Genomic DNA, 60,948 nt, shown 5'->3' on the forward strand with positions numbered 1-60,948 from the left:
CAGTGTGGCCTGAATGCACCTTTCACATCCCGACTGTGTTTGTCATGTCGGATGAGGAGTTTTCATCTTTTCTCCTCAGACAGGAGCGTGAGTCAGTGAGGAGAGATCAGGGAGCGAGGAAGTGCTAAAATGATTACTTTCACCAGCTCCTCGCCTCTTTATCTCCAGAGAATTCAGACTCTGAAGCTCCTGACAGTCAGTGTGAAAGGAGCAAAGAGGATCCATGAAATACTTACACTTGGAACCTCTTCAGCACCGGAGGAGGCTGCGGAATCCCCCAAGAAAAAACATCACTGTCAAACTCTCACTCCTCTGTTGTAAGAAAGACTTTTTTAGAAACGCACACACACACACACAAAAAGGACTTTGCATGGAGGCAAATATGCCAGTGATGAGCCGGGATGCGTTTAAAGCTCCTCTGATGCATGAAGATGTTATTCAGCATTAATTTCTGGAGCGCCGAGTGTGCCAAGATGAATTCAAACCCTTCACCTCTCGCTCTGCCGATCAGGCTGCTTCAGATTTAGTATGAGTGTGTTTTCTGGCCCGGGATGTTTCCAGCAGCATTTGGCCAGCAGTCCTTCACATGATTCTTATTAACAGGCTTTGAGGATCTTAGAAACTCATGAATATTGAAGAAGATCCATCTTTGAAGTCTCTTTTTATTCTGAATGAGACGGAGTAATAATGTTAAACTCTCTTTCCTCTGATCATTTACGCTAAAAATATGTAATCAAGGGAAATTTGCAAAATAAAGTAAATGCTTTAGTGTCTTTTGGCTGACAATCGAAGTTGATGCATGTGGAGATACGGAGAAACTGGAAACTCTTAGCCCTTTCTCTTCTTTACAGGCCTGTAGTTTTATTCTTGTACCTGCCGCTGCCTGCAGTTATGTAGAGCCTCGGTTGAGTGGTCGCTCTGTGACCATTCAATCCCGTCAGTCGCTGACAGACGTTCAGCAGATTTACCGACTTGGTGGGAAACTACAAACCATTAGTCGAGCTAATGTCTTGTGTCCAAAAGTTTGAGACAGACTTAAAATTCAAAAACAAACACTTATAAAGCAATTTTCACTTCCTCTCCCGGTCGGTAGCTGCTTTTGTTTATGATGCTGCTCCCTCAGGCGTCAGAGGAGGTTGTTTAAATCAAAAAGGTTCTGTTAAACACTGAAGGGTTCGATAAAGCGTCTGTATTTATCTCAGCTTTGTGAAGCCTACACCTACTCACACACTAAACTCTGCCATGATAATGATGAGTCATGTTATTACTATTTATCCTGAGGGGGGCATGACTGTCAAATCAAATGTTTTGGCGATCCATCTTAAAGCTGATGAGACGTTTCTGCCAAAACCACAAATAGGAAGCTCACAGAGATTCTGCAGAAATAGTCATATAAGTCATACATCTAAAAATCTATACATATAAATGTAGACATACAGGAAGAGACATGGAAATGAATAAAAGTAGAAATGCAGAAATAAATTAATGAAGAAATTGCATTTTTCATCACAAACTGTATTTGTTTATTTATTTGAATTTTATTTGTTTTTGTGTGTTTTTTTTGTCCATCATTTGTCCTTCATACGGTGGCTGTTTGCAGTGTAACCCCCGCCTCCTCCATGTTAACAGATGGACACATGGACCAAACAAAAAAATCATGGCAGGTCATTTTTCCTCCCAAAGATAGTTTCTGTAATTTCCAGTAGTAGTTTTTCTGATGTTTGTCTATGTGATTCTTTTCTTTCAAGTTTAATTAATTATTTGACGCCATGAAAAGGAGGCGTGGCATCATGATTGACAGCTTAGACTGACTCCTGATTGGGCAGACGGGGCCAAATCCCCTACACTGCACAGACGCTGGCTCCAAAATTCCATCACCAGCCCAAGATGGTAACCCACGTGTCTGGGATGTTTTGGCTTCATTTTCGTACAGTTGGAGGAAGTGGAGACGTGTTGTCCATCCTTATATACACTCAATGCCTTACACCCACACTCTTACTCATAGAAACACAAATGGTGGCCCTGGTATTCGAGTGGCACCAACTTCTGCACTTCCCGCTCTATACCGCAAAGTATGAATACATGTGTGAAATCAATTTTGCCTGACCGCACTTTATAACCTTACGCTAATGAGAAAAGGCGTAAATCTTTCATTCGACATAATCACCAAACTCAGCTTGAGCTGCCATTAAAGACTGTTGAATAATTCGCTCTTGCTTTCTAAGTCAACCATCCACTGACCTCAGCTCTGTACATTGGCCTTAAAGGGGCCACTCGATGAACTTCACATCCGTCAGTCGTCGCGTTGGATCAGATGACGGAGCTGCGAGGCCACTGGAACGCACAGAATTGGTTTTGATTTGATTGGATTGACTGGTGGCTCCCCCCCCCCCCCCCCCCCACTCCCCAGCTCTGCTGATAATTAAGTTAATCAACTCCTGAAATAACTCAAGGACATCTTTGCCACATTACGGGGCTCGCAGCAGTGTTAATTTCTCTTTCATTCTTTGACGTTCGAAAGGAGAGTTTTCTCCCTTTTTCTTGTCAATCGGGGCAGAGGAGCTTTAGAATGCTTTATATGTGGGTGGAAGTAAAGGATGGAGGTAAAGTAGAGGTAGGGTTTAGGGGGAGGGGGGGGGTGGTGACTTGAAGTGTGCCCCGGGGAGATGGACTGCAGAGATGTCCTGGTATGTGTGTCTTAGTGCATGAGTATATGTGTGAGCGAGAGGAGGTGTGAGGGATTTTATCAGTGTGCGTATACCTGCTCCTCCTCCGTTTCCACCTGGGAACGTGCAGAGACATATTTTTAGAAAGCCCCTATACATGTTAGGTCTGCACATTTGGACTGAAGCCAGAAAAGCAGTCACAGAAAATATAAATGATTCACACAGAAGTACAAGTTCTTCAGATTTGTACTTGAAAAGAATGGGTTAAGGAACAAACTTCCTCTATGAGACTCACTCCTTCACAGAGTTGTCATGTGGTTGTGCTCTTGCAGCCTCTTCAGTCTCTTCTCTCGGTCTGGTGTCGGCAGGAAACCGGGTTAAATCACCTCATTACAAATTGTTTCTTCTAATCAATGTTGTAAATATTGTTATTTTGTCGATGAGTTCAGTTACATGCGGAATCTATTGCACTCCAGTCCGTCCTGGGAGAGGGATCCCTCACATGTGACTCTCTCTGAAGTTTCCACATTTTCTAGTTTGTCCTGACTCTTGTGGAAGGTTTAGAACACAGGATGTCGCACCTTGTTCGGCCCTTTCACACAAAGATTCTTGAATTTGGGCTACACAAAGAACATCTGGTTGATTGAATGATAGAAGTTCACACGCTCACAAGCGAGCAAACACAAAAACACATCACCAAATTCCAGGCAGAAACAACCCGACAGGTTTCCTGCTTCATCTTGGAGTGGATGTGTCAAATTCCTTTGAATCACTGTGAGGACGCCTTCTGATCCGCCCCGGAGGCCTGTGGCATTATGGGAGCAAACAGTGCAGGCTGCAGGGGGCGTACAAAGCTTGTGAAGGACTGGTGATGTGTAGACAGAAATCGCTTCAGGGCTCATTTGAGATTATCTGTGTGACTTATGTCTGCAGGCAAATGTGTTTGAAGTGTCCACTCAAATCCTCCTCTCTGTATTTGTGTTGACCCGGTTCCTGTTTGGAAGTGATGAAGCTGTCACTGGTGCACAACCGAGTACTTATGAGTGAGTACTTTAGGTAGAGTACTCTAATACATGTTATAAAACTGCTTCCAAGGTCCTGCTGAAACTCCGATACTTTATCTGTAGAAAAATATATCCTGCTTTATCACATTATTGATCGTGGTGCATTAATATGTAAGCAGCAATTTAGCCAATTTTATTGAAGCTTATATTATTTCCTTTAACTGCAGTTTATTCTACTTCAAATCAAAAGGGTTATTCTCCTCCAAAAGGTCCCCAGATAAATCTCAACCTGGAAATCCTCAAGTTAAATACAAGTAACTTCAAACGTGTGCATTACACAAAATATGAGAAACTGCAAGTCCCTTGTGACTTGTGCTATTTTCAAACGTGGGAACCACAGCTCATATATATATATATACAGTGAGATCTGTCAAATTCACACGTCTGAATCACAGCTGGCATTCACAGTCCCTCTACGCTCATGCAGAACACAAAGGATCCCAGTGAGGGTCCACACAGAGAGAAGGAACCACTACAAGGGTTCAGATATACTGCTGTGGAAACTATTAGTGGATTATTGAATCAATTAGTTGAGACGACCAATTTAATAATCATTTGAGACAATTTTGAGCATAAATGCCAAAAACGTAAATATGTCGATTTAACTCTATTTCTCAGTCCTTCTTAGTCGTCAAATTGATTTCTGAATATTAGATTATAGGTTGGTCAAAACCTGTAATTAGAACAAAAGAGCTTCTTAGTCAATCCACAGAAAATTACTGGCAACTATTTAAATGATCGATCAGAAAATCCATCAGAAAAAAACCTCTGGGAAATAACCATGGAAATGTTTCAATGTTATCTGATGTTTTATGAACGAAATGATCAATTGATTCATCAGGAGCATCGCTAGTCGTGGCTCTGAATGATTCCCTGTAAATGAAACTTGTTTTGAGCCTCCAGTGGATTTGGAGAAAACAGTGTCATGATAATATTCTCATCTCATATAAAACCTGTAATCATCTGCAGCGGTGGGGAGCAAACAGCGTCCACGTCTCCTGTAGGTAATGCGATGTGAATACAGGGCTCCCACCGAACATGGCTCTATAACATTCTAATCAAGGATTTGCATCTGAAACACAAACAGGCGTCAGTGTAATACTTGTGCAACAGCAACACAATTGAACAACCTATGATTTGCATTCCAAGTCTCCTGGTGCAGCAAAAACAATCAATGTGTCCGTATGAGTCTTCTTCTTCTTCCTAAATGTAGAATAAGCTGCTGATGACTAGTTCTAGAATTAGTTTTACTTTAAAAAATGAATTATAAAAACATAGAGGACAGCACAGCACATACAAAACTGCACAGATGATTTAACCTCTGATGTGGAACAACTGCTTTCAGAGTTAACATCACTCTCTGGTTTCCTGCGTGTGACCTCTAACCTCTCCAGCTTTCTGAGCAGTGTCCGACTGTGTGTCCCAGCAGGCAGTGCTGCACGAGGACTAGGATGACTGGGAAGACCCAGACCAGCAACGTGACCAACAAGAATGACCCGCGCTCCCTCAACTCCCGCGTCTTCATCGGTAACCTCAACACAGCTGTGGTGACCAAGGGCGACATCGAGGCCATCTTCGCCAAGTACGGGAAGATCTTCGGCTGCTCGGTGCACAAGGGCTACGCCTTCGTCCAGTACGCCAGCGAGAGGAACGCCAGGGTGGCCGTGGCCGGGGAGAACACCCGGGTCATCGCCGGACAATCACTAGGTAACGTGAATCATATGGGCCACATGTAATGATTCGTGTCTGGTTAAATCACTGATAACAGTTCAAATGCATAGCAGATGAAAACTAGAAACTACACTGACCTTTCAGGGTAAAAGGGTCGAACAAGAAGAAGTCATATTTATTTATTTTATTTATTTATTCCGTGTATTTCTTCCACCCTTGCAAAAAACTTCACTAGTAGCATTATAAAAATGTGCACATCAAATATTTTGTTAGCTAAGGCAACAGACCTCCGTCCTGCCTGATGTTTCGTTCCGCAGCAACAACACAGATCATCAATGTCCATCACTGACAGTAATTGAAAAATGGTGAGAGTACAATATATTAGTTCCCTCATAAAAAAAAGATTTTGCCCCTCAAGTCATTCCTTAACGTTTCATCTTCTTCCCCAGTATCCTGGTCAAAGTTACCCAATAACTGCTCTTCTGAAAACCTATAAATAATAAACAATTACACAGAGTGCGTGTGTAGATAAATGAAAAGTGTAATATGATCATTACAATCCTTTATCTGCAGTATTTTTCAAAACCTCATTATAAAACAGAAAAGCACTGCGTAAAAACACATCAGTTTACTGCGAAAGTGATACAACTAAATAAGAAATACATATAAAAGCAAAGCAAGAGCCATAACACAGGGATCAATAGTCATAATGAAAGTAATTCTATAAAAAACGAGCTTCAGGATTGTAAATTTGATAGAGAAACCGTCAGCAAGAGACTTTAAAACACCTTATTTCACGTAAATGGCTGAACTCTCACTTTTAATTGATAAAAACCTGAAGTTACCATCTGCTCCCACTGCTTATGGTCAAAAGTTCTGCATCAGATCTTGCCGACAATCTTAAATTTGATCAGAAAAAACCTTCGAATAATCCTGAACTGGAGCGGTGCAGCCGCCGTGCAGATGCAAAGATAGGGAACCCAGTTTTAGGAGCTAAACACGGCGAGGCTGCGGCGAGGACACCAGGCGTAAAGATAAGAGTGAGAAGTCGAGGAGAAACTGGGACGACAGACAAGCTGCATCACGGAGGAAACGTTCACAGCTCAGTCCTCATGGGCATTCAATGGATCCCTGTAAATCTTCCTTATATTACTTATTGATTAGTTCACAGCCCCCTCCATAGAAAAATAAAAGTCCTCCCCGAGCCCTGCTCTCTCATTAAATATGAATAAGAGCGCTGCGGGGTCAATTCTGAAATTCCACCCTGCATTCGGCCAGTTTCATGCATTTCGGCCGTGAAATTAAATGCGGCAGTGCTAAAACTGTGGGGACGACTTCAGTTCACAGTGATTTGATTCATCGTTATTTTACTTGAGAGCTTTTATTTTACATATTGTAGAAAATAAGAACAGATCCTCTAAATCTTAAGTGGAACTATATGAACTCAAGTGACTGGCCCTGAGGGAACAGGTGTGTTAGGAGTTGGTATTTGGGGATTAGGAGCAGCATTAGTGCAGCCATGCTAAGCAACTATGCATGTTAGCAGGATATCAGACACGTTTTTAATTAACTCCAAACAAAAACCAAACATATTTAGAAGAGAAACAATTATATTAACTGTCCAATGATTTCTGCCTTGTTTCCATGTATTGTATTTACTTGAATTAGTGTAACATCACCATAAGCAGTGGTAGCAGTGGCCCAGACTATTAAAATAAACCCATGACTTAGAGGAATGGTTTGAAACCTTTTGAAATCAATTCGATTAGAGAAAGGGACTAAATCTTAGTCTGTTCTGTGTGGATATGTGGAGGATGTGATTACATTAATTAGGCATCAAGACTCATAAAGATTGGACATTTTTTTACAAATTATCCGACTAGCTGAAGCACACAACTCCCTTATGCTAAGTTAACTAGCTGAATGCTAATAAGTAAAATTAGACTGATATGAGATCACTGTGACCTGTGACCTTAGACCCTTGACCACCAAAATCGAATCAGTTAATCTGTGAGTGTAAATTGACATTTGTGCCAAAGTTAAAAAGACTCTCGGTCCCAAGATAACATGATTGCAAGGTAAAATGGACCTTTAAGCGGCCACTGTGACATTGACCTTTGACCTCCAAATACTAAGTCCCTAATCTTTGAATCAAAGTGAATGTTTTTACCAAATTCCCTCAGAGCTGCTGTGTTCATAAGGTCACAGTGACCGTTCACCACCAAACTGTATCCAGCTCATTATAGAGCCCAACGGAAAGTTTGGACCAAATTCAAAGAAATTCCCCTGGGACGTTCTGGAGATATTTCGTTCACAAACACGGGACGGACGCACAACTTGAAAACTAAATGCTTCTGGCCTCTGGTTGTCGTTAGCATGGAGGCTAACACTCTGCAGTTTCATGCTGCCACACCACAGACACATTCCCCCGGTCTTCACTCTGTCATCAGCACATGTTCACGTGTCCCGTCTACATCATTGCTTCCACTTACTGATCCTATCATTGTTGTGTACACTGACAAACCACAACACAGTTACATTACCTCAGACACACAACAGCTACAGCAGATCTCAGCTAACACAACAAACGCAGCAAGAGCTAAGAAATCATGCAGACCACGACTCCATGCATCAGCCGCTGTGGGATGCTCCTTTGCACACGGTGTGATAATGCAGCAGCACTGTCCTCATGATGTTCCTGTAAACCCACAAGAACACACAATGAATTCAGGACATTAAGAATGCACCTGAAGTGTCAGAGGTAAACCTAAAGGAGCCCGCAGTAACGTTTCTGCTTTGGAAATGATCTTTTCTGCTTTTATTCAGCTGCCACTGTGAAATTTAACCCCTGAAGTCTTATCTTTTAAACATGAACCTCATATTTGATTAAACTCTGGGATCTGTTTTGCCAGAGGTGCGGAGGTCGCCACGAGATGTGAATTCTTGATATTTTCCTCCACGCGTTCCTGTTTTATTAAATTACACACAGGGCGGAGTGACACGAGTGTCCCACACGTGATAGGTTTAAGTGATGTGAGATACTGAGGCTTCTCTCGCTTTATTTACTTTATTTATTTAGTTCATAAAAACAACAGTGACTTTCAATCACACTGGTGTTTGGCCTGAGACGGCAGCTATTTAGACCCTGATGAAGACGTCTTCTGGTGACAAAGGGCAAAGGAGATGGTCAAATCCCAGTTCCACCAGTTCAGCATAGACGTATTGATGATTTAAGGTTCATTATTTAAATCTGTGTTTAGTTTGATGTGCTCTGCCTCGTGTCAGTTTATTGTGTATTTGAGTTTCCACGTGTGACTGCTCTCTGGTTTGGTCTTTGAGCGCCTCCCTGTGGCTGAAATACTTACTGCAGAACATTATATTAAATCACTGGTTTAATTAGGTCTTTATTCGTGATATAAAGCCTATATACCTTATAAATACCTTGAAAATTAGTGGTAAGTTTTGAAAAATGTTCAGACACTTTTTTTGAGTTTGGGATTGTTTCTATATTTTATCTATTTATATCTTATCTTTTTTTGTGAAGCAACAAAGTGCTTCACAAGATTAAAACAACAGGAAATTGCAATGAAGACATTAAATCAATATAGAATAAATATGGTCGATTAAAAGCTAATTTTAAGATGTGATGATTAAATATAAATATATATAAACTCTAACTGAAACTTTAACTGGAGTTTTTGCCTACTTATGAATTGTTCCACGTGCTGGACCACTAGATGGTGCTGAGAGAGAGTGACATCACGTCTGGGACATACTGTCTCTCAGCAGGTCTGATTCATTTATGTCCTCAGTCCTCAAACTCCTGCAGGGATCCTCTGTGCAGAATATTAAACCAACATTTTACTTTTCCCATTTTATCCCATGATTGTTAGATTTTTTTTTATGCTTTTGAGTCAAATCAATTATAGAATCAACCTTCCTGAATTAAACAGAAAACAGAGATCACAATCACCTAGAGGACAGTTTAGTTTTTGTGTTACACAGTTTTCCACATGAAACAAAAAGAAGAGTATTTTTGATATTTATCCAAACATGTCAAAATGAGACAATGGTTGAGGACATTGATGTTTAATTTTCAGTGACTGGGCCTGAAGCTGTGAATCCTCTATCTTTCATAAGATTTCACTTTTTCCTGTCTTTTCTTACTGAGAACAAAGGATCTGGGGAAGTATTAAGATGTCACGCTGCGCATGAGACAGCTGCCAAGCCCCGTGTCAGTGTAATTAGATATTACAATTACAAGGCTTCATCTATAACAGAGTCCAAGTGCTGCAACAGCTGGGAATTCAGAAGGCTGCTCCCCCCCCCCCCCCCCCCCGAGCGCTGCTCTTTCAATCTGTCTCTGAAGTCCACAGCCCATCCACTTTAAATTAAATTTAAAAAGCAGAGACGAATGGTGGCAGTAGGAAGCTGATTCGCTCCTGCAGTGAATGGATCTCTGTTGTTTGACTGGTGAGGTCAACCTGGATTTTTCTGCAGGTTGAAACTGAACTGAGAACAGGTTGTATTTTCTGATATGAAGCTTGAATATCAAATGAGAGCCTCTTTTTTTCTTGATTTTCAAATAATCTACTGCACGGAATTTACCTTTATTCTGAGCATTTTTCATTTTTAATAATATCTTATCAGCAAATGCTTACTATGCTCCATGAACCAGAAATCCCTGTTAAATGTTAAAGCATTGCTCTTTACACAGTTTAACAGAGACAGTGAAAAACAACATTTTACATATTGGAAAATATGTTCCAATAGATGTACTCGTGTAAACACAAGCTTTAAATAAATGAATTCACACATGAATAAAACAACCACAAATCAGAAATGTGCAAAGAAAAAAGGATTAAATGATTTTGCATATGTGTATATATGTATTCAACCTGATTCTGTGTGTACTGAAATACCCTGTAGCTGCTAGAATGTATTTGTGAACATCATTATGCATGTTCTGAATTTGACTAATAGATCCACTCATTCATTCCTCATTGTTTTGTCTAAATTTGGTTTCAGCTACAGGGATTTATGACTCAGCTCATGTCAGTCTCTTTGTTTTGGTTGTCTAGCCCACAGCTTTGTGTATTTGGTTCATTCTCACATCTCTCACAGAGTCAGTTTTCAGCACCTGACACATTTCAGAGACTTGAGCTGCAGGAGACAGTGGAGCCAGATGTTTTCCTCAGGAGTTGGTGGCGAGTAAAACTGAGCTAAAAGCAAAGTTAGCGTCAGAATAAATACTAATGTTAGTCTGTTTCATGTTTGTATAGGTTGATGTTTACTAACAACACTATCACCATCAGCTCCCCTTCATAGAAGTTAAAGCATCTCTATCGCTCCCTAGTGGCTGCTTGCAGCATCGAACATAAAGCCCACTCCTTCCCTATAAGCAGAAAACAACAGTATAGGATAGTTGTTTAGGAAAGCAGGTATTTATCAGTAAGAACAATGTATTCAACAAAGCAACATTGGGATGTGGTAACTGGTAATAGATACTTTCACTATATATTTGCTAATATTAAATTGACTAAATAATTTTTGTATTAACTGACAATAAAGTGTGCTTTTTTTTTACAAGCACACTTTAAATGGGGCTTCTTTTGGACCAGTAAATAAGTAATAGAAGTTTATGGTCACCTGCACCAGATTCAAAACAGGAAATTAAACGGGGGAATTTATAAACTATTAAAACATATAGGATGCTATTTGTTCTGAGGGGTTCTGGGTGACATGGACACTAACATGCCGGCTACCGTGTTTTATCTATAAATATTCACACACAAGTTTGTTATATACAAGGAAGTAAACTTTTTGTATTTTTTTTTACATTCATCTTCGGAGTCCATGGACTGCACCTTAAAAGGAAATACTTGATTTCAGCATGTAAGGGGAGACAGGGGGAAATTTTGGGAGGCATTTTTCTTCTTTCCTCCCATGAAAAAAAAGGAATCATGTAATTTCCCCTCGTCTAATCCGTGTCGACACACAGGGAACAAAGACAGGGATGTTTTGGTTGAATTTGTGCTCCTGCTGTTGGGGCTGAGTGGAGTGTTGGAGGAGAGGTTTCCCCCTGAACCAGTTTGACAGATGGTATGGTCTGAGGCTGAGAGTCTGCAGCTGGAGCAGCAGCATCAGTCTGTCAGAGAATAAAACCCATAGAGGAGAAAAGTGGATCTCAGCTCAGCATCTCTTCCACCAGCCTCCTCCTGCTCAACATGACCATGTACAAGGGCAGGCGTCGCAACCACAGATGTGAGTATGTGACGAGGCAGGCGGAGGAGTTGATTCATTTTTTCTGGGGTGTTTGAGAGGATGATTAGAAGTTGATTGATGCAGGAGCTTCACTTTGTTTAGTGTGAGTGAGATTTCATTTCAGCTGATTTTAACTTCTTTATCGGGCTTAGAATGACAGCAGCTGCTCAGAGGAACTTATTGTTAAGTGTTAAAACACATAGCGATGGCACTTCTCTGTCATGTGTCTGAAGTCTGTGTTGTCTGCATCGTGCTTCTTTTCCGTGCATGTTGGCTAAACGTGCCATTTCTTGCAAAGAAATAAATATATAATCCTTATATCACCTTAAAAAGCACAATTAATTACTGCTTTGTAGTTTAAATAGATCATAGGTGATCAGATAACGGTTGCTGCAGTAATAAGTCGATTTGAAATCCAATCAACTACTTCGATAATCGATTCATCTTTTTAGTTTGCAAGGATTCCAACATATTCAGCTGCTCCTATGTGAAGACTCAATGCTTTTCTTCATCATGTGTGAATATGGCTGCAAACTGAATATCCGTGTGCTTAGGACTACAGGGAAAAAACATTTAATCACATCTACTTAAGTCGGCGGTAAATCATAACAAGCTTTTTTCACAGTTTTCTGACATATTTACATCAGTAGGGGCCAAGGAAATCAATCTTTGGTTGCAGCCATATAAATCCTACAGGATCATCATTATTACGTCTAATATGGTGATAATTTATGAATTTGGAAAAAGCAAATCCTTTTTCAGCCAGTTTTTTTGTGGTTTTCACAGGAAATGTGTGAGAGGCTCATTTATCTCTGTGATTGGATCACAGGCGGCAGAGTGCTGCCTAAAGGGCGTCATCTATTCTGTGGCTGCACTTAGTGTTACAATTAGTGTGCTGCTTCTGTGACAAGAAAAGTTGTGTGTTCAGAAACCACTGCAGTGGAGCCTGTGAGCGATGGACTGTGTGTCTGGATGGTTGGCAGCTGCAGGTGTGTGTGTGTGTGTGTGTGTATGCACTCACCTGTGACGCACACTGCTGGTGGAAAGATTTGTACACGCTTTGCATCTGTGGATGAATAAATCTCATATATCAACATCTATATGTGCTGATTTATGATCGATGGCAGGTGTTTACACAATGAATGTGTTCTGCATTTCAAATCTTTTCATCCATATTCATAAATTGTACCCTTAAGTGGGGCTGCAAATAATAATCACTATCACTTTGTGTTACATATTGACGGGTGTTTGAGTTAAGTGTCCAATGAAAGTCGTAAGGAAATCCAGCTCCTGGGTTTATTTTGAAATAGCAGCGATTTTTTGTTTTATAAGCGTCATGAAAAATCTCTGCAGCACAATGTGTTCAAACTTATATAAACATCTTTAGAGTATTTGTCCAGCATCACAGTTTGTGTAGTTGGAGATGCTATAAAAGTGATGACAACACCTTTGTAATTTGCACCCTACAACACCTTGTCAAGTTGTTACCACTTCAACCTAAGATTTTTCCACCTTGGTTAATGAGATTAGTCCTTTAAAGCACAGAAACATCAGAAAAATGATCTGTATCTAATGTATCTCTAGTTTTCTTTGTGGTAAAAACATGTATTTTCTGCTTTGGGATCCTCATAATCTTCTTACAACTGGTTGAATTTAACTATTGGGGTCATGACACTCAGGTTTGGAACCACAGATTTTTCCAATTGATAAAATATCCCCCAAAATAATTTTCTGTATTTTCTATATAACTTAATGCCTACACAATATACTCTGCGGCCACTTGTGTGTATCACAGTGAAGATGTGTGATGTGCAGCGTGTGCGATGGTTTCCAGTTGTTCCTCATTGTGTATCCTCCGCAGTGTTTCCACAGTCAGCTCACGAACGAGCTGATGTACCAGTAGTTCCGAGCAGGTGGCAGCTGTAGATTTGTCATTTTTCCAGCTGCCTGCTTGGATTAACAGCGTTTAGGTGGAAGTGATGGACGGCCTCTTATGAATAAAACGTTTCAAAGCGTTGCAGTTAAGAGCCACAAACTTGCATCATTAGATCATAATATTAAGATCATAAGAGAAAAGAAGGAAGCGTGCCGGAGCAGCTCTGGAGAGATGAAAGACGGAATTATCTTCACCTCAGGCTACAGCAATACGCTCATTATGATTTAATGCAAAAATCAACACGAGCTCACGTTGGGAGGAACCTCAGCAGCATCAAAATTTCAACCTCTGTGCTGGTGATGAGCTCTTTTGATTTGATCGACATTCCCAGTGAGATAAATTGACTCCATCCAACCCTAAAATATAGAAATCCCACATCACGTTCTACTTAATGGATTATAGCTCAGCAGGTCTGATGAAAATTATTTTATTCCAAGCTCAGGGGTTTGTGGTGGAGCTGCCAAACACGTCCACACTGTGCCAGGTAGCCATTTTCCTTAAGAGGGCGAGGAGAAAAGTACAAGATATTAATTAAGGAAGGACAGGCTGTCAGGCAATTAATCCAAGTCCCACCCATAACAGAACCCGTTAACGCCTCGGGCTGCTCGTCCTGAATGGAATCAGGGGGGGATGCTGTCGATCTGGGCATTCAGCTCACAGAGGGTTGACAGAGTCATTTAAATAGACGTGTTTGGAAGTCTGGATGTCTGGACGCTCGACAGATGGAACTGCTCCCTGCTTGCATGGTAAATGGTTTAAGCACGCAGCATGTGTCTGATTTTCTTCACTTCCATACAAATTTCTGAATTTTATTTTGGACCGGAGAGATCTTTCACTTGAAATATCTTTAGTCACATTTTTAGCTGTTGAAATTCAAATATAATTAATTACAATTACATTCTCATTAGTACGATTGAATCTATAATAGTCTAATCTAATTGAGTCTATAATTCCCTTTTGACTATATGAAGTATAGATTCTGGAGATCTCAACAATTATTTTGATCATTGATTAACATCAGGGGATTTCCTTGAGCCTGATCGATTTTTCTTTTGTCAGATAATACTCTTAAAAAGTAAAATGGCACATAGCCAGAAACACATTTGCTTTCTACACCTGTCACTCACGGTGCCTCGCTCGAGAAAAACACTCTCACAGTGGTAATGAAAAAGGACGACGCCGCCTTCGCCCTTGAGCCAAGATCGAAGATTATTCCATTCGTCCCTGTCAGATTTACAGGGTGTGAGAACACGCCGTAGATTGAATTTGCCACCGCTGTCGTGCAGGATGTCTCCGAGTCGCACATTTGTATTCACACAGGGGCCCGGATGATCTCTTAATCAAATACTGTTCACCTGCTCTCAGGACGCATGCCGCGGCGGAGCTGGAGTTTGTTATGTGCCAGAGGTGACGGCTTGTCTGCCAAAAGAAAATCCACTGTCTCATTTCTTTCCCGGAGCTAATTTAAAACTTCACGTATACCCCCTCAGTCATAAAGGCACAGACAGCACCAGTTTAAACATGGACTTAGATTTCCCAATTATTTCCGTTACACGTTTACTAAGAGCCATAGATGAAGGAGGACGTGTTTAAAAAGCCCATTTGCTATGTAAAGTCTTTTCCAATGTATTGTTACCGATGGGAATTACCACAGGCCATGTACTGGCATTCAGCTGCTGTCTGGCTAAATAGAAGCAGCACAAGAGGCTGTAGAGTTATTTAGGCACTTTCTCCTTTTCAAACTAAGCTCATCCCAGTGGACCAATCCAATTTGTGTGAGTGTGTGTTTGTGTTTGTGTTTGTGTGTCATGCGTCAGCTCTCACGACTCGTCCACAACCCCAGCGACTTATAGAGCTCAAGGGCAGGCTGAGCTGAGGAGTCTATATCCAGCTAAAATGGAACCTCACACACACAGTCACACATTCAGTAACACAGCAACAGACTCGCAGGTAATTTCAGCAGAGATTCATTAATATGAATGAAGACAAACGGATGTAGAGCGCCCTGAGGTGGTGATGACTGTATTCTTGCAGTGTTGGTTGAATAAATCTGTTACTGAACTCAGCCGCATCCTCGCCGGGAGACGCGCTCTGTCAAAACGAGGTCTTGTAAAACCTGTGATTGATGCTTTCATCTCGTACACAGATGAGGGGAGACGGTGTTAAAAACACTTCTTTTGACCCCGGAGATTTAACAACTAGCAGGAAAAAGCAAAACTAATCTGTGAGGGGGTGTTACAGTGCGTGTTAGAGCTGTTGCTTAGGGCTTGTGGAAACGGCTGCTATTATTATCATATTAGGAATAAAAAGAAAATCTTTCTCTGGTATCATTATACAGCAGATACAATCCCGTTAAACCTCCTCTCATGACTGAGTTTTCTCAAAGTGGTCGTTTGCTTTTTGCCTTGATATAATATTACTCTAAAAGGTTTTTCTTGAAATATATGTTATTATTTACTAAAACTGTTTGTCCTCTTTTTTTTATGTGTGAAGCACTTTGTAAACAGAAAGTTAAATTAATGCATAAGATCACCTTAATGTTAACTTCCCCTGAAGGCTCAAAACTTCACTAATCCATCTTTACATATTAACAGCTGATTAAATATCTTAAAATGACATTAAAAGGTTTTCTTGTGGGGACAAACCATAGACTTTATATAAGGATAGATGACGGATCTCCACAGTATAACACTAATGCAGGTACATGTATTCTCTACAAACTGCTGCTGTGAGTGCTGGAGAAACATGAACTTACTCGCAGTCATAATGTAGTAGAAGACATATTAATAAGTGTTTGCAGCTAATGGAACAACATCTTGAGCACTGCTCTTTTATATTGTATTTTCTCCTCCATACCATAATAATGACGGTTAATAGGTGAATCCTCCATATGTATCTCCATTAAACCACAGTAAGTCCCAATAATACACGCTGTAATATATTGTTCTTATATCTTTTTACAATTTAAGATTTGTGTACCCCTAAAGGTGCCCAGTATTTAGAAATATAAAGTATGATTAATTTGTCCTTTCCACTAAAATACCCAATTTGTACCACATCATCTTGTTTTGTTCTCCTGTATATTCATCAGGAACCAGTAACTATTACTGTTAAATTGGCCGGTAAATTGCGAGTAGTTTGTGCTGGGATACGACCAGTAGGATAATTCCCATTGAACTGCACAAAAGATACTATCTCTTTATAGTATCTTTTAAAGAGATAAAAATAAAGAGGCGGTTGTGGCTGAGAAGTAGAGTGGTCGTCCTCCAACCTGAAGGTCGGCGGTTCAATCCCCGGTCTGAACCATCTGCATGCCGAAGTGTCCTTGGGCAAGATGCTGAACCCTGAATCGCCCCCCATAGAAGTGCTGCGATTAGATGCACTGTATGAATGTGTGTGTGAATGGGTGAATGTAAAAACTGCACTGTAAAGAGTGGTCATCAAGACTAGAAAAGCGCTATATAAATACAAAGCCATTTATTGCCCCACACTGGTTTCATATGCCCACACATTGATCACTTTATTGAGCAGTGGCAAAAAAACTTTTTGTCTGAACCGTCTGCAGTCATTTGTAAAGTGCCTTGCTCAATTACACCCTGTCAAAGCAAAGCTTTCATATGCGGCAAACATTTTCAGGAGCTAACATGTGACTTTTTATGTTGTCGCTACGTGTGTCACGATGTTAATATGCTGCAGCCAACTTGCTCATAATGGCTTCGGCATAAAGTAACTTTTTACATCACCCCTCAGTGCGATGCAGCACACAATTTACTATATCAATCAAGTCCTAAGTGGCTATTGCTTAGCAACAGTTTCTATCTCCTCTATCTCCAGGCACAACTTTTTTATGGATGAAGGCATAAACAAGTCAGTCTGCGAGCACACATGCACACACTCAGGCATACGTGCCATTTGTGTATATGATTATTATAATGACTGTAATTAATCAGAGCCTCAGTATGTGTCTGTCGTACAGGGTTGGTTGGGGCGGGGGGGGGGGGGGGGGGGGGGGGGGGGGGTGGCAGTGCTCGTTTCAGAGTGCTTTTTATTTCTCTGCTCTCTCTTTAATGAGCCAAGCAAGGGAACCAAAGGAGAGCAGGCTTTATATTGGGAACCGTTCCTCACATCTTCTTGGAGCATAATGATAATGTTACAGATGTCCCAGTGCACCTGAACGCTCCCAATGCATCCCCAATCCATCAGTCCAGTATGGGAATGGGGGGGAAGGGAGACGGTGTCGGCTCCAAACATAGCACCCCAGGTTATCCAGACAATGAGTTGGAGGCGTGTGTGTGTGTGTGTGTGTGTGTGTGTATGTGTGTGTATTTGTGTGTGTGTGTGTGTGTGTGTGTGTGTGTGTGTGTGAGTTAGTGAGTGAGTGGTCCTAATGAAGCAAAACATCATTGCTGAAGTCCTGGTTAAGGTTAGGTATAGGGTTTGGTTAGGTGGAATGGAAGTCAATACAAAGTCCTAATCAATGTGTGTGCGTGTGTGTGTGTTTGTGTGTGTGTGTGTGTGTGTGTGTGTGTGTGTGTGTGTGTGTGTGTGTGTGTGTGTGTGTGTCTGTGTGTGTGTGTGTGTGTGTGTGTGTGTGTGTGTGTGACAAAGACAGGATTGCTTGTGAAACAGGATCAAAGAAAAACACATGCATACTATAGTGTGAAATATTTTAGAGATGTCAAATCCACAAGCTCAGCACATTAGCGTGGCAGCTCGGGACTTCATTATCAACCTCTGCAACACGTTCAGCCAACTGACTCAACTTCAGCTCCTGTCATGACATTTACTGGATCCCCAGGGCAGTTGATGCAAAAGCCGATGTTTTATCTGTGCAACTTTATTGAAGCCATCAAGGGGGGGGGGGGGGACTCATTCATCAAACGGGGATCCGTGTGGCTTTTGTCAGCGCGAGCGTGGGTCTACATGTGTGTGAGTGGGAGACTGGTGTTTGATATATGTTTGCTTTTCTGTGTTTGACCTTGAGCCGGGTTTTCAAGGCTGATTGAGCTGAGTTTGAGCAAAAAGCCCTGATGAAGAGCCGACAGACTAAATGCAGTGTACCAGCCCGGTTTCACGCACAAGGGCTCTCTGCAGGTAGAGAGGCTGCTGTCAGTCACTGGAGGAGCCACGAGCTGCATACAGATGAGTCACAGAAATCCACTAATGTATTCAAAGAATTATTTTCGGTCGTTACACTGACTAAGGATTGCTGTCCTAATATAAATGTATATATTTTTTTTTTTGGTATGATCATCTATTGATTATTTATTCAATAGTATTATTTCAAGTACAATTTTACATCTGTAAGTCGTTTAATCTTAACCTGTAACAATGATGTTACTAGGATTATATACTGTAATATATATATAAATATTTTAGGAAACAAATAAGTAGATGCAATAATGTAATAGTTACAGAAGGTGAAAAGAAAATACACAAACGCAAAACATACACAAAAGAAACCCAGAAGACAGAAAGTACAGATGAGTCATTGAATTCCACTAATGCATTTCAATACATTTGTTCAAGTTCTGTTGTTTTACCGAGTAAGACTGCTGCCCTTACATTTACTTTCCTTTTTGTCTCATGACCTTTAAAACTCTTGAAACTCTCTTTAAAATGTCTGCCTTTCTGCTGCTTTTTCATTTCTTGGAGGAAAACATTGGACCAAAGAGGTCTCTGTAAATTATTCAGTGCATTCGACCTCAGTTCACCTGCCGGTCTCATCACATTGTAGCCTTTAGGTGTATAGACAGATCCAACCAACAGAAACTCATTAAAAGTAGATTTATTCATGCTACTTTTTCTTTTACCTTCAAAAAGCTGCTTATTCCGATTTGGAAGAGGGAGAATCATGCCTCTGTTCTTGCTCTGTGTAACTTGGGTTAGCCGGTGTGATCCCCTTGTGTAAGTGAAAGTAAAAAATTAACAGAATCAGGCCGGGCAAGTTCAAGAGTCATCCCGAACTGCAGATCAATTAAAAATACCTAATTAAAAAAACAGTGTTTATCTCCAATATTCTATATAATAAGAAATAGATAGATAGATAGATAGATAGATAGATAGATAGATAAATAGATAGATAGATAGATAGATAGATAGATAGATAGATAGATAGATAGATAGATAGATAGATACATAGATAGATAGATTAACTTTATCATCCGCATCAGTGAATATTTGCCTTTGGCTTCCCCCGAAAAGTACATACATGACACAACACCATTAAAAACATACAAAATATAGTATATATACAATAGAATATTGCAACATTCAAAAGTGCAATGGACGGGTAGCGGGAGGCTGCATAAATAAATAAAACTAGAGAGCAAATCTTACAGAACAGTAAATGTCATCCTTTGTTTGGTTCCTCTATGGCACGGGGAATAAGATATTGATTGTATATTTTCCGGCTGGCCCATGGGACCCAGATTTGCCAAGTTGTAACAAGAAACTACTCGAACTGTTACTTTCCAGCTCAGGTGGCGGTAAATCACAATGTTCCAACACCGCTGACCTTAATGTGTCTGGTCTGAAATCTCAGAGTTATTATCCATCTCAAACTAATTGAACTAACCCGACTTCTACCACATCACGATTTGACCAAAATACTCAGTGAACATACAGCTCCCCTTACTTTAATTTGATTAACAATTAGATGATTTACATGTGTTAGATTGTTCAGAGCAAAATGATATATTAGTACAAGGTACATGAAAATATATCTTTATTCCCTTTACCATTTTAATTATGTCATAGTAAACTCTCTGTCAAAGGTTTAATTTTATGTTTATGTAACAAATAGTACTGCAAATTGTACCTGCTGATGTATAGTATTTGCTGCATATGCAGATCTTAAGTAAATCTTAACAAAATACGTAATAGTTTTCAATCTTGCACAACACAACCTATCATATGAAGTAAAGTCATCACGGAGCAGGACCGACTCTCCTGTCTGTTCAGTGGTGATGGTTGAGAAACGCTGACCTCATGTCCTTTGTCCATCATGATGAATTCCACTGTATTCATGTCAAAGGGCTTTGATATCACAGTGAATTACCATAGCCACCATTTCTTTGAAAGATTGGGCTGGATGCTGGAGACATTTTGCTCAGAGCTGACTGGGTAATTGAAATCCCCACCACTGTTTTATTACAGTCGTCTGATGCAATGATTTCATAATGAGTTGTTTTGTCACATTTTAATGACTTTTATATACGTTTTACATTAAGGGTATAATGTTTTGGGGGCCATGTATGTATAATATGTGTTATATTAAAATAGCTGCCATGATGATTTAATAGTAAGACAACTTTAAAGCTAAATATAATTGATGGCACCTTCTGGACACATTGACTGTGTAAGTGTAAAAAAAAAGCTTTCTCCACATTAAAGTTATTTCTCTAAGATTCTAAAGAAAACAGTAATTTCATTAGAATACAGTGTGAATGAGGTTTATCTGATGCGTCCTTGTCTGAGAAGTGATTTAGGGAAATCCGACCTTGAACGTCAGCAACAATCTTCCTCTAATCCCGCTAATCTTTATTTTCAGAAGTTGGAATGAATGAATAATGAAAGTTGCCTCGTCTGGTTTTATCTGACTCTTTTGTCTATAAACGTTTCCCTTTGCTTCTAGTAAATTTTATGTTTTCACTTGGAGAGTAACATGTCTTTGGTTCATGGAGATTTTGAGAATAAGATCTTGCATGCCTCACTTTTCATTCAAGGATGTGTGGAACAAGGTGGTGGTCTTGTTTATCATCGATTACATGCAATTGGTTAATAAGTTATTGGTTTAAATCCAGTTGACAATAGCTTAACTAATGTTTCCTGTCTATATCGTCTATGGAGAGATCCCTGTCTCTACCTTTTTCAGTTTAAGAAGTGGGGGACAAATCAATAGTCCAATAGTTTAACCAAAGCTAATATGAAGCTTTAGCAGACTCAAGGATATCTCTTCAGGAAAACTCAAGGCTGAGTCTTTCAATCGCTTCTTTTATCCTACCAAAAGTCCAGGAGGTCGACATCATAATTTTTCAAAGAAAAGTAGCAATTAGTTTCAGCCTAAGACGAATATTTATAAAGACGTTTGGAAATCTGGTTTTATACCTTTTAAAATGTCTAGTCATGTTTTCACAGATTCATTATTGTGGTCAAACCTCTTTCATGCAATATCACCATTTCTTGTTTCCAGACATCAACATGGCAGGAGAGCCAAAACCATACAGGCCCAAGTTGGGCTCCAAGAGGCCTCTCTCGTCGCTCTACAGGTTTGTGGTGAAACTCGTCTTATTTCTCTGGATCTGTTGGCTGTTGCTTTGCTGACCTACTTCCGCTGCTGTACTTACAGTCTATAAAATGTGTGCTCATAATCCTCGCTGGCAGGCCGCGGGTACTTGTGGAGGAAACAGCCGATTCCCTACCTGTGCTATCAGTGCCACTCGCGTCCGTTGTTATTACACACTCACTCATTCCTGACATTTTGTTGGAAGCTCAGGAAATGCAGTTTGCAAAGTGTGACGGGACCAATGAAATAAAAAAAAAACAGCAGTTTATTTCAGTTTTTAAAGGAACAGTTAACATTTCTGAAAATTGCTTTTTTGCTTATAGAGATTGTTGATTCAACCAATGTCACTGTCATGTTTATACAGTAAATATCAACCTACAGCAAGGAGACAGTTCTACATAAATAGATCTATATAGAGAGAAAATCTCCCTTATTTACAGTTAACACTTTATGTGGAATATGTACAAGAACGTATGTGTTATTGACAATGAGATAATGTTTTGGACTATTTCTTGCAAAAATCAAAGTGTTGAAAATGATGTAAATGTTGTTGTTTTAAATGGCTGGAGAGGCCTCGGCCCACGTGACTCAACTGATATCATTCTGTGTTGTACAGGGCAGCAGTCGCTCAGCTTAATTTAACCTTGATAAGAAAACATTCCAGCATAAACCACTTCAAATAAAAAGGCAAATAGGTGTTAATAAATTAGCTTTAGAGATGTTGGTTTGCCATTTTTCTCATTGGCTGCTGGCATCGTGTTACCCGCAAAGTCACAAGAGTTGTATTCTCTCATTTAACTCTCAGCACGAAGTCCTAAACTGCTGAACTACCTCTTCTCAAGAGCCGGCAGGGTTTAGTTTCTACCCTGGCTACACACAAAATGTGCACAATCATTTAATACTTGCGCAATAAGATATGCATTTTTTGGTTCACAGTGGCTATGAGTTTGACTACGACTACTACAGAGACGATTTCTACAGCAGGTATGTAAGAAAGATCCACTGGTATAGAACTCATACTTTGTTTTAACTTTAGCGTTCACTCCCTTTCTTTAATCACCATGTCTTGATTTTGGCCCTTCACCCTCATTTCCTTTCAAGACAGCCACTTAGACAAGGATGAGTTTTCTGCAGAGTGGCCCCATTTCTGTCTGAGCCGAAGTAACTACATTATCACAGGCATAATGAATGTCATACGAGTTTTTATTCCTCTCCATTGGGCTTACTAATGATGCTTTTATCTGCATAGGCGAGTACTGAATGTCAGATAGTCCCCTGGCTGGTCATTTGCACTGGCAAGGCAAAGAATGCATCTTCCATTTGACATTTTCATGGGTTTGTTTACTTCCTCTGCTTTGCAATATCCCTGAGAGTCGAATCCTTCAGCTTTGAGTCATTATTGATATTTTGGCAATTTAATGTGTCGTAGGCAAAAGGGAAGAGGATCTGATTGAATGGCCGCGGCATTGCTCAATATGGACCCCCGAGCGTTCAGTCATCTTTTGCGGCATTTGTCCATTTGGAGCTTTGTAAAGATTTCTTGTGGCTAGAATAACAACATCAAGGCACCGCAGGAGTATCAGTGACACACTGGTGTTCACTGCCCATAATGAATCCAGAGTTACAGCTCCCTCCCTTTGAATAAAGCGTTCCTGTGCTGTAATAAATGTCTAACATTTTTCCTCTCTTAAATTGTTGACACTTTATTTTTCTTCTGTTTTCAGACTCTTTGAGTTTCACGGCCGTGTCGCCCCCCCGACCCGGGCTGTGATCCCCATCAAACGTTCACGACTACTCGTCCCCTCCACCCGCAGAGCCAAATCCTCCTTGACAGTCAGAGCTTGTTCCTCCTCCTCTTCCTCCTCCTCGTCCTCCTCCCGAGCACTCCACGCCGTCTCTTCCGTCACGGCTCCTAAACGTATGTTCTTTTCGTCCATTGTTGTTCGTCCAATTAATTTGTACTTGTTCTGTTGACAGAAACATTCTGGTTTATTACTACCTTTGTTCGTTTTTGTAGTTTTGGCAATTATCTTTATTAAATATAACACAAATTTAGACACCAAAGTATTTTAATATTTCTGGAACTGTGGCAACTAATTGAATAATTGGTTCAGCTCTTGCCGGGTTGTAAACAAACCAACCGTTAAGGCAGTCACTGTATCCAAACCACTTGGGCTCTCCAGAATGTTTTGACATGTTTCTGTTCACCGTTTAGGTTTCACAGAAGCAACTTCTCTGTTTTGGTTCATTCTTCCCACATCATTTTCTGCAAAGGCCCTGTGATAAACCCATGGTATAGGTTTACATTAAGCTGCCTTCACAAGACTAAAGATCAGAGTTCTGTGTTGTTACTGCAGAATCGAGGCCAAAACTCCAAAAAGACCATTCAGGTTGTATGAAATTATCTTTCTTCCATTTATCCAAAGTTGTCATTGATCATACTCTGACAGATAATAATCAGCAGTCACAATGCAGCACAGTGGAATAGCACAATCTTTCATCCTCACGCCCCTTTTCACACTGATTTCTGGCAAAGAACTTGGTCTTTGAGACACGTCAGAGCGGCGCAGTGCAGCAGCTTTTCTGTTGTAACTGCGTCTGTCTTCTTGTCAAACATCACATTTACTATGCTTTTTAACACTATTCACTGTTTTTCGACAGTGAAGACGGACCAGCTCGTAACAATCAAAAGGGAGTTGTCTCAGATCAAGACCAAGATCGACTCACTGCTGGGAAGGCTGGAGAAGATTGAGCGGCAACATCGCTGTGATGCCGGTAAGACATGACAGAGGGGAGGGGAGGGGTGGGGGACGTGTCTGCTGGGGGAGTTTGCATATAGACAGCACGTGGGGAGAAGAAACACAGGGTCTTTGAGGAAAAAGGACAATGGGATTTAGAAAATATTAAAAGCTTTGTTCAATAAACCTGTTATGTTCTGGTGTTAACTGCTCATCCTTGTCTCTCTTGCTCGCCTGTTTTGCCAGAGATGCAGAGGAAACAAGAGGAGATGTGTGAATGTCTCCATGGTGATGCGCTGGATCACTCCGGTGGAGAGGAAGCGGATGGGACAGCCGAGGTGGAGGCGGGGGAGATGACGGACGGGGGTGAAGATGACTTTGAAGACGAAGGCACCAGCGACATGGTAATTAGGACAAGACGCCGTTACCAGTCTCAACAAGGAGTGAGTGGCAACTGAGTTCTCCTGTAAGGATAATGTGTTCAGTGGGGTTACTGTGTGCGTCTGTGTAGGACACACGTCCATTAATCACATGATGCTGTATGTGTTTATTCTACAAGTCATAATCTCAGGCTATAGGGAGATAAACATTTCAGGAAGTTCTTTTTGATCCTGTACAGTCAATGTAAAGATTTAGCTTTATTGTTTAGCTTCCTAAAATAGCCGGTTAGTTGATGGCACATCTGTAGCTGACTGTTCTCCGTACGAATTAGATTATCAGATTTTTACCACAGTAAAAAGCTTCTTCCAATTGACATCAGTAGCATACAACTTAAAGCTACATAAAGCTGTTTGTGTCCTTATTCATTGTGGAGAAATATGTCAATCAATATATTGTATTATCTGCCTCAGAAATTCTACTAAATGACTGTACATCATTTAGTTTGTGTAGATGCAGAATGGAAAAAAAGAATGGATGACTGTAATCCACTTATGTCTATAACAATATAATAATCAAATGTTTTTGTGTTGCAGATAGAGAACCACATATCAGATATTGACAACTGAGTAAGGTCAGTATTTAATTGTTCTATTTTCTTAACAAGGAAACAAATCACTGTTCTACCACTTCACTTCCTGAAGAGAGTATGAAAAACCTTTTCTCAGTAGATCTTTTAGTGGCCTACTTAAAGACAACAGGCACCGCTACTCAAAGTTCTGCAGCTTTTTTCTCCACTTTTAAACAAAAGCGAGAAAGTGAAAAACACAGCTCATCCCCCTCCAGTTTAATCCTTCACCCTGTTCGTCATTCTCTCCATCTGGGAGTGTGAGGAGAGAGAGGTTCTCTGCTTTGCTCACTGACGACTGTCTGAACAGCCACAGCTATACGAGGCCGTCTCCTCCTCACTTTCCGTCGAAAGACATTTAAATCTCCGCCGATATTCTTTGCATGTACACAATTGATGAGACTATTTGTGTAGCTGACATTTACTTCCGGCTGTCCTCGAGCGACCGATAACGGAAATGAACATGATAGACTATTAAGTGGATGACATAATGAACTGTTTGTCCTCAGTTTGCTATCTCAGGTTATATCAGGACCAATTTGTCTATTTTAACATCCACCCACCTGACCTGAAAATGGACCCACATGTGTTGTTCAGTCTGTCTGACAATAATGATGGATTTTCACTGCTGTCTCTCTTCTCTTTTTTTTCGCCCGAAGAGAGGAAGCCTACAACACATGAAGTTGGAGGAACAGATACCAGCAATACCTTCTTTATCGAGAGGGTGTATTTGAAATGAAATGAGAGCAGTGACAGCAGGAGGAAGAGTTTTACAACCTTGTTTGTTGCTAGTTTGCTTCATTACAACACAACACTCCGCGATGTGAACTTCATCGAAAAAAGCCGGTTATCGATATTCTCCACTCTGCTGCAGCGAGATCAACTTCAAACAGCAATCCATATTTTCCCCTTCAGACAGATTGCCTATCTGGAAAATCAGGACACTACGGTATATTGTGTGCTTAATATATTATGATCTGTATTGTGCATAGATATACAATTACGCGATCAATCAGATGAACCATGGGATGCCCTCTTTTTGTCGTACTGCAGATTTATGTTTGTTCTGTTTCTGTGCATTGAAAACTGTGACGAGCCCCGACGCGGGCAGAGAGCTAAATATGAATGTACGAGGAACACGTTTTCTTTGACACATGATAAATATGTGAGTTTCTTTTATTTTTACATTATGCTGAAAATGTACAGTCTGTAATTTATTCACAACGTCTCCACACTGTATTGTACGCACATAACGTCTGTCATTTGTTTAAACACACGATAAGGTGCATTTTAAAATTCTGTTGCTATTCTGTTTATTGTAATCAAAAGATAACTATTTTTTACTATTAGCATGTTGAAAATGTGGCTTTTATGCATCATTTGTAATCATTGCATCTGTCGCAGCTATGGAAGATAACAGTTTTTGAAATAAACCCGTTCCTCCCTAAAACAGAAGTGTTTTGTCTGCTGCTCTGAACAAAAACCTTCTTTTAGTCAAGGATTGCAAAACAAGTTGCAGATAATAAAATAAGTTGCTTTGGAAAGTTACTTCACTCAGCTGAAGGTTATACACTATCAATCATCAAATTATTGTTTTATTTGTTTAGGGATAAAAGCCAATAAATAAACCAATTGGTACAAGGGTAAGGGAGAAACTGCACAGTTTTTTTTTTTCTATTGAGAAATGTGTTCACTTACAGCTTTCCTGCAACAATGGAAGACACATATCAATTAGACTATATTTAAAAAAGGCTTTTATTACTTATTGACTGAAATGGCTTTACAGTGCAAGTCACACTCACTCACCCGTACACACAAATTGTCTATATGCAACACTTTTTCCATCATACACACTACTACCACAGGCATTTTCAGTATTTACGACAAATCAGAATGCAGACTGGAAGAGTCGGGGATCGAACCAACGACCCTCCCTCCTGAGCCTTTGAAGTTAACACTTCCTACATGTTCTGTAACTTTAGATGATGATAAAGAAGAAAAGAACAAGACGATGGCTTCAACTGAAGACCTCCACAGTCTCCGACTACAAGTTGATGATCATGATGACGATGATGATGATTAAGAATAACTTTGGAGATTCTTTAACTTTTCATCTAGCACAATAGATACACGTTTTACTTGTCCAGTACTATGGTTTATGATCAACTCCCTGTCTGTTTGGTTGTCTGAATGGATTCCCTTGAAGCTTGGTGGAAGGATGCATAATGGATCAGGGGGAAACATCATTAAATTCAAGCTCAGGGGGTGGATGCAGGAATTAATTATTTCTTTAAGATTGCAACATTTCCCTTAATTTCTCAGAGAATATTCATGGATCTTGATGAAAGAAATCAGGCATGTTTAGAGGACTACAAATCCCCCTCTAGTGGCCTATATACGGCTTCATTAGGGGACTGTCCAGCCTCGGTGGAAGTATGCACTGTACCGAGAGCCACTCTAGTTGTTTCCATAATTTCCATGCCTAAGTGTTGTATCTCTGAGCCAGTGGCACAGCTGTACTCTCTTCATTTAGCACAACATGAGAAATATCATTGCAAATTTGCTGCCTTCCTTTTCCACTGCCTGGTTTACACTAGTATATAACTTTTCCTCCTCCACAGTCAAAGCGTTTTCATACAGTAGCAAGGTAAAAATAAGGACAAAAGTTAAATGTAAAGATTCTCCACTCAAGTTTAATTGAAGCATTGATATACATCAGTCTTATATGAGAAGGGTGTGAGCATATTCATCTATTATTTGTTTAATGCAGTGTCCTTGAGCCCTACAGCCAATGGGAGATACAGTAAGTGGTGGCGAGGCAGCAACAGATGGTATTTCTAATTCATTCACTTCATTAGCACCAGATCATAATTTTGCACAGGTTAAGGAGGGCCAGTAGCAGCGTTGCAGGTATAATTGGTTCTATCATCACTGGCCCGCAGCCACTGAGTACAATGATCCGTCATGCTGCTCCTCTAATATGGACGAGGTTCAGCGTGTGATGAACTGAATCAATGAGCAGCCTGTGTAGATGCTGGATGAATTATGAAAATAATAGACGTCATGATCTTTATAATGAGTCAGTGATTCGTCATTATTCACTGAAGGCATTGTCTCACAGGTCTAGTAGTCACAGGTAGATTGAAATTAAAAATATTTATTAATTATACTTTAGGGAAAGATCACATATAAAGAGAAATATTAATTATTGAATAATCGTCCATCTTCATTATCTTTTACATGGTTTAAGTTGACGCATTTATTTCACTCCAACATTTGTTCTATTTATCTTTTTCAAACACAATCCAGTGAATAAAATCGACCATATATTTGCATCACCAAATATTTGTGAAGAGATTTATTACATTCCTCTCCTGCTGTTTGTGTCCACATGCAGAAGTTAATTTCATTTGTAACAGAGGCCAAGTGACCTTATTGATTATATATAAGCACTATTCTATTCACGTTAGGACATCAAACATACTGTGTATACTACTAAAGATCATAGTGTGTGGTTTCCTACAGAGTCATATGCAATTTAATATCATCAATAATATTACAAAATTGTCAAGGTTGAAGGATTTGTATGAACCTTCCCTCAAGGTTTTGTATTTGTAAGTGAAAATTACTGAACATAGAAAGCAATTTAATTGAAGATCAAGGATTTGATGGTTGTTTTGTAATAAATGCATGTAACGTCTTTTTACTTTTGTGTTTTTGTGCTTACAATTCACATGCAGCATGTTGTTTGTACAAAAGCCAACAACGACTGCATTTAACACATTTTCAGACTGTGGAGTCGATGCAGAGGACATGGGGGGGGGGGGGGGGGGGGGGTTGTACAAATGAGGGACGCAGCTGCTACTTGAATTGAAACAAGAGTATAATGATGTGGTGAACAGGAATACTGGGTTTTAATCATGATGTGCTTTAGCAATAAGATTACTTTTGATTCAGATAAACACAAAAATCAATATCAGTTAAATATAGGTGCTTAGAGACAGATTCAGACAGAGTAATGATTAATACTATTGGCCTGAGGTAAACTCATCTGTAAAAATGTTAGATAAAATAGGCTTTATATGGTTTGTACATGAACATACTGCACAATGTTCAGTATCTGACATTAATAAAGTTGCTTAAAGATGGATCTGACACGTGTTTATTGTATGCTCTTTTTTAAATAAACTTTGAGGTTCACCCTCGACATTGAAAACATCCTTGGAGGAAACAACTTCTTCTCAATGTCCATTTGACAGGTTCCTCTCCTCACTAAGATCATGTGATGTGGTTGCAGGCTCCAGAAAAGCTAATAAAACGGCTAATTGAATAAACTTTGAGGATCTACTTTAAGCCTGCAAACTCAATAGGTAACTCTATCTATGTATCTATATATCCATCTCTCTATTAAAAAGACATAAAAGAAAGACACAGAATAACCATAAAACAGACACAATGTGAGGTACATTTCTGTGGAAGATTTGTAGAAAAAAAAAATGATTTTGATGATTGTTTTGATAGAAACTATGAAGAAGAAAACTAGTTGTCTTGCCAGTGTCGGGCCTGATTTGACCCACTAGCCACCAGTTACCAACCACTGGTAAAAACATACTAATCCAATACTTTGCTCCATTATATCAGGACACGTAAAAGCCCCTTAAAGCTCTGGTGGTACACAGAGTGAGACATTTGACCTCAGCACCATCTCTAAACTTGTCTTTATACATATGTCAACTTTAAGGAAGTGTGGGCGGAGTCACCGAGTGTCCCGGATGTTGCCGTTCCCAACGTCACGTAAACAGGAAGTTGTGATCCCCGAAGCGGTTAGTTCAACTCGATGGAGGCTACAGAAGAAATGGTTTTAACTTAAGTCTAAACATGGTGTAACACGTCAGTAGTTTCGCTGTTTCGGCCCCGGTACGTGTCGTGTGGAGGCGGGTTACAGTGAGTGAGCCTCCGTGGAGCTCGGGCCACAGTGAAGTTTGGCTGCTAAGTTTCTTAGCTTGGATTTAGCTTCGTCCTGCGGGTAAATAACAGAAGCTCACGTCGTCGTAATGGGAAACAAGGAGCTGAGTCTTATTGACAAGCAAATAACAAGGTACATATATCTGAGGTTTTAATGGTTCAACGCTTGAACAAAGGTGGTGAAGTACTTTCGTAAAAAGTACAGAAGTATTATCAATAAGTCAGTACTAGTTATACTTGAATGAATACGTGTTTAAATGCGGTAGCTGGTCAGAGGTGAGCTAGTGTTTTATGTACTGCTTGTTAGTTTAATGGAGCAGAGAGATAAAGTAATAACAATAATTGTCGTAATGGATTTATCATCAATAGCAATATAACAAAGGGTCTTAATACATACATTTGCATATTCATATACAGAGAGAAGGTGTAATTCATCCATATAAGATTTGTAAAACGTGTTAGTTATTCTCTGCTCATACAGAAGGTTTTAACCCCTCAACATTCACCCAGCAGCAAAACCCAGTCTTTGAATTTAAAGTAGTAGGATGCGACTGATAAGAACGTTTTTATCTTGATGTGATTTTCTGGTCACGTCGTCCTGCCCAGTTTTGTAAGATTATCCCAGGTTTTCCGAATGAAATCTTAATCTTCAAAGCGAGACGTTACTACAGCCGTGGGATAAACACATCGAAATACAAATAAACGTTTTCCTCTGAACTGTTGTGAAGGGAAGTTAAGCATTAGGAGATAATTAAAATACTCTCTTTATTCATCCCTTATTCTTCATTTGTCCTATACTTTATTTATCCTTCCTTTATAACTATTACATCCTTATCCTTTAGATCAGGATAAATACAAACATGCTGTGCAAAATGATGTTTACATTTGATAATGGTTTTAGCTGTGATAGGCATGTTGCACAATGGTTGATAACGCTAATAGCCTAAACAATTAACAAATAGTTAAAGTTGTTTAGTGGGTAATTGTTGGTTGTCACCCTACAAAGTTTACTTGCAGAAAAAATGGTTGTAATAAGTGATTAAACATTTTTTTCTGTAATGCCGAATCTGTTCTATCACTTTCTTGCCTTTTGTCTAGCTTGCTGGATATCCCTCTGAGTCCCACAGTAACATCCCTCAATCTGCACTGTAATCACATCCCGAGGATCGAGGGCCTTACCTCAGCTTGGCATCTGCGGCACTTAGACCTTTCTTCCAATTGCATTTCTAAGATCGAGGGTTTAAGTTCCCTCACTTCCCTCAGGACATTAAATTTATCCTGTAACTTAATCGCGAAGGTTGAAGGTGAGTCTTTAGTCTCAGTTTTAGCCGGACAATTAACGTTTCAGCTTCAAGTCATTATTCTTCATTACTGGCTCTTGTGTTTACTCTATAGTTGCTGCAACAGCTATATGACATGTAAAATCACTCAGGTGTTAATATCCCCTCCCTGTTCCTCAGGACTGAACGGCCTTGTGAACCTAACAAGATTAAACTTGTCCTACAATCAGATAAATAACCTCACGGGTGAGTTCAATACAGACCGAACTGATTTTTCCTTTCTGCATTCAAATGAAAAAAATGACCAAGTGAATGACATATCAACGCTGTTTATTCCTGCTCTTCTCATTAGGGTTGCTGTACCTTCATGGTACAGAGTACAAGCTGAATTTCCTCGGTCTCCATAGCAACCACCTGGACCACATTGATCACCTGCTGCAGTGCCTGCTGGGATTGCAAAGCTTAAGAGAGGTGACGTTAAGCCAGGATGGCAAAGGCAACCCTGTGTGCAGATCACCAGGTAGGGCATGAACATTTCATTGTGAAATACAGTTGAAAAAATTCTATTATCGATATATTAACTATAAATCTGCCATCTACAGATATATTGTGTTGGATCATGAGCTGATATACAAAATTAACAAAAATTAACACTACATGGTTCATGGTTCAAAGATTTGAATGATTCTTGATTGAATTGTGTGTGTTCATGTAAACATTAGCACAGAGGACAGCTGCTAGATTTTGAAGTCTAGCTGTCAGTATGTGTAGGCATAATGTTATTTGCACTTAGTTCTCATTAAATGAGCTGCATCAATAGAGCATACGAAGAAGAGAGGTTATTCATTTAGATATAGATAATTTTTTATATGTAACACAACACCTGACATTTTAATCAAGCCATAAACCACTGGCGTGATAATAATGAACTAGATAAATACCTTCCACAGAATTCTCAATCTTATAATAGAATAATACAAGGGAGAAGATCTAGACAAACTCATTAATCTCAACACCATAAATATGGGTTTTTTTCTTTGTTCTTAAATAAAGATCTATAATTTCTTGAGAACAGACAAGAAATGTTTTGCAATGTTAAGGAAAGTGATATAAAGTTATAAAGATTTCCTGCTAACAACAAACAAGCAAACAAACCACTTAAGTGAAAACATCACCTTCATTGCAGCAATAATAATGGAGTTTATGGCTAAACTTTCTGATCAGATTTCAAAATGTCTGTCATGTTGCAGGTTATAGGGAGATCATCATGCAGTCATTGCCACAGATCTCTGTTCTGGATGGAAAGGACCTACAGGGAAACCCGGTAGATCTAGGTCCAGGCAGTGTCTGTGATATCCCCGGTCTCGAGGACTATTCGGACCTCCTGCTTTCCTCAGATACAAGTCACAATGAAAATGTAATTTTAAAGACCTTGAACTTTTCTTTATCTTTCATTATCGACACCTCTCCCCTACTGAAAGTGCTAACAGACCAAAATAAGTGTCATTTTACTGAATGAGTATACGCTTGAAAATTAGCTGACTTGCTTGAATATACTGGGATCTAGGGGATTAATACCAGAATAGCAAAAGTTTGGGATTCTGAACATTTTAATGAAGACATACATTGATTACACCAGATGGTAATTTCCATAATTTTTCTCTTATGCAAAATTAGCTGGAGTGGAGATTAACATAGGCATGGTAGTTACTTTGATTTAAGACTGTTTCTTTAATCATGGGTAAAAAAACTAATTGTTTTGTCCATTGCAGCGTAAAGGGGATGTCCCTCTGACCACACCACACATTGACAAGGTGCTGACCCAGTTTCATCAGCGGTCTGCATCTGAAGAAGTCACCGATCCAGCTGCACAACCGGTTTGCCAGAGCTTCCACAAAGTTCCCTCCACTGATGTGTCTGACCCCGTTAATGAACAACGCATCAGGAAACTGGAACACCAGGTGTCCCAGCTCATCCAGCAGGTGCTTATTCAACCCTACCGAAAGCCTGAGTCATTTATTATGAAGTATTTGTGTCTGGTATGATAGTTACTGCTTTATATTCCAGTTTATGATGCTGCTGTGGCTATCAAATATCCCCTTTGTATTTATCTAAAGATGTCATCTGTCAGATATTTTATTTTATCCCCTTACACAAGTATTTCTGCATTGTTTACCGATCAGGTGCCTACAGGTCAAAAATCCGCTGGCTCCACTCATCCCGTGGTGCCGTCACGAAAAGCCAAGAGGGACATAGACCGCACTTCGGAGAGTGAGTGTGACAGCGGGAAGGAGAACAGGAGGCGCACCAGAATCCCCAAACATCGTAACAGCATACCAACGAGGAGGACAACCAGCCATGAGAAGACGAGCAGGAGATCCGACGGGTAAGTCTCTGCTCGCACAGCTCTGCACCAAACTGTGTTTCAGCTGTCAGGTCATCATGTTCTCATTTCTTCTCCCTGATTTTGTTTTAATATTTAACTGCCGCCCCCACAGAGCAAAAAATTTGATAGAACTTGCTCTGTTTTTTACTCTCTGTTTAAAGGTTTATTAGACACTAACAAAATCAGGGAGTGTACCTCTCAGTAATGATATCACATTCATATACTCACCAAAGATGCTGACACAGAGGTGTTTATTAAATAATAATGACAAAGCCGGGCATCGATAATAATCTAACACATTATGCTGCAATCCATATTTCCATTTTGTACATTATGCATAAAGTTAATATCATCAGGTATCTTGATGATGAAGGGAAATCATCTTACCTCTCAGCTGAAGGGGGATGATACATTTTCCTCTCTGAACAATGTAGTAAACTTTCCTCCTCTATGTTGGAAATTTCAACTGTCATCTCACTGCCATGATTAACGACCGCGCTTCTACGATTAACAACCTCATCTTACTTCATCAGCCACTGATGACATGTGCTTAAGATTCAGTAATTTTACATAAGCAAGTTCCCAACTGTCCCAGTCAAAAGCAAGGTGATTTTAAAATGATAGTTCCAAATTCAAAGTTGGTCAAACTTTTCTTACCTATAATATTGAACAAGTCGTCCAGTTTGACCTTTATTGAACCAGGTGTTGGCCCGACGGCTGTTTATAATCGATTTTGCAGCTGGTTCAATGCCTGTGATTTGTTCTGTGCGCAGCGATCAGGAGAATCCGAAACAGAAGAGCTCAAAGTCGGCTGCGCTGCCTCCGAGGAAGACCAGCGACACAGACGCAGCAGGGTCAACAAGGAGCAAACCTTTGAGAGCTGCCAAGGCCTCGGGCAGTGTGAGAACCAAGTCCACTGAGGAGCAGGAAACCTACAGGGTACAGGATGGATAGGTCACCTTCAAATTGAACAGCAGCTTCTGTTTTTATTGAGTGTTTTATGAAAAAGGTTATTGCCCCTTACTAGAAGGGAATAGAGCAGTAGTATCTGCTGTTTTTATCCCAGTGTGTCTGTAAAAGCTACTTTTGTTTGTATTTCTTTTTAAGCTGACTTCCACAATACCAAACACATAGAAGCAGGATAAGAGATACCACTTCCAGCTAATAACTGTAAAACAGACAAGAATATGAGAAACAAATATATTTGAATTCTCAACATTTGTCACATCAAATCTATGACTCATAGGTCATGCATGACTTACACTCATGTGAAATTTTGTAACAAAACAACATTAAACAGTTCAATCATTAAAACTCAGTACAAACTAGAATATGTGTATCCAGCTGTACAGCTAATAATTATTTTACTATCAATAAATCTCACGTTCTAATGTTTCGATTACCTAAAAGCTGGAAAATAACCTTTTTTTTCAGTTCATAGGACAACAAATAAATAAGTTGAGATGTGATTGAAATCTACTTTTTTAGTTGCCAAAGGGATGGCATTGGTTTTGTGTATTTTTAACCCAGTGTGTATTTTTGTCTGCATGTGGCTCAGACCATTGTCGAGGAGCGGGACCAGGAGCGAGAGAGGCGTTGGAAAGCCGAGCAGGCTGTGAGGAAGTTAACAGAGGAGCTGAAGTGCCTGCAGACAAAGGTCAGCGAGGAGAAAGACCTGCAGTGCATGGCCGTGCACACCACAGACCGGTAAGAGGAGAAAAACATTATTGTATATGTATACACTTGGCACACAAACTTCCACACAGCGTCTCTAAAGCGGATTTGAAGAAAAGGGATAATTGAACCTCTCTGTGGATTTTAGTTGTCAACTGCATAATGGATTCTCATCCATTTCTACCCACTTGATCTTTTGTTCTGGTTCTCCTGAGACCAGGCCCTGCTGCCTTTCTCATTCTCGAACAATGAGTATCCATCCCACTATTAAAATGAGCCACTTTCATTGTCCCATAGCCTCTTATGAAATCAAGCACACATATTGACTCCATCACACTAAAAACCTTTGAGTATGCCTGCAGGTCTGTGTGGTAATAAAGCTATCCAGTATAAAAAAAAAGATCATTAACCTAAGAACCCATCCAGCTTATATACTTCATATTTAAATTCCAGAAGCTATTATGGTCCATAATTGAATATTCCTATCTCTATCCTCTCTTTCTACACTGCACAGACCCATCCTGAGAGCCAGGTGTAACTATTGTCTGCACAATCCTCGTCTTTACAGCATCCTCCTTCGATCAATCTGCATTATGCTTGTAATTAGAAGCCTGGTGACAAGCATATGTCAGCAGCTTTTCATGAATCAATCTTTGCAGTCACTTTCTAATGATACTAAACACGGCTGTTACTGTTGTTTCCCTCGCTCATCAGGAGACAGATTTCAGAGAAATTACTAATCATGCCATTTAAAGGGTGCTAATGTATATGAGGTGGTCCTACAGTTATAATGGCTGTTACCTGTACTGTGTTATTACTTTCCACCAAACTGACCTTTTGTAAAATATCTTCCATTCCTACTATATTTTCATTTCCTCTTCCTTGAGATCAGATTAACTAGATTTGACTCTGCTGTAGTATCGGAGTTCTTCAGAGACATTCAGGGTATTACTCCCGCATCTCTTACACCTCCTTATCGTGGTTTTCCTCCCACCCAGACTGAAGGAAATGTTGCTGAAGGAGCGTTCGGGGCACTCTGAGCTGCAGACTCGTGTTGAGGAGCTGCAGGGGAGGTGTCAGTCCCTAACCCAGCAGCTGGAGAAGGCCCGCGGCAGTGAAGAGCAACACAAAACTGCACTGCAGCGACTGGAGGAAAGCATCTCCCACGGAGAGGCACTCAGGGCTCGCCAGCAGGCTGAAGAGGTACTTTAGCAGGTTTAGCATTGCAGACAACACTTCTTTCGCTTTTCTGGCACAGGTGGTGTACATTCACTCAAATGACTCTAGAAATGCAAACTCCTCTCATTTTGTTTCCTGGTGAACCTGTTAAATACCTGTCACTATTAAATTTGATTATACTTGTGCAGTATTTTAGTGTTCGGACTGATTTAGATCTCAGCAGAGAGAGTCACTCAGTGCGACATGCTGGTAAAATAGAACTCATGCTGACTTTTCACAGATGAAGCAGCACCAGGAGCTGGTAAACAAGGCAGCAGCTCTGAAGAGAGAGCTGGACATTCACAGAGTCTCTGTACGCCAGCACAAAGACAAACTGCAGCAGCTGCATGAGCTGCTCGCAGCCAGGGAACAAGAGCACAGGTACATCTGTTATGAGGATGTTAGACTCATTACTGAAGGAACATTTTTGTCCAATCATTCATTATATAAACTCTTTATGGAAACACTTTCCCATTGTAAAAACCCATTAAAATTTAAATTCCATTTTATTACTTACAAATTAAAGACTTCCTGTTAGTGGTAAACATCCCTGTTGTTAATCAGGTGGACCTATCTGGCATGTTTTCTACAGAAAACAGCTGGAGTTGCGGCTGCAGCCTGGCGGGGCAGATTTCCGTGAAGCGGTGGCAAAAGAAGCAGCATTGATGGAACAGAGACTTGCTCACAAGGAGGCTGAGCTGCAGGAGAAACTGGCGGATGGCAGGAAACAGTACGCTGCTCTGGAGGACGAGTTCCGCATGGCACTAACCATCGAGGCTGCTCGCTTCTCTGAGGTCAGCTAAAAGAGGGAGAACAGCCATACAGATGGCCTGTGATTTTACATTCTATTCTCTGCACAGTCTCACTGATAACAGATTGCTACATCCGAATAAAAGTGAAGTGTTGAACTGGAACTGACCCCAATCTCAATAAACACAATAGATTTCTTTGAGGCCCATGGAGAGAGCTGAGATTGAATTAGGATCATTTGACTCTAGACAAGCAGTCAGTGATTGCCACAGGAAGATAGTGATACAAAGACAGCCAGACAAAGGCGTTGGCTTTAAATCGATCTGTACTTTCATGTTATGGTTACCAATTTAAATTTCAGCCTCTGTACAAAATCTAATCTTATTCTCGGTTACAACTGCTTGCACAGGTTTCCAGGTCAAGTTCAAACGTTTCACTAGTGAGAAAATTCAGATTGAGAAACAGATTGCCTCCCAAACCTTCACTCGTGAAACCCTTTAAAAGATTGCTTTCTGTAAATCTGTAACGTTGAAGCCTTTTCCGTGAGACCTCAGCGGTGACATTGATCGATAAAATTGTCAAGTCAGGTAGTGCATGCAGCAAAGAGGCTTCACTCTGTTTAACTTGTAGATGTCTCATTAACATTCAGCAACACTCTGCTTCTGTAGGTGAAGGAGGCTTGTGATCAGATGGCTGCGGAGCTGATGGAGCTCAAGGCGACCCTCGCCCAGTCCCAGCAAAGGGAGAAGAAGTCCGCCTCTTTGGTGCAGGAGCTCACAGCCATGGTCAAGGAGCAAAAGAGCCGCATCTCTGAGCTCATCAAAGCCAAGAGAGATGCTGTCACTGATCTGAAGGTACAACTTCTCCTGCACTCCAGCCAAATTGAAATCATGTCACCTGATTCAGGTTTGAGAGAGTGGAGATGACCAGTCCTGAGCATTAGTCACTGACTAAACAATGAATACTGAATCATCCAGCTGCCTTCCCATCTGTCAGCCTTGATAGGGGGCATCCGATCATTAATATTGTCTCTCTGTCCGTCCCTTTGCCAGAGTCGTCTGCATTCCTTGGAAGCAGAAGTGGAGCAGGATCGGCGTCTCGGCCTGCAGCTCGAGTTGCTCAAGAAAGACAAAGCACGGCTTATCTCTCAGCTCACAGCTCAGGAGTCAGTGATAGATGGCCTGAGGGCAGAGAGGCGGATCTGGGGCCAGGAGCTCGCTCTGCAAGGTTTGAGACGTCCAGAAGGACAATTGTCCACTCTGAAGTAGCTGTACTATGTCTAACTTGTTCATATAGTCTGAAAGAGTGGATATTACTCCGTGATGTGTTGGCCTGTGAATTATTATTGATTGTAAATTATGGTCTTTTTTGCGGGGCTAAATACTGTAGAAACGGATTTTTATTTATCCTGTTTCAAGTAAAGCCTGCTATCTAGTGGATATTTGGGGGACATACATACATATGTCGTTTTAGTACATATTAGAGATTTTAAAAAAAAACATTGAATAGTAAAATTAGGTAAAGAATAATGATTAAGGAATAAACGTTATTGTACAGTTTGTGTTATCATTAAAGACATGATCTGATTTACATTTCCATGTGCATGTCTTTGATAGGATCGTCTTTAGCTCAGGATCGTGGGCGCCTGGAGGCCAGGATCGAAGTGCTGAGCACTGAGCTCAACACGCAGAAGAAACAGAACGAAGGAGACAATGATGCCCTCAAAATCAAGACCAAAATCATTGATGACCAGACAGAGACCATCCGCAAACTCAAAGAGGTAGTACTCCCTTCACTTCTTCAAACTTTCAAACTTTTATGCACTTTACTGTCAGCATTGTATAGGAGTTGATGTATGTTTAAAATGTGATTTGCATATATATTTGTTGATCTCTTTTCGTCTTTCTTATTCTCCCCCAAATCCCCCTGCTGTTTAGGCTTTGCAGGAGCGTGACGATCAGATCCGTAGGCTGCGTGAGGAGGCAGTCCAGAACCAGAAGAGGCTCAAGCAGCAGCAGGAGGAGGAGGCAGCTCGGCAGGCTGAGCTGAGAGAGCGTCTGGAACATCTCAGCCTGCGTAAGGAGGAGCTGAAACAGCAGCTGGGGGACAAAGAGGCAGAGCTCGAGGACGTCAAAAGAGTTTACAGGCAAGGACCCCATCACAAACGCACCATGCCAAGCACAGAGGAGCTCTCATGAGGATTATGTGTAGAAGATTAAATGAGACAAACAGGTTAAAGGTGCATTCTACTTATTAATCTCCTACTAGTTGTAATCAGTGTACACTTTTTTAAAAGGTTTTTGAAAACACCACATTAAAAGTGAAATTAAATGTCATATTTTAAGACTGCTGCTGCTGTTGCTGCTGATCTAACATTAATGTTGCAACCACTTTTTCAAATATCAATACATTTTCTTCTTTGTTTTCTCTCTTTTTTATTAGAGATTCCAGTGAGAAGTGGCAGGAGAAGGCAGACCTGCTCACTCGGTTGGAGAGCCAGGTTAAGCGCATGAAGGACAACTTTGATTCCAAGGAAAGCTTGCTGCTTGAGGAAAGAGATCAAGCAACAGAAGCACACAGGTACACTTACCAGAGGAAAATCTATCTTAACCGTTTTTTCCTTCTGCTATTCAGAGACTTCAAATCATGATTGAGGGGTTTTAATCCCCTTGAGACAAAAACATATGATATGACATTGAATACGAGTTTAGATTTATGTCATTGTTTCATTGGTGGGTCCATCCACCCCCTAAAAACCTTATTTTACTCAAGGCAGTAAGGACACAATCTAATTGTTTTGCATTTTAAATTGTTGCTGTCTTCCTTGCAGAACCGCTGTGGAGAAGTTGCACTGTGTGGACGATGCTTTCCGGCAACAACTGGAGTCTGTCCAGGCTGCCCATCAAGCTGAGCTTGTACGACAGGCTACTGAAAAGCAGCAACAAATAGAACAAGCCAATCAGAAGGTGAAATATACACAGTTTTTACAGAAATGCCCGGTTTTCCTCTAAGTTGGTCGACAGAACTGCTGCTCTGTGCCAGATCGATAATTTATAAAAACATGAACAAAAGCCTTCACTCTACGATGAATAAGGATTAATCTGCCTGCAGTAAATATTGTACCACCCTAATTAAAATAGTCGTAATATATAATGGGTGAACAATTTAACATTTAATTCAATTGCATAATGGGAAACATTAACCTCCCTGGACATTCTCATTAAGTGGTACTTGACTTTCTTGATTGAGAAAACAAATTAGAGCAAACCCTGTGACGTAAACTATGTGGGTACAGTCAATCTTCTTCCTCTAATCAAGACCATGTCTTCCTCAGGTCTTTGAAGTGGAGCAGGAGATGCGTCAGCTTCTGGAGGAGACAGAGACGGAAAAGAAAATCATGGAAGAGAAACTTAAACGTCTCACTAGTGTACTGAAAGACTTTTAACCCATGAAATATTGTGTGTCTGCTATACAAATGTATATATTAAAATGCTAAATTTGTATTAAAATGTACAAATCTATTTTTATACTAAGTTATTTTGTTTTGATATATCATGATTTATGTAATAAATTTTCCCTTGAGCATATTTCTGTTACAAAGTGTTGGCTTTTGTGTTAATTAATCTAAACGTATGAAATAAATCTACAAAGAGTCTTAATTTTGCAACAGTCGAATGAGAATAGATGACAACAGGCAAAGTATGAGTTAGTGATCAATTTACAATGCAGGAGGTAATTTACTATAATCTTGTGATTATTATTTGATATTAGTTGTACAATGAAATATATACATATACATTTTTATTTTGTAATATTTAGATATACTGGGTAAATGCTTGTTGTGCTGCCCTTGAACAGATTTATAAAATACACATAAATCATTAAGGTAAACTTTGACTGGATAACTGTTTGCTAATCACACATGTTGACTAAAGAAAGTTAAGCATTTGAAAATGATCTCAGAATCTAATTCAGTAATGATGGATTGCTATATGGCGAGTATCTACATTTCCCATATATCTGAAATAATTTATATATTTTTTTAAAGAGGCCATAATTTTGACTGTAATATTAGAATTTGATTGTGGTACCTTTTGACTTGTACATGTGAAAAGTAAATATTCAGGTCAGATTTTTGGGGAATTTACCACAAGGGGTGAATATTTTGTATTTATTTTAATTTTATAAATTTGACCTATTCGTATAATATAGAATACTAATTAACTTCTTATTTTTTTTATTATATTTATTGATATTTTTGGGTGGACACGTACAGAATCAGATTGGGGAGCGATTGATCTGTGCTGGCAACGAGGGGTGTGAAAAAAAAATGGGAAGGGCGGGGTCACACCCTGGACGAGGCGGTGCTTCACTGAAGGGGTGCGCTTGGTGGACGGAGGTTACCGTGACAACAGTAACCTCAACGTAACGTGCGTCGATTTAAAAAAGCTGCAGGTGCAGAAGAAGAAGAACAAGGAGGAGGAGAAGAAGGAGACGAAGAAGGAGGAGAAGGAGAAGGAGACGAAGAAGGAGGAGAAGGAGAAGGAGAAATGCTCGTAGCTCGAGCTGCGGATTAATAAACAAGTGTGACTTCACAGAAGAACAAGAAGAAGAAGATGGAGTTCGAGGCGCCGGGCACGGTTCGCTCCACACCGAGTCGACACGAGAAAAGTTTGGGGCTCCTCACGATGAAGTTTGTGGGTCTGCTCCAGGAAGCGAAGGATGGCGTCCTGGACCTGAAAGTGGTCAGTGACCGGGGGTGGGGTGGGGTGTGGGGACACACACAGCGGGTTCAGGGTCTTTGTTTTCAGGAGGAATTCATTGTGTTGACTCCGAGGCACCACCCGCCGGGAACAAAGGGTCAAACGCAACCAGTCAGGTGCTGTGATTTGTTTTTTAACAGGTGGAGGAGCGAGCCGCCATTAGCCAGGCCGCCTCCTCCTGCTGCTCCTTCTGCTCCTCCTGCTGCTCCTGCTGCTCCTCTGGGGGTTCACTAACACTCAGTGGTAGAAAGTCACTCAGTACTAATACTAACACTGTCAATATCTCCATTAGCACATAGTTCTTTAGTGACAGCTTCGTAGTAGTTCTGGTGGCGAGACTTTCATCTCACTACAGTGAACTAATCTATCAAACAATCTAACTGTCTCTGTCTGTCTGTCTCTCTATCTAAAGTACAGTTTAAAGGTACTTGAATGTTAGTATTTCATTTTTTGCTGTTTTATACTTGCACACAAGAGTAAACCCCCATTTATCTGACGGCTGTGTTTATCTTTCACATCAACACTCTACGTTAAAAGACAAAGTGTCATATCAGAGCGTGAATCAGTAGATTCCAACATTTTAGCTTGTGGGTAAAATTCTCAAGCCAAAAACATATTTTGTGGCAAGTAAAGAGTAAATTTACTTGGGCCCCACCTGACCAACAAAATAGACAACTATTCAATGTACAAGCATGGTGAGGAAGTTTAGCACATGATTGGTTTTCATGATTGATTTGTAAAATTTTCTGGTGTTTAGTAAATGTCTGTCTATTTCTAAAGAAGAATTCACCACAACCTCCACTCAGAAGAAGATGTTTCCAAACTTAAAAGATAGAATAGTTTGGTATTTATCTTAATAATTATCGATATCGACTGTTATTAATCTTTTGACCTCATAACACTTGTGGCTACATCATCCGGCCACTATTGGTGATGTAATAATATCACTAAGTAAGAGGTAACATTTCTTTCTCTAACAAGTATTGGATTTTTAAAAGTTGGGCACATTATGCTGATAATACTGGTATTGCATGCAAGACTTTGTTTGTATTCGTGTTTTTACATTCATGTATTGGCACTTTTATTTATGTAAAGAAGCTGAATACCTCCTCCACTTAAAGGTTTATCATTTTGTGGAGGATTTGTGAATTTAACCAGAGAGACTTCTGGGAAGTCCTGATGCCCACACTGGGAACCAGTAGAGCGAAAAATAAGTCTCTTTTAACACGTCCTATCAGTTAGAGCTGCAACAATCAGTCAATTAAAACGTCAAATGATAAGGGGTGAAAAAACACAATTTTCTTTTCCAACTCGACTCCATTGATTTTGCTCTTCTCCTTTATGTGAGTATCTGTGGGGTTCGGACTGCTGCTCACAAAAAAACAACACATTTTAAGATTTCAGTTTGGATTTGTCAAACTTTTTTTGATGCTTTTAAACAATCGAGAAGTTGATCATTAGATTCATTGATGAATGAACTAATCATCATTCGCATCCCAAACTTGAAAGTTTCCTTCTTGTCCTCTCCCAAATAAATGTTTTCCTCTGGCTCAAATCCTAAGGTTTGAAAACCATTTACCTCTCAGCTCTCAGTATTTTGACAGGTGGATTCTTCTCTGTCAGACCTACCTGAGGTGTCCTCTACAAATGTACACTCTTTCCTTCTCAGTGATTAGTAGTTTTCCCTCTCTTCTTGCGCGCCAAAGCTGGCTAACGTTTAACCAGCAGGCTCCTCACACCATTTCCCTCCTCCTTCATCCTCTATTGTATCCATGTCCTCTTCAGCCAAGGCTTTGATTTGCTGCCTGTGCAGCTTAATTTGCCAAATCGTTCATTTGTTGGCTCCACTGAAGTCTTGTGTCGTGTTTTAATGCTAATGCCTGTTTAAAGTGTCTGATGAACCCTGTCAAAAGGAATTCCCATCCAGCTTCCACAGAGTAAGACCTTTTATGTGTGAATTAACAGGCTGCAGACAGTTTGGCAGTGAAGCAGAAGAGGAGGATATACGACATCACAAATGTCCTGGAAGGTGTGGGGCTGATTGAGAAGAAAAACAAGAACATTATCCAGTGGAGGTTTGAAATGTGTTTTTCTATATGGTACAATCAGTGTCTTGTAACTGCTGAATGTGAACTTTTTAAAGCTAAAGTTAAATGTTGCTGTCCAATCAGATTAAGATATATTACCATTTTATCAGTCGCATTGCTAACGATGCCTCTAGACCTGCTACAACTGCATATTAAAACCCTGGTCGCTGACTGCTGTTGATGTCTCATCTTCCTCTTGTCCAGGGGTGAGAACACAGGGAGCCAAACTCAAGAGATGCTGGAGCAGGTGAAGGTTTTGAAGTCGCAGATCTCTGAGCTCGAGGCCCAAGAGAAGGAGCTGGACCAGCAGAAGGCCTGGCTGGAGGAAAACATCAAACACCTGAACCACGTTCCCATCACCAGCACATATCCTTTACTTCACATTTCAGTTTTTGTTAAAGTCTCTAGTTTTGAGTTATTATTTCATGTTTTAGGGTAAATCAAAACACCCAAATTCTCACATTGTAACATAACCTAAAAGCAACCTCCAGTTTTACTCATCCCATCAAGTGTTTAAAATGTCAATGACACCGTGTCTTCAGCGACATTTGAGTGAAATGTCACTTGGTCTACTCTGTAGCCTCAGTAGTTTGTAATTCAACTCCTCTTTGAGTCCCATTTATTGGTTTCATAGGGAAATAGAATCCCCTTTAAATCCTTTCAGCATTGTTTAGGTATTGAGCAGAGAAAACGCTATCAAGGAAGGATTAGCGATATAATTGCTGTTGTCAGTGTCTTGTGAAAGCGCAGTCAGGTTAATCCTAACGTCCCAAATGTGCAGTCTTGTTTTTCCAGTTTATTGCCCACTTTCTCCTCCCATAATTAATCCTGGACCTGTTTCCTTAACACCTCTCCACTTACAAATTTGTGACACATGAAGACGTCTGCAGAGCCTTCAGCGGCGACACTCTTCTTGCCGTTGTGGCTCCTGCTGGGACGCAGCTGGAAGTTCCATTACCTGAAATGGTTGGTCACTTTTCAAAAGTTCTCAATCCTCACCAAAAACTCGCCAGCATATTTTTTAACCATACTTATTTCTGTTACCTCTGCCAAGGAAGTCATGTTTTTCACCCTTGCCTGTTAGTTTGTACTACAACACTATGAACTGTAGGTAGTTCCCTTTGGCAAAGTCTTTAGAAAGTGTGCAAAAGTGCCCTCATGCCCTTGACGTTTTCAGAGTGGAACAGTCCTGACCCCTAATGGACTTATGTGGAACCTTCCTTAAAGTCTGTGAGTCCTTGAGGTTGGACAATGGGACTGGGCGTAAAATGCTGAGGGAACCTGCAGAATCATGTGCAAACAGTCTAATGACCCACTGTGTATAAAAGTAGATATTAAAGCTGCTCTAACGATCGTGACTCTATCACCATGTTGCTGCTCCACAGGGACAGAGCGGTCAGAAGAGGTACCAGGTGAATCTACGCAGCCACTCGGCTCCCATCCACGTCATGTTGATCAACAAAGATTCAGACTCCACGATACCTGTGGTGTTCTCGGTGCCGCCGACCGACGACATCTGTTCAATGCCGACCCCACCCAGCACCCCCGCCAGCTTGCAGAGGTTCTCCCTCTCCACGTCCATGTACTCCAGCTCCACCACCACTTCCTCCTTCTGCAGCCAGGACTCCCTCTGCTCAGACCACCAGATGGCGCTGCCAGAACATGAAGTGCTGTCGATGTTGTCCACCCCGCCTGATGCGCACATGGGTAAGAACAGGGATTTTGATTTATGAGCACCACATTCAACTTCTATTAACATTTAGAGACTTCACTCAGACTGTGGTGAACATAATCTGAAACAACTTGATATTTGTGCAAAACGTTTAAACAAAATAACAAAAAAAACAAAAACAAGCCACAGCCTCAGCAGCTTGGATTTCACCTGTCCAGTTTGCACAGTATATCTAACAACAGCACTAACAGACCTCGAATTCTCTACACATTGATAACTAGTGTCCCATACGGAGAGATACTCTGAAAGACATTTCATTTTCCTGTTACAATTCCTCTGTCCTGACATGCCTGAGATAACATCCTCAACCGCACTAGAGAGGAGATGTTAAATGGACTCCCTGTCGCTACAATTCATTGAGTCAATATCCCTTAAGTTCCGATTCACATCACACGAGGTGTTGGATGTCCACATTGACGCTGGCTGAGTGCACTGGGTGTTACGGTTAAATGAGATCAGAAATGATGGAGAGAAATCCACACTGGTGTAGAGTGCACCACTGGTAATATCCCCTAAACTTTGACAGTGAATTATAATGATCATAGGGGCTGTGGTTTGTGATGCTTTTTAATTGCTTTACAGCTGATCTTTGTTATTACCAGGTTTTACAAAATACTGTACTTTTTCTGTAGTAATGCAATTAAAATCAGAGACAGTTTTCTTAACAGTGTTGTTCTTAGTAACCCTCCCATGTCCAATAACTGAAACTAAATCATTGTTAAGCTGCCTGCTGACGAACAAGAGGAAAGGACAGCATTACGAAATGAATAATGAGAACCTGATTTATTTGTATGACTCACTGTCAACTGTCAGAACGCCCTGTCACGTTGAAACATGAAACTTAAAAAAAAAACAAGAAGTTCCTGCTTGTATCTATAAAACTGTCAGTCATGATGGCCTGAATGTTTAAAGCATGTTTAAAATGTCTAAAGTACATTTTTATAGTGCAGTTAAATGACCCCCAAAAAACAATGATCCATAGATCAAAGGTAAAACCTGTTTTAGTGAAATGGAATTATAAAGTATATATAGTTTGAAAAATCTGGGATAAAAATCTCTTATCTGCTTAACAAACATAATCAGGAGACAGCATGCAGTGTGGGTATCACAGCAGGGATGGTGACAATGCCAGGACAGAAAACCATGTTGGAACTTTATCAGAATATCCTGAACATTTAAATTCATAATTTTCCTCAAATCTACACCGACTGACTCCAGAACAAGAGAAGTGTTGTAGATGCTGTGGAAAAGCTAAGATACTGAACCCTAAATTGCCCCTGATAGGAGAACATAGTGCTGCCCATAGATGCACATTATGAATATGTGTGACTGTCAAAAACTGTGCTGTAAAGCACTGAGTGTCCATCAAGACTAGAAAATCGTATGACTAACTCATTCAGATCCAGAATTTCGAGGAAATGGATGAGTCAGTACTGCTCTAACCCTGTGTGATCAACATGCCAACAGACATCCCCATATGTGAAACTCAGACTGTCCTTTCAGAAACGCAGGAGGGATTTTTTTATACTATTCAATAACACAATTTGCTACCAGACATAAATTGTGTGATCAGTAAGTGGCTTGGCAAAGAAATAGCCAATGATTTTTTTGGTTTTAACTGTTATAAAGAGTTTTGTGCACGACTATTTCCTGGAGTCTGAATGCCAAGCTAACCAACAGAAATGAGATCAGTATCATCACCTCATCTGACTCAAATTAGCTTATTTCCTTTAATCATGTAATTGCTCCTCTCAGGGTCTCCAGAGCTTCACCATTAGTGTTTCGGTCCACGTCTAATGGTTCTAGGTCCAGATAGTTGAACCCTGTAATGTTGCAGGATTCCACTGATACTGTTACTGTATATTTGAGTATTCTCTTGGCCTGCTCCCTGCAGACTGTCAGTCTGTGGCAGTGTTGGAGCAGAAGCGGATGGACCTGGCGGGCTCGGAGTTCCAGTCTGTGCTGGATGTGAACAGCCTGCTGGTGCTCAGTGCTGCCGGAGACCACATGAAGGACGACAGAGAGAGTAAGAGGATGTGAACCAGAAACAGACTTTATTCTGTAATCGAATCAGGCAGTGAGGCTCAGGCCTTTTGATTCTAAGCTTCAGGACGAGACAGAATAATATATTTATACTTTGGTAGAGAACTTCCTGTGAAACATAAAAACATGCTGATTTTTATTTTCTTGTAGCTGCTGTTGATCTGATTGATGAGCTCTTGTCTGCTGATGGTAAGAATCTCAATCATTATTATAATAGTACTTATTATTCAAGTTTAGAAACCTGGTGAACAAACCAGTTTCACCGCCGTGAGACTCAGTCTGATTAGAATCAAAATCGGTTGTCATTAGTTTCCCACGCTCGGCAGAGACGTTCATGGGAGCTGCAGTTTAAATTTAAACCACTAAAAGTCAGCAAATCTAACATTTTCAGGGGAGGTGAACATGTTTGTTTAACATGCTACCTGTCAATCACACTGTATCCACGACCCCAATGCATATCGTGCTTAATCATCCATTTGACTCTATATCTGTCTCATTTATTTCTCTCCTCACACAGGAATGGACTACAGCTTCAATCTGGACGACAGCGAGGGCGTGTGTGACCTGTTCGACATGCAGATCCTAAATTACTGACGGCTGATATTGGACTCTCCTGTGAGCTTATACAATCCGAAAAGTCACTTCAAACACACCTTCCCCCATTTTTGTTATAGTTGCATAGCTGTTACTTTAACATCATTGTTATGTTTAAAAAAAAAAAAAATATGCATACTGCACAGATAAGAGTTCACAGCTGAGCACCAGAATATTTCAATTTACAACACTGCCTACAGTCAACATATACAAAGTGCCTGAATGAGAAGAACTTAATATATATTTACTGAGCCAAGATTCCCTATGTCGAAAGCAGTCCTTAAAAGTTTTACCATGTGGTTCAGTTCCAACATTCCACAGGGAAAGTTAGTGCCTTACTGGAAGAAACCAGGACAGACCCTGTAGCATCCTACTGATTCTTTTCCATGTGAAGTTTGTATTTTTCCACATCCATTGAAAAGAGAATTGAAGACACATTTATTTCCTGCAGTTTATCCACATTTGTGACTGTGACAGTGTTAATCGCCAGAGGATTTTTACAAAAACATGTATTCAGTATTGGCTTTTTTCGAATGTTGGATACAGGGTTGATGATCTAGTTCAGGGTAAGTATGTTTGTTTTCAAGGAAACCAAACCGTGTTAACAGATTTATAGTTATGTCATATTGTATTTAAGGACTTAAAGTTTTGGTTACTTTTTGTAACCTTGTTCTTGTGAAAAATGCCAGAAAGTTTTCTTTTCTATTGTGTCACTGCCAATCTAGGCCTCTGAGTTTTTTTGTTTTAAAATAATCTTGAGATTATTTTACATTTATGTATATTTACTTTTTTTACTTAATTTAAGAAAATACAATTCTTTGTTCTAATTTGAAACTGAAGCTGGTTGACTGCCTTAATTGTAATTTAGAAAGTTAATTATCCATGTTTCTTATCACACACAATAAATATTACAAGCCTTAGGTGGCTTTTTGAATATTTATATATATTTTTTAAGTCAAGAAGCCATGTTTTTGTTGCGATTTTGTCGTTTCTTTGCACATTTTCAATAAATGTATTCAATCTCAACGCAAGAACTTTTCTTTTCTCACAAGTAATTATCATCGTCTGATTTGGAAAGGAGGAAGGAGTCATTTCAACATGGTTTCTGTTTTGTTATTTTAGACCCTTGAAACACAAAGTGTAGCAGATGGTAAACCTCAGTGAAATGGTTTCCACATGAGATGATGCACATGCCAGAGCATGACTTTGAGAATCACTTAATCTTTTCCATCCCGGTGACAGACATAACAAACACCAAAACAGTGCATCTAATACTTGGATTATAAAACACACTCATTAAACTATGTAGCTGGTATTTATGTTGAATTTACAATTAGAGATTTTAAACAAGTGGATTTTTAAACTGGTTTGGAAAAGAACAACATCATTAGTGTTAAAGGAAAACATCTGTAATGATCTAACAAGATTTGCATCAATGAAAATACAATATGTTAGTGGTTTAATCATCGCTTCACAAATAGGTGGTTTTTCACTCTCTTGTGGAGTTTGGCTGTCTGCTCATAGGAAAATGTGAGGTGTACATGTGTTTTCAAATATTCAGAAGGGAAGCTTCAGGAATCCAGGAAGCAACTAAATTGGGACTTAACCACATGAGAGGGAATGGAATCCCACAGGGTTTCGATTTATTCTCATTTCCTGGAAGTCATGGTCTAAGCGAAGAGATCCGGGGCCTTAGTTTAAAGAAAAGTGGAACTAAACAGTTTCGTGTCTGTGGCGTGGAATCAAAAGTCCTGTCCTGACACCCTCACTTCCAGTCTTGAATACTTAGGTAGTGTATGCGCTCACGAGTACACAGGTCACATACATTGAATTGAATGTGAATACTGATATCCAGAGTATTTTATAATAATTCTGGACAAAAAACAGGATCATTACAAAATAAACACAATTTGCATGTAAAGCATCCAGCCAGGAATATTTCTGATTCTTTAGACTAAAAAGATAATTAAAAACAGTCCAAACAAACATTAAAGACAAATGTGTTTTTCATTTGTTAATCACTTGACAGAAACAAATATAGTTGCTTGAAGCTATACATTAATACAGCAGATACATTTAAAATACCAACCTCTTATTTTTGACAGCGAGGGATATACAGTTTTGTACTTAATGGGTTTTACATGTTTCCAATGCTGCTGTTTTGTACACAGTAACTGAATCCGCTCTTATGCTACTTATACTAAATATGTGATCCATGTGAAGATGTTCATTGTTGCACACTAGTAACTCATATTGAGAAAGTGTTTGTTGCTTGAGATGCACTGTGGGAGTTGAAGGACATCTCCATCGCTTCCCCCTCTGCAGACACGTCGTTTCTCCTCGTCCTCCTCTTTCTTCTCCCCTCACCAAACCTCTTTGCCAGTTTGGTCAGGTGCTGCCTGAAGGACGAGCCCACGAAGGTGTAGAGGATGGGGTTGAGGCAGCAGTGAGTGAGGGCCAGGCTCTTCGTCACCTGAGCCGCCTTATCCAGCACTTTACTTGTCCCGCAGTGGGTCACCAGAGCGAAGACCGTGTCCATCATCCGATAGACTTTCACCACATTGTAAGGCAGCTGTGTGACCACAAACACTCCCACCACTATCAGAAGAACACGCAGAGCTTTCCACTTCTTGCCTCTGCTTTCTACAGGGAGACCCTTCAGCGCTCGGGCCATGCTCCAGTAACAGACCAGCATGACCAAGAGGGGAACCAGGAAGCCCAGCAGCACCTCTGCTATCTCCAGGGCAGCTTTACCTCCTACGCCCATAGACGGAGGGTAGACTGCCAGGCAGACGTTCCGATTAGAGCCCCACCTCACCTCGGAGAGAATTAAATCAGGAAGGCCGAGCATGAAAGCGGCTGTCCAGACGACGACACACACCTTGGAACAGTGTCTCCTGCAAAACATCCTCTGCAGCCAGCTTCCTCGGTCCTTCCCCTGCGCCCTGGCTAGAGCCAAGTGGCGGTCCAGGCTGATGCAGGCCAGCAGCAGCATACAGCAGGTGAAGTTGACCGTGTAGCAGGCCGACACGACCTTACACACGACCGACCCGAGCTCCCAGCCCCTCTGGGCGTCAGCGGCCCAGAACGGCAGCATGAAGAGCAGGAGCAGGTCGGCCACAGCCAGGTGGGTCAGGAACGCATCCATGGTGGTCCTCAGGCGTTTGTGGTAGGCGTACACGATCACCACTAAGCCGTTTCCCGCCAGTCCCACCAGCAGGCACATGGCGTACATGATGGGGAGGAAGTAGCCGGCAAAGGATCGGATGTCCGCCTTCTCGCATATGGTGGGGTAGTCATCGTAGCTGAAGTTGAAGCTGCTGTTGTCATGGTAGTCGTAGTCATCGCCCACTGGATTATCCATGCTAATCTGATGAAGTTTTGAGGGAAGACATTTTGGATTACTCGTCTTTATAGCTCTCCTCGTGCCACACGTGTCGAGTAACTTTGGAGAAAAATAAGTTAGTACTCGGTTAACCAGAGGCAGAGTGAAGGTGAAGTGAAAAATGTTGCTGGGATTAAGTGAATAAAAGTAAGATTCTCCACGCCTCTTAGTGCTCTGCCAACTATCCGCACTAGATCGTGTTTGGCTTTGGACCAAACCATCATGAAACCAGAACTTCCAGGTTCTGTTCCAGATAAATGAAAACCTCATTCGAAATCTCACTGACATTGAACTATACTGAAATTGATGCTTTTTCAATATGTCATGTGGATCAATTCATAAATTTGAATGCCGTTCAATCAAAACTTGTGTTTTTGGCCAAGTCTGAAAAGCAGATCACGTCACGCTGGGACTTCAGAGGCGAGGAGTTCATAGTCCGGGAACTAAAAGCATTTTAATTTGCAGCAAACTGCTACATCTACGTAACACAACAGAATAAGAACATTTCGGCAGCTTGTCTGAGGTAACTGCAGGATTAACAGTAGAGCTATAACCACATATGAATCATGTGGTCTACAGCTCATCACCCTAAACACTCATGTGGACACTTTCATCAAACTGAAACCAAATTTAAGATTAGTCATCAGAAACTTTTTTCTTTAACAGGAACAGAGAAGACAAAGTTGGCCACAGATGGAAAATGTATTTCTCATTTGACTGTTTCTTTAATCATTCCGCTTGAACGACACTTTGTACAACAGCTTAATCATTTACTGTAAAGCCAATAGTAGATGTAGAGAGTGTCTGTATTTATTATTCTCATTTCAATAAAGATTTCCTCTGCACACTGAGCTCTAACTAGAGATGCTCCAGATAAGGAAAACCTATCTCTTGTGTAAACCACGCCAACCTTTATTTATTTGTCCGGTTGTAGTCTCATTATTGTGTCTTGATGAAATCAGAGTGGACATCAGCTGTTAACATGTGGTGTGTCCTGACCTGCCCTCTTCCTCTCTGTTGCACCATCATCACAGAGATAAATAAAGTGTTGGTTCTGCCTCTCTGTAGTGAAGGGTGGAGGAGGATAGATTCCATAACGGCCACTTGTATAAACTATCAGATTCCCCTGGAGATCCCCCTGCTGACGTTTGTCCTCTGCAGAAATGAATTCATTGTAGAGAAGATGAGTTGTTGATAATTTAGCATTCTTTCTTCATCTGTGGCCGCATGAAACCAAGTTTTATATTCCTCCGTTACTTTATCAAAAAAGGCACCATACAGCAGTCCCTGCAGCGTGACGCATATTAAAGCATACAAAATAGTGCACATCTTCAATGACTGTATTGATTTGAATATATGTAAAGTAACAGTCCCACTATTGGATTATTGGATTATCGGATTATTATTAATGAAGCGGGTTAGTAGACATTTACTGGTGTAGCTAGATCTTTTGTGTTGAGAAATCAATTTCAATCGTATTTCATAAACTCATCAAATGTTTGTGTGTAAAATATGAATCAGAGAGTAACACAATTTAATGCATTAGTAACAATAATCCTGTGATATTTAATGTAAAGCAGTATGTTTTTATGATAGTATCATCATACATATCAACATGTGCTGTTACACTCTCTATTTGTGAAATACTTTTACTTGTGTAAGGGTACATCAGAATTATGAGGTATTTTCAAATACACCTGATAAACAGTAAAACACACAAAGTATATACATTAAAGAAACAGTCGGTGTTCTCTATGTTAAATCCCAGTGTTCGTACAAGCAGGTACTTGAAGAGTTGGTGGAGCATCAGGAATCAAAAGCAGAATTTAAAAACGAACCTGAAACCAAACCGCAGGAAAGATGAAGCAGCACGTACTGTCTGATACTCACTGTGTTTCATTCACCTCTCAGTCCTGTGTGTCTACCCGATGCACAACAGACCAAATACTTTGTTATGTGTCGGGATTGGGTCTCTGCAGCAGAGGCTGCGTCTGGAGTGAATCAGCTGAGTGGGCGGGAGGTGAGGAAAGCTGGCTTTATGCTTTTTGTCTGCTACAGTGGAAACGCTGATTAATGCACGATCAACACTTCATCAAGTACTCTACAGTTTTGAGGGTCTTACATTTAATGTTTTCACTTAATACCATTTATAACTTAATTTCAGAGGGAAATATTGTACTTTTTACTCCACTTTAATTCATATCAATGACTAAAACCACATAAAAAATGCATTAATTTCATATAAATATATAAATAAAGCTCCTATAATTTATTAGGATGCATAACAAAGCACAAAGTGTATTACTGCTGTTAAAATAAATCAAAGCTGTGACTCCACCTTGTGGTCACATTATGCCAAACATTACGAAACAGATAATGAGATTATTTTCATGAACTGCAGCAGCAGCTGTATCTCTGAAGGCTCAAACGTTTCGTTTTAATTAGATGACGTCAAACTGTTTTAATTATTGATTTGGAAACAAGTCAGTCAGGAATAGAAAAAAGTTCCCTACATTTCATTTACATATGTATAGTGTGGAATTTAGGATGTAGTTTAGTATCCTACAGCACAGCTCCCTCTGTTGGTTAATGTTTAACTTTTTTTTCTTTAAAGTGAGTTTTGATTATTCAAATTCTCCATTTCGAAAACACTTGTTAGAAGAAGCAGAAATTATTTTAACCTCAAATGAGTGTGTGACAAACAGAAAACCACACAAGTCAATATCTGATAGCGTTTTTTTTTATTTTGTATTAATACAAAAAAAAAAAATAGTTCTGTGAGACAGACGATTGGTAATATAGATGTCATAGCATGGCAGTTACTGCAAAGCTTGTTTGATGGACAGCTCAAGTGGTACTACTGTTTTTCCATCACACTGATCACTGAGGTTTCCCTGCACGACGTAGGATCGTCTCAAGGTCCACCTTCTCCGTAGGATTGGTTTGCTAAACAGCAGGAGAGAAAGAGATGCACAATTATTTATCAAACAACAAACCATTGCGTCAGTTGTTATTAATCTTTTCATCAAAAAGTAGTTTCTGAATATATTGCACAAAACACAGGAGATGGAAAAAAAAAAATTTAAATCAAGTTTACCTTTGGCAAAAGGGGACATACTCGAGGCAAGCGAAGACATATATGTTTCAATGTCCAATACTTTCCATCTCTTACCGGTTTTCTCTGTTACAAAAATAGAAAAGAAACAGAGCATTATTATCCTTAGTATTATTAATATACAATCAGTTATACAATCATGTCCTTTAACTGAGATAACATGTTTGCATAACAAACATGTAGAATTGCTTGACTTTAGAAGAGTTGTGTGTTCTTCTGAGAGATGGTTAAAAAAAATCATTAGAATTTCTCTGTCTCTAGCTCTCTCTCTCTCTGCACTCTAACAGTGTGATGAGAAAACACCATACGAATCATGCACCTTCTTGCGAGGAGGCTGCTGTCTGAGATCAGCTGTCTCCAGATCAGCTGTCTTCAGAGCGGCTGCATCAGAGGAAGTGAAGGTTGTGATGAGCAGGAAAACCTGCAGACACAACACGGCCAGCAGTAACTTTTTGTCCATGACTGATAAACTGAAGCGTCTGATGCAGCTGGGAATCAAACACACTCTTTATAGTCACTGCCCAACAACGACTTCCATGTGAACAAAGAGGAACCAGCAACGGAATAACACAACATTATGTCATCAACAAGATTACACAATTTATAATTCCGAAGTTGCACAATCATATAACACCACACCTGCATAGTAGAAAAACAAGATATTACCTAGTTTAACTTGATTAAAAAAAATATTTTGAATTAAAATGTTTAAAAGCACAGAAATCACTCACATTAAGCAGCAAATTGAATGAATGATTAGTTAAATCCAGTAATTTATTTCAAATATACATATTTTTGTATTGTTCAACCTTTTATGTAAATTATTTAAATGCAATTGTAATAATAAATATATTAAATAGATCTCCTTCCAGGGTTGAACATTGGAAATTATTAGATGCCACAAAGTCAGTGATGCGTTGCATCAGATAATTGTTGTGCAATCCTCTATGTATTTTATTCGTCTCTATATTAAAATGGGTAAAATTAAAGAATACATATCATTTGTGGAGGTTTCCAGGTTTGAACTGAGCAGCTCCCAGTTCAGTTAGTATCATGGATGGATTACTTCATACGTCTTACATGCAATAATTGCATATTGGTGTTTAGTATATTGTGGCATTTAGCGTTGGGTGTTATATGTGCAGAGTGTTAGTATCTGTCGTGATAGAAAGGAAAGAGCCTGATAGCTTCTTTTCATCTACTGAAGGAAAAACCAACTGACCCTAACCCTAACCGACTGACTATTCCTGACTGAAACAAGTCAGTCAGGAATAGTAAAAAGTTCTCTACGTCTCAATTACGTATGTATAGTGTGACATGTAGGATGTAGTTTAGTATCTAACAGGACATCTCCCTCTGTTGGTTAATGTTTAACTTGTTGTTTTTAAAGTGAGTTTGGATTTTTCAAATTCTCCATTAAGAAAACACTTGTTAGAAGAAGCAGAAATTATTTTAACCTAAAATGAATGTGTGTCAAACAGAAAACCACACATGTCAATATCTGATTACCTTTTTTTATTTTACATTAACAGAAAAAAAAGGGTTGGTTCTGTGAGACAGACGATTGGTAATATAGATTTCTTGGCATGGTAGTTACTGCAAAGCTTGTTTGATGGACAGATCAAGTGGTAAGACTGGTTTCCATCACACTGATCACTGATGTTTCTCTGCATGACGTAGGGTCGTTTCAATATTCTTCGAAGGAAGGTGGATCTAAACCGCAGGAGAGAAAGAGATGCACAATTATTTATCAGACAACAAACCACTGCGTCAGTTGTTATTAATCTTCTCATCAAAAGGTAGTTTCTGAAGATATTGCACAAAACACAGGAGATGGAAAAAGAGAAAACATAAAACAAGTTTACCTCTGGCAAAACGCTACATACTCGAGGAAAGCGAAGACATATAGGTTTCCATTTCCCATTCTTTCCATTTCTTCCCGGTCTTCTCTGTTACAAAAATAGAAAAGAAACAGAGCATTATTATCCTTAGTATTAAAAAATCATATAAACAATCATCTCCTTTGACTGAGCTACATTTTTGGATAACAAACATGTAGGATTGCTTGGCTTTGGAAGAGTTGTGTGTTCTGCTGAGAGATGTTTAAAAAAAAAAAAATCACAAAAATGTCAAACAGGATCAAAAGTTTTGCTCTTGCAGCTCTCTCTCTCTCTCTCTCTCTCTCTCTCTCTCTCTCTCTCTCTGTCTGCACTCTAACAGACTGATGAGAAAACACCATATGAATCATGGACCTTCTTACAAACCTAGAAGAGCTCCTCGTCCATCATCTAACCTGAGGAGAAGGAGGCTGTCTGAGATCAGCTGTCTCCAGATCAGCTGCATCAGAGGAAGTGAAGGTCGTGATGAGCAGGAAAACCTGCAGACACAACACGGCCAGCAGTAACTTTTTTTCCATGACTGATAAACTGAAGCGTCTGATGCATCTGGGAATCACACACACTCTTTATAGTCACTACCACACAATGACTTCCATGTGAACAAAGAGGAACCAGCAACACAATAACACAACATTATGTCATCAGCAAGATTTCACTATTTATTAAGCTGAACCTTCACAATCATATTACGCAAAAAAATATGTTAAATTAAAATGTCTAAAAGCACGGAAATGCAACCTAACTTAGAATTGATGACATTTAACAGATCTCATTAAGCAGCACATTTAATGAGTGTTAATTATATCCAGTAATTGATTTAAAAACCTTTTGTGTAAATGCTTTAAATGCAAATGTAATAATAAATAGATCTCCTTCCAGGGATGAAAATTGAAATGAATAGATGCTACAAATTCAGTGATTCGTTGCATCGAGCCGACCAGCTAGCGGAGTTGAAGACCTCCGCAAGCGTCGGGGGTCAGAGCTGAGGTAGTTGGATTCCAGCTTGTCCCTGAAGTCTCTTTTTCCATCTCTGACGGCCCTCCGTAGGTCACATCTGGACTTTCTCAAAGCCTCTGGGTCACCAGATTTATAGGCAGAGGACCGTGCTCTGAGCTTGGCACGGACATTGCCATTTACCCAGGGCTTTTGGTTTGGGAAAGTCCTGACTCTGACCCTAGGGACGACATCATCGATGCATTTGGAGATATATGAAGAGACAGTGTCTGTGTATTAGTTAATGTCCCCATTAGCTGCAACACAGAACATCTGCCAATCCAATCTTTCAAAGCAGTCCTGGAGAGTGCTAATGGATTCAGCACTCCAGCGTTGAACTGCCGAAAAATCGGTTTTTCCTGTTTTAGGCGTTGTCTGTAAGTTGGGATGAGCATAATGGAAGCGTGATCCGACTTCCCAAAAGCGGGGCTGGGGAGGGGTTTGTAGCTGTAAAAGAGAAACAACCGACCCGGAGACACAAACAAAGAACACAAGCTGATGAAAAAAGACCCCAAAGAGACAAGTTGCAGATTATTTGTATTTGAGTGATGTGACGTCAGTGTGTGGTCTTCAACAGAAACACGTCATACAAGTAGGCACTCGATTACTCACTAACACTGCAACTGTGGGCATTGGGACAGATCCTGTCTGGTTCTGTCATCAACAAGAGGTGGAGGCAGAGCAACACTTCCTACACTGCAGTCTGAGGAAAGGAACCACACACATTCGGATGTGGACTAAAAAAGAGAAATTACTCGTGGTTTTAAGTCTTTGGGCCTCAAGCAAAACTAAAGTAAAACCTTTTGGGAGCATCTGGATTATGATTATATTTGATTTTTTTGTAAATGTGTGAGTAGAAACTTCTTCACTGTAAAATACACATGTTCTTTGGGTTTCAGGATGTTAATGCATCAAACTTCCTGATTATTGAAGAGTTTATATTGTCTTGTTTGAGCACTCTGGATTTGCCCTTTTATTGCCTTTACTAAAGTGATCAGGCCTCTTTTCATCAACAACGTACATTTCATTTCACGAAAAAGGTGATAGAGCAGAGGAAAGGTCATGGTAGAGCAACAGCATTCAACTCTTACCAAGCAACAGCGCCCTCTGCAGCCATAAATTAATCATGAGTAATGTTACTTAGTCGTATCAAAGGTTTTATAATAGGACAGTTGCCTGATGCTGTTGATGCAGCAGTAATCTCCCTGTTCCAAGTCACAGAACCATCAAACCAATTATGAAGATGTTGTTTTAAATTGAAAAGGTCAAAAACACTATTCCCTACTGGGGCCTGACGAGCCCAGGACATAGACATATCATCTCCTTCTTGTTCATGTCGCAAGTCAACAACAATAACGTGAAATATATTTAGTTAATATGAATGTTTTTTAAATTATATCTAATATGAGCCAGTTATGGCCTTTAATTTTCATATTTTCATAGAAAACATATCCGTGATAACCCATTCCATTACACACACACACACACACACACACACACACGCACACACACAGCAGCAGCCTGTATCTCTGAAGGCTCAAATGTTTCGTTTTAATTAGATGACGTCAAACTGTTTTAATTATTGATTTGGAAACAAGTCAGTCAGGAATAGAAAAAAGATCCCTACATTTCATTTACATATGTATAGTGTGGAATTTAGGATGTAGTTTAGTATACTACAGCACAGCTCCCTCTGTTGGTTAATGTTTAACTTTTTTTTCTTTAAAGTGAGTTTTGATTATTCAAATTCTCCATTTAGAAAACACTTGTTAGAAGAAGCAGAAATTATTTTAACCTCAAATGAGTGTGTGACAAACAGAAAACCACACAAGTCAATATCTGATAGCGTTTTTTTTATTTTGTATTAATACAAAAAAAAAAATAGTTCTGTGAGACAGACGATTGGTAATATAGATGTCATAGCATGGCAGTTACTGCAAAGCTTGTTTGATGGACAGCTCAAGTGGTACTACTGGTTTACTCTTCATGACGTAGGAGGTCCTCCGTAGGCTTTGGCTAAACAGCAGGAGAGAAAGAGATGCACAATTATTTATCAAACAACAAACCACTGCGTCAGTTGTTATTAATCTTCTCATCAAAAGGTAGTTTCTAAAGATATTGCACAAAACACAGGAGACGGAAAAAAAAAAACATAAAACAAGTTTACCTTTGGAAAAAAGCCACATGCTCGAGGAAAGCGAAGACATATAGGTTTCCATTTTCCACCCTTTCCATTTCCTACCGGTCCTTTCTGCAACAAAAATGAAAAAGAAAGAGAGCGTTATTATCATTATCATTATTATTATACATAATTTATACAATCATGTCCTTTAACTGAGCTACATTTTTGCATAACAAACATGTAGGATCTCTCTCTCTCTGCACTCTAACAGACTGATGAGAAAACACCATACGAATCATGGACCTTCTTAC

At 40.0% G+C, this 60,948-nt stretch overlaps 4 protein-coding genes and 1 long non-coding RNA gene across 12 annotated transcripts; 3 read left to right on the plus strand and 2 right to left on the minus strand.

Annotated features, from left to right (window-relative positions):
- Positions 1 to 5,181: 5,181 nt before the first annotated feature.
- Positions 5,182 to 26,586, plus strand: LOC128454840 (RNA-binding Raly-like protein). The gene is made up of 8 exons (XM_053438409.1): positions 5,182 to 5,437; positions 21,796 to 21,871; positions 22,825 to 22,872; positions 23,613 to 23,806; positions 24,550 to 24,663; positions 24,873 to 25,069; positions 25,601 to 25,638; positions 26,292 to 26,586. The coding sequence occupies exons 1-7, from the start codon at positions 5,182 to 5,184 to the stop codon at positions 25,631 to 25,633; spliced, it is 918 nt and encodes a 305-aa protein (XP_053294384.1). The 3' UTR covers positions 25,634 to 25,638; positions 26,292 to 26,586.
- Positions 26,587 to 30,427: 3,841 nt separating this feature from the next.
- lrrcc1 (leucine rich repeat and coiled-coil centrosomal protein 1) lies at positions 30,428 to 41,499 on the plus strand. Of its 3 annotated transcripts, XM_053438398.1 has the most exons (19): positions 30,428 to 30,730; positions 31,696 to 31,901; positions 32,058 to 32,123; positions 32,230 to 32,397; positions 33,128 to 33,294; positions 33,650 to 33,859; positions 34,061 to 34,263; positions 35,037 to 35,202; positions 35,822 to 35,970; positions 36,936 to 37,140; positions 37,397 to 37,536; positions 37,748 to 37,949; positions 38,574 to 38,759; positions 38,958 to 39,132; positions 39,522 to 39,685; positions 39,843 to 40,051; positions 40,348 to 40,485; positions 40,736 to 40,871; positions 41,240 to 41,499. In XM_053438398.1, the coding sequence occupies exons 1-19, from the start codon at positions 30,687 to 30,689 to the stop codon at positions 41,348 to 41,350; spliced, it is 3,045 nt and encodes a 1,014-aa protein (XP_053294373.1). In that variant the 5' UTR covers positions 30,428 to 30,686; the 3' UTR covers positions 41,351 to 41,499. The 3 variants fall into 3 exon arrangements, with proteins under 3 accessions (XP_053294373.1, XP_053294375.1, XP_053294374.1); XM_053438400.1 differs by lacking the exon at positions 31,696 to 31,901; XM_053438399.1 differs by lacking the exons at positions 40,736 to 40,871; positions 41,240 to 41,499 and having other exon boundaries at positions 39,843 to 40,144; positions 40,348 to 40,468.
- Positions 40,360 to 44,757, minus strand: LOC128454841 (uncharacterized). Its single transcript, XR_008341650.1, has 3 exons — positions 44,298 to 44,757; positions 41,174 to 41,272; positions 40,360 to 40,830 (listed from the first exon to the last, which is right to left on the minus strand). It is a non-coding gene; the product is annotated as an uncharacterized LOC128454841 (long non-coding RNA).
- e2f5 (E2F transcription factor 5) lies at positions 42,385 to 50,471 on the plus strand. The gene is made up of 8 exons (XM_053438408.1): positions 42,385 to 42,650; positions 44,634 to 44,743; positions 44,960 to 45,121; positions 45,613 to 45,721; positions 46,141 to 46,462; positions 48,382 to 48,513; positions 48,681 to 48,719; positions 49,048 to 50,471. Exons 1-8 carry the CDS (start codon positions 42,522 to 42,524, stop codon positions 49,122 to 49,124), a joined length of 1,080 nt encoding a protein of 359 aa, XP_053294383.1. The 5' UTR covers positions 42,385 to 42,521; the 3' UTR covers positions 49,125 to 50,471.
- On the minus strand, positions 48,523 to 54,517 carry ackr4a (atypical chemokine receptor 4a). 6 transcript variants are annotated; one of them, XM_053438401.1, is made up of 3 exons: positions 54,400 to 54,506; positions 53,509 to 53,664; positions 48,523 to 52,494 (listed from the first exon to the last, which is right to left on the minus strand). In XM_053438401.1, the coding sequence occupies exons 2-3, from the start codon at positions 53,602 to 53,604 to the stop codon at positions 51,373 to 51,375; spliced, it is 1,218 nt and encodes a 405-aa protein (XP_053294376.1). In that variant the 5' UTR covers positions 53,605 to 53,664; positions 54,400 to 54,506; the 3' UTR covers positions 48,523 to 51,372. The 6 variants fall into 6 exon arrangements, with proteins under 6 accessions (XP_053294376.1, XP_053294379.1, XP_053294382.1 ...); XM_053438404.1 differs by lacking the exon at positions 53,509 to 53,664 and having other exon boundaries at positions 54,400 to 54,517; XM_053438407.1 differs by lacking the exon at positions 53,509 to 53,664 and having other exon boundaries at positions 54,414 to 54,507.
- Positions 54,518 to 60,948: the final 6,431 nt, after the last annotated feature.

Source organism: Pleuronectes platessa, chromosome 13 (assembly GCF_947347685.1).
Source record: "Pleuronectes platessa chromosome 13, fPlePla1.1, whole genome shotgun sequence".
Taxonomy (NCBI): Eukaryota; Metazoa; Chordata; class Actinopteri; order Pleuronectiformes; family Pleuronectidae; genus Pleuronectes; species Pleuronectes platessa.

Coding starts and splice junctions, on each gene's coding strand:
- LOC128454840 (XM_053438409.1), top strand. CDS start 5,182: ATGACTGGGAAGACCCAGACCAGCAACGTGACCAACAAGAATGACCCG. Junction 23,807..24,549: donor TTCCGTCACGGCTCCTAAAC/GTATGTTCTTTT, acceptor GTTTTTCGACAG/TGAAGACGGACCAGCTCGTA. Junction 24,664..24,872: donor GCAACATCGCTGTGATGCCG/GTAAGACATGAC, acceptor CTGTTTTGCCAG/AGATGCAGAGGAAACAAGAG.
- lrrcc1 (XM_053438398.1), top strand. CDS start 30,687: ATGGGAAACAAGGAGCTGAGTCTTATTGACAAGCAAATAACAAG. Junction 32,124..32,229: donor TCAGATAAATAACCTCACGG/GTGAGTTCAATA, acceptor TCTTCTCATTAG/GGTTGCTGTACCTTCATGGT. Junction 37,537..37,747: donor GCCAGGGAACAAGAGCACAG/GTACATCTGTTA, acceptor TGTTTTCTACAG/AAAACAGCTGGAGTTGCGGC.
- e2f5 (XM_053438408.1), top strand. CDS start 42,522: ATGGAGTTCGAGGCGCCGGGCACGGTTCGCTCCACACCGAGTCGACAC. Junction 42,651..44,633: donor GCGTCCTGGACCTGAAAGTG/GTCAGTGACCGG, acceptor GTGAATTAACAG/GCTGCAGACAGTTTGGCAGT. Junction 48,514..48,680: donor CATGAAGGACGACAGAGAGA/GTAAGAGGATGT, acceptor ATTTTCTTGTAG/CTGCTGTTGATCTGATTGAT.
- ackr4a (XM_053438401.1), bottom strand. CDS start 53,604: ATGGAATCTATCCTCCTCCACCCTTCACTACAGAGAGGCAGAACCAAC. Junction 52,495..53,508: donor AACAGAGAGGAAGAGGGCAG/GTCAGGACACAC, acceptor AAACTTCATCAG/ATTAGCATGGATAATCCAGT.